At 34.2% G+C, this 72089-nt stretch overlaps 2 long non-coding RNA genes across 3 annotated transcripts; one reads left to right on the forward strand and one right to left on the reverse strand.

Annotated features, from left to right (window-relative positions):
- The first annotated feature begins 24842 nt into the window (after positions 1 to 24842).
- Positions 24843 to 27672, forward strand: LOC141391882 (uncharacterized). Its single transcript, XR_012409736.1, has 3 exons — positions 24843 to 24993; positions 25054 to 26482; positions 26567 to 27672. It is a non-coding gene; the product is annotated as an uncharacterized lncRNA (long non-coding RNA).
- A 13-nt stretch (positions 27673 to 27685) lies between these two features.
- Positions 27686 to 30527, reverse strand: LOC141391883 (uncharacterized). 2 transcript variants are annotated; one of them, XR_012409738.1, is made up of 6 exons: positions 29944 to 30527; positions 29540 to 29890; positions 28575 to 28725; positions 28097 to 28172; positions 27826 to 28040; positions 27686 to 27746 (listed from the first exon to the last, which is right to left on the reverse strand). It is a non-coding gene; the product is annotated as an uncharacterized lncRNA (long non-coding RNA). The 2 variants fall into 2 exon arrangements; XR_012409737.1 differs by lacking the exon at positions 27686 to 27746 and having other exon boundaries at positions 27776 to 28040.
- Between the last annotated feature and the right edge of the window lie 41562 nt (positions 30528 to 72089).

The following is a 72089-nucleotide window of genomic DNA, read 5'->3' on the forward strand; positions in this document are numbered from 1 at the left end:
CCTATATTCCTATATTCCTGGGGCCTATTATTGATTTCATTAATTATTTAGCGATTTCTTCAAATTACAGATTTTGAAATTGAAAATTGAATAGTTATGACTGTACATCTCCATATACGATAAAATTCTTAATTGCAAATAAATCGTGTTAATATGCACAATTCTAATTTCAAATTTCAGGACTCAAACACTATCCGTCACCCAAATCCAAATTCTACCTCTATAGCCTACGCGAACGTGTTTGCAAATTCTAACTCTTTCCGTTTACAAAAATTCATACTTTAAATTAAAATAAATAAAATTAAAATACTTAAAATTCAGGATTCCAGTTCTATCCGTTCACCCAAATCCAAATTGTAATAAATTTAGTACCATTTAGTACTTTTCGTACACATAAATACGAATTTCCAAAATTTCCCCAATCCTATGATCCAACAGTAATCTCAATTTCAAATTTCAAGATTCCAGCTCTGTCCGTTCACTCGAATCCCTATTGTACCAAATTTAGTACTTTTCGAACACATTAGTACGGATTTCCAAAACCACCCCTCATATCTCAGTCCTACACTTCACAGTAATCTTAATTCCAAATTTCAGGTTTCCAGCTACATACATACGTTCACCCCAAATCCAAATTGTACTAAATTTAGTACCATTTAGTACTTTTCGTACCCATAAGTACGAATTTTCAAAACTACCTCAATTCTACACCCCACCAGTAATCTCAATTCCAAATTTCGAGATTCCCAACTATATCCGTTCACCCAAATCCCCATTGTCCCAAATTTAGTACCATTTAGTACTTTTCATTCACATAAGTTAAGAATTTCCAAAACTTCCCCAGTCCTACACTCCAACAGTAATATCAATTCCAAATTTCAGGAATCCAGCTCTATCCGTTCATTCAAATCCAAATTGTACTAAATTTAGTACCATTTAGTACTTTTCGTACCCATAAGTACAAATTTTCAAAACTACCTCATCCTACACCCCACCAGTAATCTCAATTCCAAATTTCGAGATTCCAGCTATTATCCGTTCACCCAAATCCCCATTGTATCAAATTTAGTACCATTTAGTACTTTTCATACACATAAGTACGAATTTCCAAAAGTTCTTCAATCCTACACTCCAACAGTAATCTCAATTCCAAATATCAGGATTCCAGCTCTATCCGTTCACCCAAATCCCTATTGTACCAAATTTAGTACTATTTAGTACTTTTCGTACACATAAGCACGAATTTCCAAAACTACCCTCATATCTCAATCCTATACTACAACTGTAACCTTAATTCCAAATTTCAGGTTTCCAGCTCTTTACGTTCACCCAAATCTAAATTGTACTAAATTTAGCACCATTTAGTACTTTTCGTACACATGATTGGTAATTTTCCAAACCATTTCCTTTTAGAAGCACCACTTCCCAACCTTGATTTCCATACCAAATTCCTATATTCCTATATTCCTGGGGCCTATTATTGATTTCATTAATTATTAGCGATTTCTTCAAATTACAGAATTTGAAATTGAAAATTGAATAGTTATGACTGTACATCTCCATATACGATAAAATTCTTAATTGCAAATAAATCGTGGTAATATGCACAATTCTATTGCACTTTCATTGATTTGCAAACATTTAGTTATTACCAAAAAGTCAGGTCCATACAGTTTTTAGTTGTTGTTATTTCTGACCGATTTCTGAATTTATTCCCCTAATGTTGTCTTCAACAGCAACTCATTTGTTCATGTGCGTAATTGATGTTTATACACCATTATCACCAACTGCGACATCTGTTGCAATGGAAGATAACAAATGTCTTGTCTTTCTATTATTTAGTGGTTTACGATAAAATAAGTGCGCCTAGAAGTAAACTACAAAATTTGAAATTATGTGTGATCTCTTACTATATCAAGAAGTTATGGCATTGTTAATTTGACACATGTCTTGCAGAGGGCCAACTAAGGTAAGTACGTAATAGTAATGAAAAATAAGGATTTTTGTTGTTGTTATTTTTTGTGGTTCCAGGACGAATTTTCTAAAACCCGGCCTTATCTCGCACTTTTGCATCAACAGTGACCCACTGGTAAAATTTCAAGTTCCTAGCTTTAGCCGTTTTGGCTGGGCGTTGATGATGAGTCAGTCAGTCAGTCAGTCAATCACTTATCACCAAGCTCATTTATATATATAGATATACTAGCAAAATGCCCGCTACTTCGTATGCGGAAAGGATATAAAAAAACAAATAAACAATATATAATATGGAAATGACAAACACTGAAAATTTGGTCGCACTAATAGCAATTTTAATCAATATTTATTTTTATCTTAGTACTGTACGTACCCCTTAAGTTCGTTTTTAAAAAAGATCAGCCGTATCTCACCCTTACACATTAACAGCGAGATCAACGTTGCACACCAATACACACCCTAACTCCAAAAAATAAAAATTCCAGCACTGTCCCTACACCCAAAAACAAATTGAGTACCATTAAGTAATTTTCGTATACTTATGGTACGTATTTCGACGACATATCTCAGCCATACACGGACATTAATACAAAATAATTACAGTAAATTCCATAATAATTACAGTAATTCCAAATCTCAAGATTCCAGCTGTATCCGTTCGTCCAATTCCAAATTGTACCAAACTTAGTATCAAGTCGAACTCTTCGTACCCATAAGAAAGATTTTCCAAAACTACCTCAATCCTTCACTTTAGTAGTAATCTTACTTCCAAATTTCAGGATTCAAACTCTATCCGTTAAACCAAATTAAAATTTTACTAAATTTAGAACAATTTAGAATTTTTCGTACCAACTTTCAAAACTCCTCAACGCAACAGGGCTACAATAATCATACTTTCAAATTGCAGGATTCCACCGCTATCCGTTCACCTACATACAAATTGTACTAAATTTAGTACCATTTAGTGCTTTTCGTAACCATAAGTTTGCTTTTTCAAAACAACCTGAATCCTACTCTTCGACTGTAATCGTAATTCCAAATTTCAGGATTCCAGCTCTATAATTCACCCGAATCCAAATTGTATCAAATTTAGTACCATTTCTTTCCCAAACAAAATTTCAGGATTCCAGCTCTACCCGTTCACCCCATCCACATTGTACCATATTTAGTACCATTTAGTACTTCTCGTACGCACACGTACGACTTTTAAAAATTTCCTCAATACTACACTCCTACAGTAATCTTAATTCCTAATTCCAACACTCTCCGTTTACTAAAATTCAAATTGTACCGAATATAGTGCTTTCTGTACCCATAAGTACGAATTTCCAAACTACCTCAATTCTACTGTCCGACAGTAATCTTAGTTCCAAATTTCAGAATTCCAGCTTTATCCGTTCATCCAAATCCAAATTGTACCAAATTTAGTACCATTTAGTACTTTTCGTACTCAAAGGTACGAATTTCTAAAACTATCTCAATCCTACACCCCTACAGTAATCTTATTTCAAAACTTTAGGATTCCAGCTCTATCCGTTCACCCAAATCCAAATTTAGTACTGCTCGTAATCATAAATACGAACTTCCAAAACCATTTCCTTATTTCAACGCCATTTCCCAACCTTGATACTTAAAATTCAGGATTCCAGTTCTATCCGTTCACCAAATCCAAATTGTTAATAAATTTAGTACCATTTAGTACTTTTCGTACACATAAATACGAATTTCCAAAATTTCCCCAATCCTATGATCCAACAGTAATCTCAATTTCAAATTTCAGGATTCCAGCTCTGTCCGTTCACTCGAATCCCTATTGTACCAAATTTAGTACTTTTCGAACACATAAGTACGAATTTCCAAAACCACCCTCATATCTCAGTGCTACACTTCACAGTAATCTTAATTCCAAATTTCAGGTTTCCACCTACATACATACGTTCACCCAAATCCAAATTGTACTAAATTTAGTACCATTTAGTACTTTTCGTACCCATAAGTACGAATTTTCAAAACTACCTCAATTCTACACCCCACCAGTAATCTCAATTCCAAATTTCGAGATTCCAACTATATCCGTTCACTTAAATCCCCATTGTCCCAAATTTAGTACCATTTAGTACTTTTCATTCACAAAAGTAAGAATTTCCAAAACTTCCCCAGTCCTACACTCCAACAGTAATATCAATTCCAAATTTCGGGAATCCAGCTCTATCCGTTCACTCAAATACCAAATTGTACTAAATTTAGTACCAATTATTACTTTTCGTACACTCAAGTTTCCAAAAACCCTTTGGTGCATCTTTCTTACTCTTCATCAGTGATCCTCAGTCCAAATTTGAGGAATCAAGCCCTATCCGTTCACCCAAATCGAAACTGTACCAAATTTAGTGCTATTTAGTATTTTTCGTACCCTACGAATTTCCAAAACTTCCACAATATTAAACTCCACCAGTAATCTCAGTTCCAAATTTAGAGATTCCAGCGCTATCCGTTCACCCAAATCCCCATTATACAAAATTTAGTTCCATTTAGTACTTTCCGTACACATAAGTACTAATTTCCAAAACCACCTTCATATCTCAATCCTACACTTCAACAGTAATATTAATTCAAATTTCAGGTTTCCAACTCTATCCGTTCATTCAAATCCAAATTGTACTAAATTTAGCACCATTTAGTACTTTTCGTACCCATAAGTACGAATTTTCAAAACTACCTCAATCCTACACCCCACCAGTAATCTCAATTCCAAATTTCGAGATTCCAGCTATTATCCGTTCACCCAAATCCCCATTGTATCAAATTTAGTACCATTTAGTACTTTTCATACACATAAGTACGAATTTCCAAAAGTTCTTCAATCCTACACTCCAAAAGTAATCTCAATTCCAAATATCAGGATTCCAGCTCTATTCCGTTCACCCAAATCCCTATTGTACCAAATTTAGTACTATTTAGTACTTTTCGTACACATAAGCACGAATTTCCAAAACTACCCTCATATCTCAATCCTACACTACAACAGTAACCTTAATTCCAAATTTCAGGTTCCAGCTCTTTACGTTCACCCAAATCTAAATTGTACTAAATTTAGTACTTTTCGTACACATGATTGGTAATTTTCCAAACCATTTCCTTTTAGAAGCACCACTTCCCAACCTTGATTTCCATACCAAATTCCTATATTCCTGGGGCCTATTATTGGTTTCATTAATTATTTAGCGATTTCTTCAAATTACAGATTTTGAAATTGAATAGTTATAACTGTACATCTCCATGTACGATAAAATTCTTAATTGCAAATAAATCGTGGTAATATGCACAATTCTATTGCACTTTCATTGATTTGCAAACATTTAGTTATTACCAAAAAGTCAGGTCCATACAGTTTTTAGTTGTTGTTATTTCTGGCCGATTTCTGAATTTATTCCCCTAATGTTGTCTTCAACAGCAACTCATTTTGTTCATTTGCGTAATTGATGTTTATACACCATTATCACCAACTGCGACATCTGTTGCAATGGAAGATAACAAATGTCTTGTCTTTCTATTATTTAGTGGCTTACGATAAAATAAGTGCGCCTAGAAGTAAACTACAAAATTTGAAATTATGTGTGATCTCTTACGATATCAAGAAGTTATGGCATTGTTAATTTTACACATGTCTTGCAGAGGGCCAACTAAGTGAATAAGTACGTAATAGTAATGAAAAATAAGGATTTTTGTTGTTGTTATTTTTTGTGGTTCCAGGACGAATTTTCTAAATCCGGCCTTATCTCGCACATTTGCATCAACAGTGACCCACTGGGTAAAATTTCAAGCTCCTAGCTTTAGCCGTTTGGCTGGGCGTTGATGATGAGTCAGTCAGTCAGTCAATCACTTATCACCAAGCTCATTTATATATATAGAAGATAAATGAGCTTGGTGATAAGTGATTGACTGACTGACTGACTCATCATCAACGCCCAGCCAAAACGGCTAAAGCTAGGAGCTTGAAATTTTACCAGTGGGTCACTGTTGATGCAAATGTGCGAGATAAGGCCGGGTTTTAGAAAATTCGTCCTGGAACCACACAAAATAACAACAACAAAAATCCTTATTTTTCATTACTATTACGTACTTATTCACTTAGTTGGCCCTCTGCAAGACATGTGTAAAATTAACAATGCCATAACTTCTTGATATCGTAAGAGATCACACATAATTTCAAATTTTGTAGTTTACTTCTAGGCGCACTTATTTTATCGTAAGCCACTAAATAATAGAAAGACAAGACATTTGTTATCTTCCATTGCAACAGATGTCGCAGTTGGTGATAATGGTGTATAAACATCAATTACGCAAATGAACAAATGAGTTGCTGTTGAAGACAACATTAGGGGAATAAATTCAGAAATCGGCCAGAAATAACAACAACTAAAAACTGTATGGACCTGACTTTTTGGTAATAACTAAATGTTTGCAAATCAATGAAAGTGCAATAGAATTGTGCATATTACAACGATTTATTTGCAATTAAGAATTTTATCGTATATGGAGATGTACAGTCATAACTATTCAATTTTCAATTTCAAAATCTGTAATTTGATGAAATCGCTAAATAATTAATGAAATCAATAATAGGCCCCAGGAATATAGGAATATAGGAATTTGGTATGGAAATCAAGGTTGGGAAGTGGTGCTTCTAAAAGGAAATGGTTTGGAAAATTACCAATCATGTGTACGAAAAGTACTAAATTTAGTACAATTTAGATTTGGGTGAACGTAAAGAGCTGGAAACCTGAAATTTGGAATTAAGGTTACTGTTGTAGTGTAGGATTGAGATATGAGGGTAGTTTTGGAAATTCGTGCTTATGTGTACGAAAAGTACTAAATAGTACTAAATTTGGTACAATAGGGATTTGGGTGAACGGATAGAGCTGGAATCCTGATATTTGGAATTGAGATTACTGTTGGAGTGTAGGATTGAAGAACTTTTGGAAATTCGTACTTATGTGTATGAAAAGTACTAAATGGTACTAAATTTGATACAATGGGGATTTGGGTGAACGGATAATAGCTGGAATCTCGAAATTTGGAATTGAGATTACTGGTGGGGTGTAGGATTGAGGTAGTTTTGAAAATTCGTACTTATGGGTACGAAAAGTACTAAATGGTGCTAAATTTAGTACAATTTGGATTTGAATGAACGGATAGAGCTGGAAACCTGAAATTTGGAATTAATATTACTGTTGAAGTGTAGGATTGAGATATGAAGGTGGTTTTGGAAATTAGTACTTATGTGTACGGAAAGTACTAAATGGAACTAAATTTTGTATAATGGGGATTTGGGTGAACGGATAGCGCTGGAATCTCTAAATTTGGAACTAAGATTACTGGTGGAGTTTAATATTGTGGAAGTTTTGGAAATTCGTACATAGGGTACGAAAAATACTAAATAGCACTAAATTTGGTACCGTTTCGATTTGGGTGAACGGATAGGGCTTGATTCCTCAAATTTGGACTGAGGATCACTGATGAAGAGTAAGAAAGATGCACCAAAGGGTTTTTGGAAACTTGAGTGTACGAAAAGTAATAATTGGTACTAAATTTAGTACAATTTGGATTTGAGTGAACGGATAGAGCTGGATTCCTGAAATTTGGAATTGATATTACTGTTGGAGTGTAGGACTGGGGAAGTTTTGGAAATTCTTACTTATGTGAATGAAAAGTACTAAATGGTACTAAATTTGGGACAATGGGGATTTGGGTGAACGGATATAGTTGGAATCTCGAAATTTGGAATTGAGATTACTGGTGGGGTGTAGAATTGAGGTAGTTTTGAAAATTCGTACTTATGGGTACGAAAAGCACTAAATGGTACTAAATTTAGTACAATTTGGATTTGGGTGAACGTATGTATGTAGCTGGAAACCTGAAATTTGGAATTAAGATTACTGTGAAGTGTAGGACTGAGATATGAGGGTGGTTTTGGAAATTCGTACTTATGTGTTCGAAAAGTACTAAATTTGGTACAATAGGGATTCGAGTGAACGGACAGAGCTGGAATCCTGAAATTTGAAATTGAGATTACTGTTGGATCATAGTATTGGGGAAATTTTGTAAATTCGTATTTATGTGTACGAAAAGTACTAAATGGTACTAAATTTATTACAATTTGGATTTGGGTGAACGGACAGAACTGGAATCCTGAATTTTAAGTATCAAGGTTGGGAAATGGCGTTGAAATAAGGAAATGGTTTTGGAAGTTCGTATTTATGATTACGAGCAGTACTAAATTTGGATTTGGGTGAACGGATAGAGCTGGAATCCTAAAGTTTTGAATTAAGATTACTGTAGGGGTGTAGGATTGAGATAGTTTTAGAAATTCGTACCTTTGGGTACGAAAAGTACTAAATGGTACTAAATTTGGTACAATTTGGATTTGGATGAACGGATAAAGCTGGAATTCTGAAATTTGGAAATAAGATTACTGTCGGACAGTATAATTGAGGTAGTTTTGGAAATTCGTACTTATGGGTACAGAAAGCACTAAATTCGGTACAATTTGAATTTTAGTAAACGGATAGTGTTGGAATTAGGAATTAAGATTACTGTAGGAGTGTAGTATTGAGGAAATTTTGAAAAGTCGTACGTGTGCGTACGAGAAGTACTAAATGGTACTAAATATGGTACAATGTGGATTTGGGTGAACGGGTAGAGCTGGAATCCTGAAATTTTTGTTTGGGAAAGAAATGGTACTAAATTTGATACAATTTGGATTCGGGTGAATTAATAGAGCTGGAATCCTGAAATTTGGAATTACGATTACAGTCGAAGAGTAGGATTCAGGTTGTTTTGAAAAAGCAAACTTATGGTTACGAAAAGCACTAAATGGTACTAAATTTAGTACAATTTGTATGTAGGTGAACGGATAGCGGTGGAATCCTGCAATTTGAAAGTATGATTATTGTAGCCCTGTTGCGTTGAGGAAGTTTTGAAAATTGGTACGAAAATTCTAAATTGTTCTAAATTTAGTACAATTTTAATTTGGTTTAACGGATAGAGTTTGAATCCTAAAATTTGGAAGTAAGATTACTACTAAAGTGAAGGATTGAGGTAGTTTTGGAAAATCTTTCTTATGGGCACGAAGAGTTCGACTTGATACTAAGTTTGGTACAATTTGGAATTGGACGAACGGATACAGCTGGAATCTTGAGATTTGGAATTACTGTAATTATTATGGAATTTACTGTAATTATTTTGTATTAATGTCCGTGTATTGTACGACTTTTCAAAATTTCCTCAATACTACACTCCTACAGTAATCTTAATTCCTAATTCCAACACTATCCGTTTACTAAAATTCAAATTGTACCGAATTTAGTGCTTTCTGTACCCATAAGTACGAATTTCCAAAACTACCTCAATTCTACTGTCCGACAGTAATCTTAGTTCCAAATTTCAGAATTCCAGCTTTATCCGTTCATCCAAATCCAAATTGTACCAAATTTAGTACCATTTAGTACTTTTCGTACCCAAAGGTACGAATTTCTAAAACTATCTCAATCCTACACCCCTACAGTAATCTTAATTCAAAACTTTAGGATTCCAGCTCTATCCGTTCACCCAAATCCAAATTTAGTACTGCTCGTAATCATAAATACGAACTTCCAAAACCATTTCCTTATTTCAGCGCCATTTCCCAACCTTGATACTTAAAATTCAGGATTCCAGTTCTATCCGTTCACCCAAATCCAAATTGTAATAAATTTAGTACCATTTAGTACTTTTCGTACACATAAATACGAATTTCCAAAATTTCCCCAATCCTATGATCCAACAGTAATCTCAATTTCAAATTTTAGGATTCCAGCTCTGTCCGTTCACTCGAATCCCTATTGTACCAAATTTAGTACTTTTATATATATATATATATATATATATATATATATATATATATTTATTTATTTGATATCCCACACGACAACAACTGAGTGTTATAAATGAGAGTGTGGGTTATTGATATTACAAAACGTATAATGAAAAACATAATCTTTATATGTGTACAATATAGTTAGATTGGGAATACATAATTAATAGAATGAAAAGAAATAGAGACAGAAGATTGAGTTTAATCCTAAAAATACTATAGACGATATTCACAAATATTAATACAATATATAAATATAATATAATGAATCCAATGGTAGCAGCTCGATAGATTATATTTGCCCAAACATTTGGAAAAGAGAAGACTTGAATATTTTAGCATTGCCTTGAAGTTGGTTATTGTATGGGAGTTGGTTCCAAAGTTTGATTGCGTATATAAAGAAGTGCCATTCCGAAAATTTACTTCGATGACGTTGGATGATGAGCTTTTTTCCTCTGTTTGATTGGGCGAAACGTAAATTGTCGTAAAGATATTTTGGTTCCTTTGTGTATATAATCTTATGTAGGTAAGTCAGGACTTTAATTTTTAGGAGGTTATCAAATGTTACGCCATATAATTTATGTGAATACAAGACTAGGCTATCTTGCCGCCTGAGACCAAAAACGTACCTCAGGATGGCATTGTATGCAACGTTTAATCTGTGGTGACTCTTTTTGTCACATGATGCAAATAGTTCACATCCATATAAGAGCTGAGGAATAAGATATGTTTTTGCTAGCAACATTCTGATGTGCAATGGAGTAAAGAATTGAGAAACGTAAAGTGTTCTTAGCATACCAAATAATTTTCCGCAGATTACTTGTATGTGATTGTGCCATGTTAGTCGATCATTGAAGTGTACTCCGAGATTTTTGACTACCTTTACGATGTCTATGACCTGGTTGTCCAGTATGATATTGTTTGACAACGGTGATCGTGATGTAGTTGATTTACTTATTATCAAGCATTTAGTTTTGGAAGGATTTAGAAATAGTCCATTATTCGTTGCCCAAGTATGAACTCTGCGCAAGTCATCATTCAAAAGCGCGATGTTAGATTGAATATTAGCTTTAGGACTGCTTAAGTATAGCTGCACGTCATCAGCGTAAACATGAAATTCAGAGTGGATGATATGATCTTGCAAATCTTGAATATACATCGAGAAGAACAGGGGCCCGAGGATTGAACCTTGTGGAACACCGGCTTTTAAGGGCATTGCACTAGATACTTTATGATTGGCAACAACAGCTTGAGTTCTAAGGTTCAAGTAAGAGTTAATAAGTTTAACGGCAGTGTTTGAGAAATAAAACAAGGTCTTCAGTTTGTGGCACAGTATCTCGTGGTTTACACAATCGAAAGCTTTCGAGTGATCCAATAGGACTAGAAAAGTGGTGTTTGCCGAATCTACGGATTTCCGGATGTTTTCTGATACGTCCATTAAGGCCGAGATGCAGCTATGTTTGGCTTTGAAACCAGACTGGCGATCAAATAATAAGTTTTGACCATGAATATAGTTTGTAATTTGCTTATGGATAATTTTCTCAAAAACTTTAGATAGGTATGGGAGGATCGCAATTGGTCTATAGTCTCTACTTGGTTTAATGACAGGAATAATTTTTGCATGTTTCCACATGCTAGGGTAAGTGCTTTTTGTTATTATATTGTTGAAAATGTATGTTACATGCGGAAGAATAAATCGTAAGAGAAGTTTGAAGAATTTTGGATGTATCATATCCAATCCCATGGCATTTGACTTCACTGCAAGGCAAGAGTTAAAAACTTCCGAAGATGAGACACAACAAAATTCCAGGGAGTTTACATGCTCAGTAGTTGTGATAAGTTCAGATGATTGTGTGGGATGTGTTGTTGACGTTTGAAGAGGTAAAGAGATTTGATTAACATTCACGAATTGTTTATTCAATTCATCAACATCAACAGTGTCATCAATGGGTTGATTCATGTTTTTGCCTATTCCAATTTCCTTTATCACTTTCCATTTCGTTTTTGAGTTTGCGGCTGTACGAAATCTGGTTTCATAGTGCGCAGATTTAGCTATTTGTATCTTTCTAGTTACTTCTTTTCTTGCAATTTTATATTGTTCGTGAAAGGAAGGGATCTTATATCGCTTCCAGCGGGCATAAAATCTGTCTCTCTCATCAATTAAACTTTTGATGGTGTTGCTAAACCATGGGTTATTCTTTTTTGGCTTGACATTCCGAAGACGAACATGGTTACTAAAGAGCCAATATATTTTGTGCTGTAGGCAATCTATCTGGTCATCTACATTGAGTTTGTGGTATATATCATTCCAATTCATATTCAAAACGTCATATTCGAGCTGTTGCATATCAATTCCATGGAAGTCGTAGTATTTCTCTGGATGAGCTTGAGTTTGTGTATTGAACTCGTAAGTCATAAAAATTAGATCGTGCTTTGAGAAACTCGGGACTGACAACTGATCATATAGTAATACTTTTCCTGTGTTGTTAACAATAAAAAGATCTAAAAGGGTGTTGCAGGTGAGGGAAAAATGGGTGGGTGTATTCGAGTTTACCACCGAGAGGCCAATGGAATTTAGACTCGGTACAAGATTATTGGGTTTCAGCAAATTACAATTTATATCTCCAGTAATTATAATATCTGTGTATTGAACAGTGAAATTTTCAATTCGCGTTATTAGCTCATCGTAGTTAATGTGTTTATTGGGCCTGTAGACGCAAGCTAGGAATAGTTTGTTTCTATTTATAGTAACTTCGATGAAGATATACTCAATACGATCTTCTTTACACGATTTACTTAGCACTTTGCATTGTATATTTGTTTTAACAAAGATTGCTACACCTCCAGCATGAGTGGTTCTGTCATTTCGAATAATTTTGAACCCATTGGCATGTACAATCGAATCAGTGATGGAATTATTGAACCAGGTCTCAGATATGCAGATAATATCCACTGAGGAATCTTCAAATATATGTCGAAATTCGTCAATTTTTTTGCATAAACTTTGAGCATTGATATGGCAAATTCGCAGACCTTCTTTTTGATTACTAAGAATATTGATGAGAGTTTTGACATTATCTCTGGAACCATACAATGACATTTCATTTGATGAAGACATAATAAAGTAATTTTAAGGCAATGCTATAGTAAATTGATGAGGATCCATTGGAGTGATAAAGTTGTGACGAGAAATGACTTCGAACAGCGCTGTGAGTTTGTAAGAAACGGTTGTTGTAATATATTGTTAAAATGAACAAGAAGACAGGAAGTTGGAATATTATGTAGTTGATAGAGACTATGGTGATTTGATCGAGATGTATGTTGAGTGATTTATTTTGAGTGTAATAATCAGTTTTATTCCGATGTATTGTTATGATTGCTGCGAAATAAATAATTTAACTTATTTAAATCATCTATGTGCACGGGTTGATCAGTTTGCTTTAGTTTTACGTATACTAGACCGCGAAGCGAATAAGCAGAGAAGATGGCGTTTTGCTTTCTAAGCTTTATGGCGGCTTGTAGAATTTTATAGTTTGTACTTGTGAGATTTTCATTCACATATATGGGTTTATCGGATTGTAGACCAATGTGCGACAGAGTAAGATTACTTTTCGTATTCTTTTTAAAGAGGGCATAGCATTTGAGGAAGTAATTTTTGTCATAAGCCGATGTTAATTTAGCAATGATGACGTCCGACTCAGATTTATTATAGCGGAGTCGGAAGATAGAAGTATATGCAGGAACATTTGTGGCAATTACATCACAGATGACTTGGAAACATTCGTGCAAGTTTTCATTTTCGATGTATGGCACGCCAGAAATCCTGAGGTCGCACGAAACGGCAAGATTTTCTTGACGTTGTAGTTGTTGTTTTATTTTGATTATTTCATTTTCATATTGTTTTTCATTGAAAGATTCTAAATTGTTAATTCGAGTTTCAATACTGTTTACAGTCTTTTCAACTTCAATGATTTTTTTATCCACCTTATCTAATAGCTTTTTCTCGACTTCAGTAAGTCTTAAGTCCAACTCACAAACTTTTTCGTTTAGCCCGGATAATATTTTTAATTCCGTTTCATGCATCAATTGTTTTATTTTATCAAAATGATCTTCCAGACGTTTTTCCACCACGTTGAGAATGCGAAACGCAGAGTCTGTGGAAGATAGACGTGGTGTTTTAACCGTTTTATCTATCGTTAAATTAAGAAAAGACTCCCTTGGCCGTTTTGCGGAACCGATATCATCGTCAACATGTGGGGTAATTTCACCATCACATACGTTTTTCAAACTAGCCATCGTTATTTTATAGTCTTGCGATCCAATTAGTAGAAAACGCAAAGTGGATAATTTTATTTTGCGACACGTGATCAATAATCGCAAGGCACTACACGGTTACAGTTTTGATATGGGTACACAGGTACTCGCTGTTTGTCTCACACTAATACCAGTATTAGTTCGAGAGGGTCAGCTGATATATTTTTTGTTTACGTTCGTGAAGTTAGACTTCTTCTTTTCGCGGAATGAGTGAAAATAATTATAGTCAAAAATAAAATATATTTTGGTAAAATTAAAACTGATATTATTCACCGCGCGGTTTACACTTTTACAGTTCTCGTACCAATAAATGTGAAGAATATCGTGGAGCAGAAAATAAGCAATGTTTAATAATGTATAGTGCATCAGGTGACGTAAAAAACAACAATATACGCGGACAAAAATATAAACAACCGCACAAACGAGTGAGAGAAACGCAACCACATAAGTACGAATTTCCAAAACCACCCTCATATCTCAGTCCTACACTTCACAGTAATCTTAATTCCAAATTTCAGGTTTCCAGCTACATACATACGTTCACCCAAATCCAAATTGTACTAAATTTAGTACCATTTAGTGCTTTTCGTACCCATAAGTACGAATTTTCAAAACTACCTCAATTCTACACCCCACCAGTAATCTCAATTCTAAATTTCGAGATTCCAACTATATCCGTTCACCCAAATCCCCATTGTCCCAAATTTAGTACCATTTAGTACTTTTCATTCACATAAGTAAGAATTTCCAAAACTTCCCCAGTCCTACACTCCAACAGTAATATCAATTCCAAATTTCAGGAATCCAGCTCTATCCGTTCACTCAAATCCAAATTGTACTAAATTTAGTACCAATTATTACTTTTCGTACACTCAAGTTTCCAAAACCCTTTGGTGCATCTTTCTTACTCTTCATCAGTGATCCTCAGTCCAAATTTGAGGAATCAAGCCCTATCCGTTCACCCAAATCGAAACGGTACCAAATTTAGTGCTATTTAGTATTTTTCGTACCCTATGTACGAATTTCCAAAACTTCCACAATATTAAACTCCACCAGTAATCTCAGTTCCAAATTTAGAGATTCCAGCGCTATCCGTTCAGCGCTATCCGTACAAAATTTAGTTCCATTTAGTACTTTCCGTACACATAAGTACTAATTTCCAAAACCACCTTCATATCTCAATCCTACACTTCAACAGTAATATTAATTCCAAATTTCAGGTTTCCAGCTCTATCCGTTCATTCAAATCCAAATTGTACTAAATTTAGCACCATTTAGTACTTTTCGTACCCATAAGTACGAATTTTCAAAACTACCTCAATCCTACACCCCACCAGTAATCTCAATTCCAAATTTCGAGATTCCAGCTATTATCCGTTCACCCAAATCCCCATTGTATCAAATTTAGTACCATTTAGTACTTTTCATACACATAAGTACGAATTTCCAAAAGTTCTTCAATCCTACACTCCAACAGTAATCTCAATTCCAAATATCAGGATTCCAGCTCTATCCGTTCACCCAAATCCCTATTGTACCAAATTTAGTACTATTTAGTACTTTTCGTACACATAAGCACGAATTTCCAAATCTACCCTCATATCTCAATCCTACACTACAACAGTAACCTTAATTCCAAATTTCAGGTTTCCAGCTCTTTACGTTCACCCAAATCTAAATTGTACTAAATTTAGTACTTTTCGTACACATGATTGGTAATTTTCCAAACCATTTCCTTTTAGAAGCACCACTTCCCAACCTTGATTTCCATACCAAATTCCTATATTCCTATATTCCTGGGGCCTATTATTGATTTCATTAATTATTTAGCGATTTCATCAAATTACAGATTTTGAAATTGAAAATTGAATAATTATGACTGTACATCTCCATATACGATAAAATTCTTAATTGCAAATAAATCGTGGTAATATGCACAATTCTATTGCACTTTCATTGATTTGCAAACATTTAGTTATTACCAAAAAGTCAGGTCCATACAGTTTTAAGTTGTTGTTATTTCTGGCCGATTTCTGAATTTATTCCCCTAATGTTGTCTTCAACAGCAACTCATTTGTTCATTTGCGTAATTGATGTTTATACACCATTATCACCAACTGCGACACCTGTTGCAATGGAAGATAACAAATGTCTTGTCTTTCTATTATTTAGTGGCTTACGATAAAATAAGTGCGCCTAGAAGTAAACTACAAAATTTGAAATTATGTGTGATCTCTTACGATATCAAGAAGTTTTGGCGTTGTTAATTTTACACATGTCTTACAGAGGGCCAACTAAGTGAATAAGTACGTAATAGTAATGAAAAATAAGGATTTTTGTTGTTGTTATTTTTTGTGGTTCCAGGACGAATTTTCTAAAACCCGGCCTTATCTCGCACATTTGCATCAACAGTGACCCACTGCTAAAATTTCAAGCTCCTAGCTTTAGCCGTTTTGGCTGGGCGTTGATGATGAGTCAGTCAGTCAGTCAATCACTTATCACCAAGCTCATTTATATATATATATATATATATATATATATATATATATACTAGCAAAATGCCCGCTACTTCGTATGCGGAAAGGATATAAAAAAAAAACAAATAAACAATATATAATATGGAAATGACAAACACTGAAAATTTGGTCGCACTTATACCAATTTTAATCAATATTTATTTTTATCTTAGTACTGTACGTACCCCTTAAGTTCGATTTTCAAAAAGATCAGCCGTATCTCACCCTTACACATTAACAGCGAGATCAAAGTTGCACACCAATACACACCCTAACTCCAAAAAATAAAAATTCCAGCACTGTCCCTACACCCAAAAACAAATTGAGTACCATTAAGTAATTTTCGTATATATATGGTACGTATTTCGACGACATATCTCGGCCATACACGGACATTAATACAAAATAATTACAGTAAATTCCATAATAATTACAGTAATTCCAAATCTCAAGATTCCAGCTGTATCCGTTCGTCCAATTCCAAATTGTACCAAACTTAGAATCAAGTCGAACTCTTCGTACCCATAAGTAAGATTTTCCAAAACTACCTCAATCCTTCACTTTAGTAGTAATCTTACTTCCAAATTTCAGGATTCAAACTCTATCCGTTAAACCAAATTAAAATTGTACTAAATTTAGAACAATTTAGAATTTTCGTACCAATTTTCAAAACTTCCTCAACGCAACAGGGCTACAATAATCATACTTTCAAATTGCAGGATTCCACCGCTATCCGTTCACCTACATACAAATTGTACTAAATTTAGTACCATTTAGTGCTTTTCGTAACCATAAGTTTGCTTTTTCAAAACAACCTGAATCCTACTCTTCGACTGTAATCGTAATTCCAAATTTCAGGATTCCAGCTCTATTAATTCACCCGAATCCAAATTGTATCAAATTTAGTACCATTTCTTTCCCAAACAAAAATTTTAGGATTCCAGCTCTACCCGTTTACCCAAATCCATATTGTACCATATTTAGTACCATTTAGTACTTCTCGTACCCATACGTACGACTTTTCAAAATTTCCTCAATACTACACTCCTACAGTAATCTTAATTCCAAATTCCAACATTCTCCGTTTACTAAAATTCAAATTGTACCAAATTTAGTGCTTTCTGTACCCATAAGTACTAATTTCCAAAACTACCTCAATTCTACTGTCCGGCAGTAATCTTAGTTCCAAATTTCAGAATTCCAGCTCTATCCGTTCATCCAAATCCAAATTGTACCAAATTTAGTATTATTTTGTACTTTTCGTACCCAAAGTTACGAATTTCCAAAACTATCTCAATCCTACACCCCTACAGTAATCATAATTCAAAACTTTAGGATTCCAGCTCTATCCGTTCACCCAAATCCAAATTTAGTACTGCTCGTAATCATAAATACGAACTTCCAAAACCATTTCCTTATTTCAACGCCATTTCCCAACCTTGATTCCCATACCAAATTTGAAGATTCTAGCTTTATCCATTAAAAATATGCAATTGGTACCAAATTTAGAAACTTTTAGTACTTTTCGTACGCTTATAGTTCGAGTTTCAAAATACCCTTTGGTACATCTTCCTAACTCTCCATCAATGACCACTCGTTCAAAATTTCAGATTTCTAGCTCTTCGCGTTTGCCTAATACAATGGATTCCATATTTAGTACACTTTAGCACTTTACACAAAAACAAATTGTATCAAATCCTGTACAATTCGATTTTCCAAAACAACCTTAATCCTTCACTTCAACAGTAACCATAATTCCAAATAACAGGATTCCAGCGCTATCCGTGCACTCAAATCCAAGTTGTACCATTTGGTACATTTCGTACCTATAAGTACGAATTTCAAAAACTACTTCCATCTCTATCCTATACTCCAACAGCAGTCTGATCAAATTACAGGATTCCAGCTCTATCCGTTCTCCCAAATCCAAATTGTACCACAGGTTGTACCACTTAGTACTTTTCGTACCCTTACTACCTCAGTCCTACACTCCAATAGTAATCCTAATTTCAAATTTCAGGACTCAAACACTATCCGTCACCCAAATCCAAATTCTACCTCTATAGCCTACCGCGAACGGGTTGCCAATTCTAACTTTTTCCGTTTACTAAAATTCATACTTTAAATTAAAATAAATAAAATTAAAATACTTAAAATTCAGGATTCCAGTTCTATCCGTTCACCCAAATCCAAATTGTAATAAATTTAGTACCATTTAGTACTTTTCGTACACATAAATACGAATTTCCAAAATTTCCCCAATCCTATGCTCCAACAGTAATCTCAATTTCAAATTTCAGGATTCCAGCTCTGTCCGTTCACTCGAATCCCTATTGTACCAAATTTAGTACTTTTCGAACACATAAGTACGAATTTCCAAAACCACCCTCATATCTCAGTCCTACACTTCACAGTAATCTTAATTCCAAATTTCAGGTTTCCAGCTACATACATACGTTCACCCAAATCCAAATTGTACTAAATTTAGTTCCATTTAGTACTTTTCGTACCCATAAGTACGAATTTTCAAAACTACCTCAATTCTACACCCCACCAGTAATCTCAATTCCAAATTTCGAGATTCCAACTATATCCGTTCACCCAAATCCAAACTGTACTAAATTTAGTACCATTTAGTACTTTTCGTACATTCAAGTTTCCAAAAACCCTTTGGTGCATCTTTCTTACTCTTCATCAGTGATCCTCAGTCCAAATTTGAGGAATCAAGCTCTATCCGTTCACCCAAATCGAAACTGTACCAAATTTAGTGCTATTTAGTATTTTTCGTACCCTATGTACGAATTTCCAAAACTTCCACAATACTAAACTCCACCAGTAATCTCAGTTCCAAATTTAGAGATTCCAGCGCTATCCGTTCACCCAAATCCCCATTATACAAAATTTAGTTCCATTTAGTACTTTCCGTACACATAAGTACTAATTTCCAAAACCACCCTCATATCTCAATCCTACACTTCAACAGTAATATTAATTCCAAATTTCAGGTTTCCAGCTCTATCCGTTCATTCAAATCCAAATATTACTAAATTTAGTACGATTTAGTACTTTTCGTACCCATAAGTACGAATATTCAAAACTACCTCAATCCTGCACCCCACCAGTAATCTCAATTCCAAATTTCGAGATTCCAGTTATTATCCGTTCACCCAAATCCCCATTGTATCAAATTTAGTACCATTTAGTACTTTTCATACACATAAGTACGAATTTCCAAAAGTTCTTCAATCCTACACTCCAACAGTAACCTCAATTCCAAATATCAGGATAACAGCTCTATCCGTTCACCCAAATCCCTATTGTACCAAATTTAGTACTATTTAGTACTTTTCGTACACATAAGCACGAATTTCCAAAACTACCCTCATATCTCAATCCTACACTACAACAGTAACCTTAATTCCAAATTCCAGGTTTCCAGCTCTTTACGTTCACCCAAATCTAAATTGTACTAAATTTAGTACCATTTAGTACTTTTCGTACACATGATTGGTAATTTTCCAAACCATTTCCTTTTAGAAGCACCACTTCCCAACCTTGATTTCCATACCAAATTCCTATATTCCTATATTCCTGGGGCCTATTATTGATTTCATTAATTATTTAGCGATTTCTTCAAATTACAGATTTTGAAATTGAATAGTTATGACTGTACATATCCATATACGATAAAATTCTTAATTGCAAATAAATCGTGGTAATATGCACAATTTTATTGCACTTTCATTGATTTGCAAACATTTAGTTATTACCAAAATGTGAGGTCCATACAGTTTTTAGTTGTTGTTATTTCTGGCCGATTTCTGAATTTATTCCCCTAATGTTGTATTCAACAGCAACTTATTTGTTCAACAAACCCAACATCATTTATTGAAAGAATTTTTGTTTTAATTTTAAATTGAAAATCAAAATTTTTACAAATGCATCGTTTGTAATCATCTTTTCTAACTGTATTTTAAAGAATGAAAATCTTTTGTGCGACACCTGTTATGTGAAAACTAAATCAGGATCGGTTTGTATTTTTCGCGTAATTTATGTTTAAACCATTATCACCAACTGCGACATCTGTTGCAATGGAAGATAACAAATGTCTTGTCTTTCTATTATTTAGTGGTTTACGATAAAATAAGTGCGCCTAGAAGTAAACTACAAAATTTGAAATTATGTGTGATCGTTTACGGTATCATGAAGTTATAGCATTGTTAATTTGACACATGTCTTGCAGAGGGCCAACTAAGTGAATAAGTACGTAATAGTAATGAAAAATAAGGATTTTTGTTGTTGTTATTTTTTGTGGTTCCAGGACGAATTTTCTAAAACCAGGCCTTATCTCGCACACTGGTAAAATTTCAAGCTCCTAGCTTTAGCCGTTTTGGCTGGGCGTTGATGATGAGTTAGTCAGTCAGTCAGTCAGTCAATCACTTATCACCAAGCTCATTTATATATATAGATAACTAGCAACAAAATGCCCGCTACTTCGTATGCGGAAAGGATATAAAAAAAAAACAAATAAACAATATATAATATGGAAATGACAAACACTGAAAATTTGGTCGCACTAATACCAATTTTAATCAATATTTATTTTTATCTTAGTACTGTACGTACCCCTTAAGTTCGTTTTTAAAAAAGATCAGCCGTATCTCACCCTTACACATTAACAGCGAGATCAACGTTGCACACCAATACACACCCTAACTCCAAAAAATAAAAATTCCAGCACTGTCCCTACACCCAAAAACAAATTGAGTACCATTAAGTAATTTTCGTATACTTATGGTACGTATTTCGACGACATATCTCAGCCATACACGGACATTAATACAAAATAATTACAGTAAATTCCATAATAATTACAGTAATTCCAAATCTCAAGATTCCAGCTGTATCCGTTCGTCCAATTCCAAATTGTACCAAACTTAGTATCAAGTCGAACTCTTCGTACCCATAAGAAAGATTTTCCAAAACTACCTCAATCCTTCACTTTAGTAGTAATCTTACTTCCAAATTTCAGGATTCAAACTCTATCCGTTAAACCAAAGTAAAATTGTACTAAATTTAGAACAATTTAGAATTTTCGTACCAATTTTCAAAACTTCCTCAACGCAACAGGGCTACAATAATCATACTTTCAAATTGCAGGATTCCACCGCTATCCGTTCACCTACATACAAATTGTACTAAATTTAGTACCATTTAGTGCTTTTCGTAACCATAAGTTTGCTTTTTCAAAACAACCTGAATCCTACTCTTCGACTGTAATCGTAATTCCAAATTTTAGGATTCCAGCTCTATTAATTCACCCGAATCCAAATTGTATCAAATTTAGTACCATTTCTTTCCCAAACAAAAATTTCAGGATTCCAGCTCTACCCGTTCACCCAAATCCACATTGTACCATATTTAGTACCATTTAGTACTTCTCGTACGCACACGTACGACTTTTCAAAATTTCCTCAATACTACACTCCTACAGTAATCTTAATTCCTAATTCCAACACTATCCGTTTACTAAAATTCAAATTGTACCGAATTTAGTGCTTTCTGTACCCATAAGTACGAATTTCCAAAACTACCTCAACTCTACTGTCCGACAGTAATCTTAGTTCCAAATTTCAGAATTCCAGCTTTATCCGTTCATCCAAATCCAAATTGTACCAAATTTAGTACCATTTAGTACTTTTCGTACCCAAAGGTACGAATTTCTAAAACTATCTGAATCCTACACCCCTACAGTAATCTTAATTCAAAACTTTAGGATTCCAGCTCTATCCGTTCACCCAAATCCAAATTTAGTACTGCTCGTAATCATAAATACGAACTTCCAAAACCATTTCCTTATTTCAACGCCATTTCCCAACCTTGATACTTAAAATTCAGGATTCCAGTTCTATCCGTTCACCCAAATCCAAATTGTAATAAATTTAATACCATTTAGTACTTTTCGTACACATAAATACGAATTTCCAAAATTTCCCCAATCCTATGATCCAACAGTAATCTCAATTTCAAATTTCAGGATTCCAGCTCTGTCCGTTCACTCGAATCCCTATTGTACCAAATTTAGTACTTTTCGAACACATAAGTACGAATTTCCAAAACCACCCTCATATCTCAGTCCTACACTTCACAGTAATCTTAATTCCAAATTTCAGGTTTCCAGCTACATACATACGTTCACCCAAATCCAAATTGTACTAAATTTAGTACCATTTAGTGCTTTTCGTACCCATAAGTACGAATTTTCAAAACTACCTCAATTCTACACCCCACCAGTAATCTCAATTCCAAATTTCGAGATTCCAACTATATCCGTTCACCCAAATCCCCATTGTCCCAAATTTAGTACCATTTAGTACTTTTCATTCACATAAGTAAGAATTTCCAAAACTTCCCCAGTCCTACACTCCAACAGTAATATCAATTCCAAATTTCAGGAATCCAGCTCTATCCGTTTACTCAAATCCAAATTGTACTAAATTTAGTACCAATTATTACTTTTCGTACACTCAAGTTTCCAAAAACCCTTTGGTGCATCTTTCTTACTCTTCATCAGTGATCCTCAGTCCAAATTTGAGGAATCAAGCCCTATCCGTTCACCCAAATCGAAACGGTACCAAATTTAGTGCTATTTAGTATTTTTCGTACCCTATGTACGAATTTCCAAAACTTCCACAATATTAAACTCCACCAGTAATCTCAGTTCCAAATTTAGAGATTCCAGCGCTATCCGTTCACCCAAATCCCCATTATACAAAATTTAGTTCCATTTAGTACTTTCCGTACACATAAGTACTAATTTCCAAAACCACCTTCATATCTCAATCCTACACTTCAACAGTAATATTAATTCCAAATTTCAGGTTTCCAGCTCTATCCGTTCATTCAAATCCAAATTGTACTAAATTTAGCACCATTTAGTACTTTTCGTACCCATAAGTACGAATTTTCAAAACTACCTCAATCCTACACCCCACCAGTAATCTCAATTCCAAATTTCGAGATTCCAGCTATTATCCGTTCACCCAAATCCCCATTGTATCAAATTTAGTACCATTTAGTACTTTTCATACACATAAGTACGAATTTCCAAAAGTTCTTCAATCCTACACTCCAACAGTAATCTCAATTCCAAATATCAGGATTCCAGCTCTATCCGTTCACCCAAATCCCTATTGTACCAAATTTAGTACTATTTAGTACTTTTCGTACACATAAGCACGAATTTCCAAAACTACCCTCATATCTCAATCCTACACTACAACAGTAACCTTAATTCCAAATTTCAGGTTTCCAGCTCTTTACGTTCACCCAAATCTAAATTGTACTAAATTTAGTACTTTTCGTACACATGATTGGTAATTTTCCAAACCATTTCCTTTTAGAAGCACCACTTCCCAACCTTGATTTCCATACCAAATTCCTATATTCCTGGGGCCTATTATTGATTTCATTAATTATTTAGCGATTTCATCAAATTACAGATTTTGAAATTGAAAATTGAATAGTTATGACTGTACATCTCCATATACGATAAAAATCTTAATTGCAAATAAATCGTGGTAATATGCACAATTCTATTGCACTTTCATTGATTTGCAAACATTTAGTTATTACCAAAAATTCAGGTCCATACAGTTTTTAGTTGTTGTTATTTCTGGCCGATTTCTGAATTTATTCCCCTAATGTTGTCTTCAACAGCAACTCATTTGTTCATTTGCGTAATTGATGTTTATACACCATTATCACCAACTGCGATATGTGTTGCAATGGAAGATAACAAATGTCTTGTCTTTCTATTATTTAGTGGCTTACGATAAAATAAGTGCGCCTAGAAGTAAACTACAAAATTTGAAATTATGTGTGATCTCTTACGATATCAAGAACTTATGGCATTGTTAATTTTACACATGTCTTGCAGAGGGCCAACTAAGTGAATAAGTACGTAATATGCTGTTTATATTAGGGCATTTTGCGGGGTTAACCTTCATTATCAGGATTTGTTTGCCTAATCTCATCAAATTTATCAAGATTTACCACACAAAATTAAATCTTTTCATGACCGGATTTGTTTGAGATCCTACATGAAATCTTGATACTAATGTCATGCAACACTGTTTTTGTACAAAAAAATGCAACTCATTTCCTTTTGTACGAAAAGTTGCAAGTGTTGGCACAATTCCTTTGTTTACATTTTGTTAATTTGTCAAACAAAAGAAAATATTAGAATAATAAAAATGGAGATAAATTCGCAGAAAGGTAAATATATAAATATTTATTTGAATAGCAGCATAAAATAACATTTCTATTTCATTTCAGGAAATGTCACAAAACTTAAAAGCAATCTGTCTAAAAACGGGAGACCATCCATCTCAACAGAACAACGTCAGCTATCAAGGCAAACATGAGTGGCCGGCTACTTAAGAAAACTTGCGATTTAAGGAAATTTTTGTATATTTTTCTGCGAAGGGTCGGTAAAGGAAATTTGTTCCATTATTTCAATCGACAGTTTGTCGAGCAGCCCGAAAGTGACAGGGCGAAGAGAAAAGTATTACGTTGCATCTGATCTCTTCCTGCCGACGATGAACTACCACAGTTTAAGGGTAGTTTACACTATCTATCAATGTCATATGACACGAAATAAAAACATTCCATATCTACCCACGCAGGCAATGTGAAGATGTAATCTTATTACATGTTTGCTGGTGAAGACGCACAAAGCAAATGGCGTAAGGAAAATCCCTAATATTGCACATACAGTTGAACCTCGATTATCCGTGAATCGATTATCCGGGAACCTCCACTATCCGTGATAGAAAATAAATGTTGGACTTTTTTCCATTTCTTCTATTTTTCGTTATAAACTTCATTATCCGGGAGTAAAAACACACTTTCCAATTAATTTGATTAAGCAAACAAAAGGTAAACAAACGAAAACTGGAAATTCTCCCATATTACACAATTTGCGTATTTATGGTATCACAAAAACCATGGGACAAAGATGAATCTGATGATGATGATATTATGTATCCTTCTAAAATTTGGTGGATTACCGTAACAAATTTCATAAAAATTTCAGATTTTGATATTATTGTACAATATTATGTCATTTTTACTTAAAAATATGTTCAAAAACTGCATAAAAGCATTGCCTACATTATCCGGGAAAATCGATTATCCGTAATGCCTCCGGTCCCGACCATCACGGATAATCGAGGTCCGACTGTATTAGCGATTATATAACGATAGAAAATTTCATGACATATGACATTTACATATATTGTAAACTACCCCTTACAACGGATGTTGTTGCCAAAGCCATCAGGGACGCTAAATCATCCAAAGCGTTGGACCCTGAAGGAATCTCCATGGTAATGCTCACTAAAGTTCTCAACTTGTCGCTAGTCACCGTCATTGTTCCCGAAGTCTGGAAAGTGGGCAGGGTTCCAGTAAAAGTGAATCGTACAGGCCGATTTCGCTTTTGTCGCCCCTAGCGAAGACCCTTGACGCCTTAGTTCTCCCCAGTGTCAGGAATAGCAATCAAGTTGCCGATCATCAGCATGGATTACGTAAGCAGCACGACAACAGCACATACATATATTTGTCAAGGACTCAACCAGGGACGACCGTGCGATAGAACAGTGATGGTGGCGCTTGCCTTATCAAAAGCCTTTGATACAGTCGGGCACTCCACGCTGTTTGAGGACATTGAGCAGCATTGCGGATGATTGCACGATCCTGGCGGCAGGTACCTATTCTGATGACATCTGTGAGAGACTGAACAACTATTTAACCGATCTTCCCACCTCTTTTCCATTCGTGAAATATGCAGATTGCCACCACAAAATGTTCAACCACTCTGTTCACCACATGGACATGAGTTGAATGTCGTGGTCGACGGTAGCAGAATTCCGACCACATTCGACACTACATTCAAGTCGTGCGACATCTGCCCAGTATGTGGCATGGGCCCGCACTACACAAAGCACCTATTCATCTAACTCCAGTGGATCTGTGGCTACCTACATCCCATCGAATCAGCCATTTTCCTGGAACTGGGGATATACCCAGATTGAACAGAAGAACGAAAATACAAATATAATAATAAACACTTTTACAACAACAACAACCTGTCTCCCGAGTCTTTATGGACGCAGCCAGTCCAGGATTTCAGTCTGGATGAAATAATACACGTACGAACATATTTGCGTTGCTATGATAAATTCAACATTGACCTAATGGATACGAGTAGTATACAGTTATACAGTCTACTCACAATAGCTGACTTCCGTATCGTCAGTTGCTTTACAAATGACTGAAAATGTGCGAAGTGTTATTTTTCTTAACGCCATTGCAATTAACAACTACAATGTGTTTCAAAACATCAAAATTACGCATTGCAGGTAAAACATGTATCATTTTTATTTCTGATACATTTATTTGCATTTTCGAACAACAATGTATGAGTGGGCAACTGAAATATTTTGACGAAGTTTAAACAACACAAAGCAAATGACGATAGGGAAGTCTGCCAATGTTTTAGTATGTTGAATTTAACATGGGGATATCATATGAAGGAGCCAATTGTCCCCTCACTGCATTAGAGCGACTTCATAAAGTACATTAAAGAAGAATGGCAAAAAAATACCATTGGAATATGACATTCCGAAACTTATTTATTCAATTCAGAGATGTTTACAAGCCGTCATTGATGTTCGATGTAGACATGCGAAGTTTCAGAACCAACTTTTCGAGAAATACCACTGAAAATTTGTGAATTTTGCAATACTTTAGTTGACAATACAATGTTGTTTTCCTTCTTGGCAATTTTAAGAACATTTTTGATGAAATTTAGCTACTTTTTTGATTTATTTTATTAATAAGCATGTGTATGTATTATACTCTTAACAAATATATAAAACGTTATTTTATTTAAAATTTTGTATAATATTGGGTTTGCAATAATTTAGTTGACTAACTGTATTGAGCAGCTGAAGATTTGAATTTTTGACCTGAAAAAAAAAATACATGAAACATAGAAGTCTAAAGAACACAAAAATTATAAGTTTTATTGTGAATAAACACACGAACAATTGCGCTAAAATCTTTAACCAACTTTGCTTGCTTTTAAATCACAATTTAAATCCAACATATTTAAAATCGCATCGCAAAAATTATCAACAAATAATTGGTGTGAGGGTGGGGCCAAAATTAGCAGCGAAATGACACTTTAAAAAATACAGTAAAATTATTTTCGGTATAATGAGAACTGTAACACCAATATCTCAATCCGTGACATTTGATTCCTGTAAAAAAAAACATTACAATTTTAAAAAATAGAGTCCCTGCTGAGTCCACTTACCTCAACTTCCAATTTCAAATCTTTCGGATAATCATTACGGAAGCAGCCAGGTATAATGGCCTTTAGCGGATCCGATCTATAATGAGACAAGTTTTCACTGCAATATGGAGCATGGCTATCGTAAGCCACCAAGGATAATCCTTGAAAAACATATACGGGTATGTTCTGGGATACACTTCGCCTCTCACTTCACGCCTCAAGCATCATTTACGGTTATTTTTCGAGTGTTTTATGAACGGACTAAGGTGTACTCTTCTTTTTAAATACGCTCATGATTCCTAGCCCCAAAAAATTCGCAATAAATAGGAGTAAATGGGCTGAACAAAATGCATGAGGCGTCAAGTAAGAGGAGAAGTGTGTCGCAGAACATGCCCGATAGTAGCTATAGGCTGGTTTTAGGAATTTAGGAAGATCGTTTTGGATAACGTTGACTGGGAGAGAAGAAGTGGCTGTTTGAGCTAATGGAACACAATACTACCTTGTCACTGTTCCAACCAGTTGATGCTGCTATATCCACAACTGAAAACTCTATAGTATTACCATCCTCATTCCACTTTATTTACTTTACTCCATTTATTATCTCCAAAGCCATAGTCACTGCCAAGGGTGCACATTCTTTGACAGCATGTCTGAACATTTTAGAAAAATTGATTAGCCACACTTATGTCATGTTCACACGAGCGTTTGAAGTACGTGTTTCGAGAGTCGAAATACGTACACGAATTAACCCGTTTCCACGACACCATTCGCTGTTCACCGTAACGTATATCAATTCTTCTCACTTTTTGTTTCCTGGTTTTTAAGGAAATTTGAACAAATTTGAACAGGAAATACAATAGCCCTTCCTTTGAATGTATGTTTTATATTTAATTACACGTTTTTCATCATATTTTCCATAAATTCTGTAAATTTAGCTATTTTCAATATATTTTTATGTATTTCTATTTTCAAAATTAAGGAGAGAGAGAGACATGTCAAAACAATATTTGTGTATACAGACTTTCAGGCAGGTATTTGATTTTTGTTTCTAGATTTGTACGCGAAATTAAAACAATGGACCAAAAATGGAACTGCAATGAAAGAGAATAGAAAATTTGCTATGCTTTGAACGTATACTAATCGTTAAACCGTTTACCTTTAATTCATGTTTTCCATATTTTCTAAAAAATCCATACATTTTTAAATTGTATATTTTGTCTGTCATAATTAATTTATTTCGATAAATGCTCTCATTTGTTAGAGATGGGACTTATTTTATCGTTGTTCGGAGAGTATTTCTACTCGAACAACGTAGTAAAATCGTCGTTCGTTCACAAAATTTTGTATGGGGAAATAAGTAATTTATTCGTAGTTATGGGTCGAACAACGAATAGAGAACGAACGACGTACCGTGGAAACGCCACATTACTCATAGATACATATGTTGGAAATATTTTAACTTACTTCACATACTTGGGTCCACCATAAGAAATAATCTTCGCCTTAATAGGTACATACATTGCTAATGATATTCATACATCAGCGATAGTCCAGTCCGAAGTAACACAATAAGGTGGAAATATTTTCGGCCGGTATATCCAAATTTTTGTTTAATGGAAAACCCAAGACATATTTGATGTCGGGGTTTTGGTATAGCTACATCTGTTTCGTCATGCACAATTCGAAGCATTAATATTTACATACATCTTCTGAGCAGGATTTTTTAGAATTATTGGAGCACCACTGAACCAAAATAAAAGCAAGCCGACTTTAATAACAAACATCTCCTGGAATGCCTTTGGATTCCATGCCCATCTTGAGGGAGAACAGGGATAATTTACGTACAATATGATATACAATGAATATACCTTTTCAGTTCACTCCACCACCATAAGCATCGAAAAACAAGTGACAATGCGACCCTAAAGGCCTGCGTACATAAGCTGCCTTGCCTGCTTACCTTGCTTACTTCTGATAAAAGAATAAAAAAGAAAAGGGCAACCCAGTTCGAAATTTCCTCGGCCTTCTTTATTCTTTTATTTTTATTATGTCAAAAATGAGGCAGGAAAGCCAGGCAATCAGGCAAGGCAGCTTATGTACTCACCCCTTTAGTCCCAAATTACATTGGGCGAGTTTACTTGCGGCAATTGTCATTTTGTAGGAGAGAGAGGTGAGGCATATGGTAACCCTTTGCCTCTCAGCACCCTCTCTCACCTACAAACTGACAATTGCCGCAAGTAAACTCGCCTAATGTAAATTGGGACTTATTGTCGCGACCAAAAAAGACCAACATCCATCCTTTCTAAATTCCTTTGATTATTATAATGAATAATATTATAACCCAATGTGGCCACAACAATGGTTCTGCACTTTTCCGATTGTTTTTCTTTTTCGGCTCAGAAGCTTTACAATCTTGCATACAGGTACGCAGGAAATTTGTATTTGATGCTGTTGCGACGCGTATCCCGAAATATACATATTTTATAAATTTATTAGTTGACTTTTTGTTTTTTATGTATACATAAACAAAAATCAGCTGTCATTTGTATCTTCACAAAGGCATATATAAACGGTTAAGATTAACCCACTGGATCTTTAAATCCCACAGGGTTAACCTTCAATAGTATAAACGCCCTATAATAGTAATGAAAAATAAGGATTTTTGTTGTTGTTATTTTTTGTGGTTCCAGGACGAATTTTCTAAAACCCGACCTTATCTCGCACATTTGCATCAACAGTGACCTACTGGTAAAATTTCAAGCTCCTAGCTTTAGCCGTTTTGGCTGGGCGTTGATGATGAGTCAGTCAGTCAGTCAATCACTTATCACCAAGCTCATTTATATATATAGATAGACTAGCAAAATGCCCGCTACTTCGTATGCGGAAAGGATATAAAAAAAAAAACAAATAAACAATATATAATATGGAAATGACAAACACTGAAAATTTGGTCGCACTAATACCAATTTTAATCAATATTTATTTTTATCTTAGTACTGTACGTACCCCTTAAGTTCGTTTTTAAAAAAGATCAGCCGTATCTCACCCTTACACATTAACAGCGAGATCAACATTGCACACCAATACACACCCTAACTCCAAAAAATAAAAATTCCAGCACTGTCCCTACACCCAAAAATAAATTGAGTACCATTAAGTAATTTTCGTATACTTATGGTACGTATTTCGACGACATATCTCAGCCATACACGGACATTAATACAAAATAATTACAGTAAATTCCATAATAATTACAGTAATTCCAAATCTCAAAATTCCAGCTGTATCCGTTCGTCCAATTCCAAATTGTACCAAACTTAGAATCAAGTCGAACTCTTCGTACCCATAAGTAAGATTTTCCAAAACTACCTCAATCCTTCACTTTAGTAGTAATCTTACTTCCAAATTTCAGGATTCAAACTCTATCCGTTAAACCAAATTAAAATTGTACTCAATTTAGAACAATTTAGAATTTTCGTACCAATTTTCAAAACTTCCTCAACGCAACAGGGCTACAATAATCATACTTTCAAATTGCAGGATTCCACCGCTATCCGTTCACCTACATACAAATTGTACTAAATTTAGTACCATTTAGTGCCATAAGTTTGCTTTTTCAAAACAACCTGAATCCTACTCTTCGACTGTAATCGTAATTCCAAATTTCAGGATTCCAGCTCTATTAATTCACCCGAATCCAAATTGTATCAAATTTAGTACCATTTCTTTCCCAAACAAAAATTTCAGGATTCCAGCTCTACCCGTTCACCCAAATCCACATTGTACCATATTTAGTACCATTTAGTACTTCTCGTACGCACACGTACGACTTTTAAAAATTTCCTCAATACTACACTCCTACAGTAATCTTAATTCCTAATTCCAACACTATCCGTTTACTAAAATTCAAATTGTACCGAATTTAGTGCTTTCTGTACCCATAAGTACCAATTTCCAAAGCTACCTCAATTCTACTGTCCGACAGTAATCTTAGTTCCAAATTTCAGAATTCCAGCTTTATCCGTTCATCCAAATCCAAATTGTACCAAATTTAGTACCATTTAGTACTTTTCGTACTCAAAGGTACGAATTTCTAAAACTATCTCAATCCTACACCCCTACAGTAATCTTAATTCAAAACTTTAGGATTCCAGCTCTATCCGTTCACCCAAATCCAAATTTAGTACTGCTCGTAATCATAAATACGAACTTCCAAAACCATTTCCTTATTTCAACGCCATTTCCCAACCTTGATACTTAAAATTCAGGATTCCAGTTCTATCCGTTCACCCAAATCCAAATTGTAATAAATTTAGTACCATTTAGTACTTTTCGTACACATAAATACGAATTTCCAAAATTTCCCCAATCCTATGATCCAACAGTAATCTCAATTTCAAATTTCAGGATTCCAGCTCTGTCCGTTCACTCGAATCCCTATTGTATCAAATTTAGTACTTTTCGAACACATAAGTACGAATTTCCAAAACCACCCTCATATCTCAGTCCTACACTTCACAGTAATCTTAATTCCAAATTTCAGGTTTCCAGCTACATACATACGTTCACCCAAATCCAAATTGTACTAAATTTAGTACCATTTAGTACTTTTCGTACCCATAAGTACGAATTTTCAAAACTACCTCAATTCTACACCCCACCAGTAATCTCAATTCCAAATTTCGAGATTCCAACTATATCCGTTCACCCAAATCCCCATTGTCCCAAATTTAGTACCATTTAGTACTTTTCATTCACATAAGTAAGAATTTCCAAAACTTCCCCAGTCCTACACTCCAACAGTAATATCAATTCCAAATTTCAGGAATCCAGCTCTATCCGTTCACTCAAATCCAAATTGTGCTAAATTTAGTACCACTTATTACTTTTCGTACACTCAAGTTTCCAAAAACCCTTTGGTGCATCTTTCTTACTCTTCATCAGTGATCCTCAGTCCAAATTTGAGGAATCAAGCCCTATCCGTTCACCCAAATCGAAACTGTACCAAATTTAGTGCTATTTAGTATTTTTCGTACCCTATGTACGAATTTCCAAAACATCCACAATATTAAACTCCACCAGTAATCTCAGTTCCAAATTTAGAGATTCCAGCGCTATCCGTTCACCCAAATCCCCATTATACAAAATTTAGTTCCATTTAGTACTTTCCGTACACATAAGTACTAATTTCCAAAACCACCTTCATATCTCAATCCTACACTTCAACAGTAATATTAATTCCAAATTTCAGGTTTCCAGCTCTATCCGTTCATTCAAATCCAAATTGTACTAAATTTAGCACCATTTAGTACTTTTCGTACCCATAAGTACGAATTTTCAAAACTACCTCAATCCTACACCCCACCAGTAATCTCAATTCCAAATTTCGAGATTCCAGCTATTATCCGTTCACCCAAATCCCCATTGTATCAAATTTAGTACCATTTAGTACTTTTCATACACATAAGTACGAATTTCCAAAAGTTCTTCAATCCTACACTCCAACAGTAATCTCAATTCCAAATATCAGGATTCCAGCTCTATCCGTTCACCCAAATCCCTATTGTACCAAATTTAGTACTATTTAGTACTTTTCGTACACATAAGCACGAATTTCCAAAACTACCCTCATATCTCAATCCTACACTACAACAGTAACCTTAATTCCAAATTTCAGGTTTCCAGCTCTTTACGTTCACCCAAATCTAAATTGTACTAAATTTAGTACTTTTCGTACACATGATTGGTAATTTTCCAAACCATTTCCTTTTAGAAGCACCACTTCCCAACCTTGATTTCCATACCAAATTCCTATATTCCTGGGGCCTATTATTGATTTCATTCAAATTACAGATTTTGAAATTGAAAATTGAATAGTTATGACTGTACATCTCCATATACGATAAAATTCTTAATTGCAAATAAATCGTGGTAATATGCACAATTCTATTGCACTTTCATTGATTTGCAAACATTTAGTTATTACCAAAAAGTCAGGTCCATACAGTTTTTAGTTGTTGTTATTTCTGGCCGATTTCTGACTTTATTCCCCTAATGTTGTCTTCAACAGCAACTCATTTGTTCATTTGCGTAATTGATGTTTATACACCATTAGCACCAACTGCGACATCTGTTGCAATGGAAGATAACAAATGTCTTGTCTTTCTATTATTTAGTGGTTTACGATAAAATAAGTGCGCCTAGAAGTAAACTACAAAATTTGAAATTATGTGTGATCTCTTACGATATCAGGAAGTTATGGCATTGTTAATTTTACACATGTCGTGCAGAGGGCCAACTAAGTGAATAAGTACGTAATAGTAAAGAAAAATAAGGATTTTTGTTGTTGTTATTTTTTGTGGTTCCAGGACGAATTTTCTAAAACCCGGCCTTATCTCGCACATTTGCATCAACAGTGACCCACTGGTAAAATTTCAAGCTCCTAGCTTTAGCCGTTTTGGCTGGGCGTTGATGATGAGTCAGTCAGTCAGTCAATCACTTATCACCAAGCTCATTTATATATATAGATAGATTGACTTCGTATTATATATTTACAAGAAATTTCGTCATTTTATGGGCATAATGCACCTTTTTAATATATGACAACAATGTGTTTCAGAAGATGTTTGCTCTTGTTTGCTCTTACAAACAAATTGTAAGACCAAATAAATGTTTGTCAATAAAGGAGTAAAATATTTGCTGAACCGTGTTCATATTAAAAGCAATTTGGTTAAATTTTTGTTTGCTTCCAAATAGTTTTGTTTTCCCAAAATCAGATGTTTTCTTGTTTGCCTTTGAAAAATATTTGCTGGTCAAATTGTGGCAAATAAATATGTGTCACTTTTGAGCAAATATTTGCCTAATGTGACCTTACCGTTAATGTTCAACGGCATTAAGCCATTTTTTTCACAAATAATATTTGCTATAATAATGTTCAAAATACATACGGAGTGGCCCATATTCATTTATCTCACGAAAATTTTCAAGGCCAATGCATTGGTTTACTGACCTCTCTTTTTGCTACATTTTTTCTACTTTGCCAAATCCAAATACATATGTATTCAAAACCAATAACAATAAGCTAGCGCCTCTGCTAGTTGTGATCCACTCAAATAATGGACCTCTCAATTGTTGTCATTGCTCTTTGTTTCTTACCTCCGCCATCGCCTTATTTTATCAACAGCAACATTAACACATCTACTTGTCGTGATGAATCTATTGTTGCTTCGACTTCTAATGACATCTTCGATGCATTGAAAAGTCAGTAAGAAAATAAAATCAAAGCGATCACATCGGAGAGCAGACGGCCCAATTATTAAGTACAAACATTAGAACAACAACAATTCTTGAAAGAACCTCCTCAACACAAAGTGAATTAAAGCACCAAATTTACAACAATCTCTTGAATCGACCTTAAGTTTCGAATAATATAACTTTGAATTATTAACTAAAGCAATATTTGAAGCTCATATACACGAATTCTAAATAAAGTAAACTGAAATCTGAACATGCAACAAAACAAATTCTTTAATTTGCACAAAGGAAAAAAAGGGTAAACAGAATGTGCATGGAAAAAACAATAACTTAATTTGACGTGAGCAAAAACTCACTCCCAGTCCTAAACATTTGGTCCTAACGATCCGAATGGTGTTCTTGAGAATTTGTGCTAAATTTTACAAAACAAAAATGGCAATGACATTATACAAGTCAAAATCCTGTTTAAACGGAACACTGAATTTTATTTAACATATAATTGAAGTCTATAAATCAAAATAAAATACAAAATATCACAACAACAGAAACATACCTGAAAAAACATACCATCGAGCGATTGTGCGATAACCGTTTATAGTTAGCCATAAATGCTTGAAACTACATAAGATGTTTGAGAAATGTTCAAAGCATGAACTTTAAAGCCGAAATTATTATCAAACAATTATATACCAAATAGACATCAGTCAATGATATTTAAGCAGACAAGTTTTGGAATTGCCGCACACATCTTTCTTCATAAAATTTCTTTGGAGGTTATTCAAATTTTGGATTTCGTATTTCATTTTAACTTGGGCATTATTTGCATAAAATTTAATCTTTCGACATCCCCTTCATAAAAAATAAAATATGGCGATTAAAAAGTTTCTTAATCTGTTCAACGATTTACTGGACTTCGAAGAACTGGTCGGTACATCGGAAGATAATGTCCACGAGATTCGAGTACTTAGAAGTTCTTATGAAATATGCAGGGATGATAGCATCAACAAAACAAACAACACAATTGACCTAAAACACTTAAGAGAAACTTTCAAGACATCATTTAAAGTTTATCAATCTTGTTATGTTGCAATTAACACCAAAATTGATGCGACCTTCACTTCTACGAACAAATTTACTATCTCCAAAAAAAAAAATTCAATCCAATCCGCTTCCCTACAGACCCTATTCTTTCCGGCCCAACGCTACCTTTAATTCCGGCTTTGCTCAGGGCTAATGGGGGTGTTCTTACCGGAAGAAATTGGTCTGGGTCGACCAAGAAAAATTAATTGGTTTAGGTAGCATTATTATCACGTGTAAATTGATCTAACACTCTAGTAACTTCGGAAATGAATAAGATAGAAGAAGATTCCGATGTTTTCCGTCTTCTCAAGTCGAATTACCCTCCCAACCATGCCGACTTTTAAAAATATCTTGTCAGCCCACCTGCTTTTTCCATAAACCATTCAATTTCGTGGAAAATATCTCGGAATTAGTTTAAAAATTCATATCTATATTTAATGCAAAACATAAATCAACGGACGTGTTTTAATATACAATATGCAAATAGCAATAAATAGGTTATTATATATATATAATTGTTCCACAAACATCCCAGACGGGACAGGGGAGACTTCTCTCATATCAATGAGTGCACCCCGATTCATATTAGCTCAATGATATGGGACCTACTGTTTATCGCCGAGTCCGAACGGCGTGTCTTACGACACCACTTTATAGAGAAGTTTTACATGGCTGAAATACTCAGGAAATGTCGCCTACATTACTGAGGGGTATTTTGCCACCGTTGAAAATTTTGATGTTGCCTGGTCGGGGAATCGAACCCACGACCTACTGCGTGCAAGGCGGGTGTGCATACCATTGCACCACGGTGACACCCATAAATAAATAGGTTATTACGTATTTGAATAATATTAAGGTAAAACAAAGATTCCGTATTCAATAAAAAATCCTAATATTTTAGATGTTTTGATCTCTCAGCACATTCTATGTATGTCATTGAAAGAAATTATGATCTGTATTTCATTTAATACTCACTGTTTATAGCATCCACTCAAACAAGCGCTTGTAGTCTGGATCTTTTAATTCTTGATCAACTATTTTAAGGGGTTAAAATGTGTTGAGATCGAAATATGATGATTGTGTGAGAAGTTAAAAGTATATAAACGCTTAAACTAATTGCGGAAAATACATTAATTTTGATAGTTTGGTCCATGATAATTGTACAATGAATCCAATGGTAAAAAATAGCTTCTATTTATCAACGATGAAATTGTTTGCATATATATTCGCACTGGTAGTTCTTTGATTTTATGCAACAAAAAGATGCGGTTAAATTGGAGGTAAATGATGTTAAATAAGCAAACATCCTTTAGAAAAAATTTTGTTGAACGGTTTTAATACCAATTCATTATTTTTAAACTTCTGGGCAATTAATCTGTATTGAAATCTTCTAGGCAATTAATCTGTATTGAAATCTTCTAGGCAATTAAAGGAAACTCCTGGGCAACATCGTTTTTCAAAATTTCCTTGTTTAAATTGTGGCGATATATTTTTTAAAAAAAATTCAGTAATGTCCTTGTATACATTTCAGACAATGTATTATCCACAATTATAGTCAAAATCCGGGTAATGATTAAGATTTTATCCTTCTCAATGTTATGGAGAAAATCCTTGAATCCTTATCAAATTTCTAGGCGAAGTCCTTCAAATTATATTAGGCCGTATCCTTTTGTAGGCAAGTCCTTCAATATCCTTAATAATTTTTTTTATAAATATTTCCCGAACTTCGTAATGACCAGTTTCGTAACTAAATATCGAATGAATGAAAGTTTCAAAAGTTTTCAGAAGGAAAAATATTTTCAAAAAACAAACTTGTCTGTGGCTTCTATATTTTGAATTGTAATTGTTTCCAAATCAAAGCTCAAAGTGCTCACAATTTCACACCACCGCTTGCAAAAAAAAGTTTTCTTCCCGCTTCCCTAAAACCATATGTCCTTTGTTTGTACCTTCTATATCTTCTAACTCGTAGTAGACCCTACCAATCCTACCAACAACTTTTGCTCTTATACCTACCGGTGCTAACTTTGAACTATAGTAGCCTACTTTCGAACTTTGCGCAAAATTCCGTCTTATAACTTCCTGCCCTACATTAAATTCTCTGTATCGCGACCTTTAATTATAGCTTCTTTAATTTCTTTCGTAAGCTTTCTTAATATATTCATATATTGATTCTCTTATTAGTGGAAATTTGTCCTGCCGTTCTATATTTGCGTCTGTCTCAGCTAAAAGTTCTAACCTCCTTAAAATCTCATAGTCGTTGCCATGAGTTACCATTCGTTGCCCGAATACAACTTCATGCGGCGTTCTGCCGATGCTCTGATGAACGCTATTACGTAGAGCAGAGTTCACACTCACCAGGTATTTATCCCACTCTCTCTGGTCATGTCTAATATAGGAACGTAATTGATAAGTCTGTTATATCCCATTTAATTAAACACAGTACAATTTCGGAGAGCAGTCGCCACTGCGACTTGTCACAACTTTATTTGAATCAAAACTAAAACTACAACTTATTGTCAACTTAAACCTAAGTGTTAAAATGGTATCGTTGGTCGTGGAATAACGCTGAGCCAGCATTATACATGCTGGCTAGCCTGGTGGAGTGTGAACGAATATATTCCCAACAATGTATAGGGATAGAATTACGAATGTGGCGTGATCGCGGATGGTATGTGCCACACAGAATGTGTGGTGACGTGCGCACCAAAGTTTCAACAAAGTATGAGAATAATGTTACATACAGAAGGTATGGTAACATACACAGCATATTCACACTACACCTCCCTTTTTTACAAAGAATAATCAATAATAATATTTGATTATTCTTAGCTCAACAATAGAAATTTTTTTTTTTTGTTTTATTCTCTATATATATATTATTTTATTCTCTATATATATATTTGTATTAGAATAATAATTACAAAGTTTTTTTTGTTTTTTTGTTTTTATATGTTATTTATATTTTTCATTTGTATTATAATAATAATTACCAAGATTTTTTTATATGTTATTTATATGTTGTTGTTTTTAACATTTTTAACTTAAGCACTATTTTTACATTTGTTGCTGTTATGTTTATTATATGTATTTTTATTATACATTATTAGTAATAACATTCATTATTAAGTTGAGTATAGCGGTTAATATCAGTGGTAAATAAAATGAAAACAAGAATATTTCTTAGTATTAACTGGTTATATTGATGAAGGGAATTAGAAATACAGTCTCAGTTGTCTTAATCATTATTAGACATTGTAATAAAAGGAATAAAAAAAACGTTAGTGTTATCACAACAACAAACAAAAAACAATCATGTAATCAGTGATAACACAAAAAAAATATTATTAAATCCAAATATATAAAAAATTTGCAATTCTTAATAAAGCTGTCCAAAACAGCTCAACGCGTTTTACTAAGAAAAACACTAACCCGCCTCTTTTTTAAAACGATTTTATTACATGGCAAGAAAAATTAGTACACAACTTGTTTACGGTTGTATCTTGTCTAAACATCAGGGCGAAAAGATTGGACGTGGTGGTACTCATATTTTGATTTCCATACCTGGACGTTTGTTGGACTTGTAAAGGCTAAAATTAAAGTCAAAAATTACAGGTCTTTGCAGTTACCTCATTAAATCTGAGACTACCATAAAACAAATTGCGGAAAAGCTAAAAGCAACTGTCAAAGGAGAATGACAAGTAAATCATCCAAAAAGAATGACATGGCAAATAAATAATTTAAAAAAAAAAACTTATAAGTGAAGAAGAATCAATACGATTTTGAAGCATAACCTATTAAAATCTTAAAATGAAAAATTATGCCACAAAGTAATGCATACTGCAGAGTAAAGACAATTACCATAACAAAGATTAATATGTTTTTAAATCTAATTAACATATGGGAAAGAAAAAAAATACTAACATGTAATGCGATACCTAATTAATTAGTACAAAAAAAAAAAAAAAATACATAGTTTGTAGATACTGGCCAGCTATCTATATTTACTTTATGTTTTAAAATAGTGTAATAACATTTTATGTTTACGTATCTACATATTATATATAGACCTTTATATTCCTACACTTATAGGTTAATGGAATATAATGAAGGGGAAAAAACGATATATATATATATATATATATATATATATATATATATATATATATATATATATATATATATATATATATATATTATTTTTTTTTTTTTTTTTTTTTTTTTGTGTGTGTATTTGCCATTTACTGCTTCGTTAAGCTTTTAGTATCATGTGTTGAAAAATTTTAATCTGTTCTTATGTACTTCAATAGTTTTTCCATCCCCCAAAGACAGTGAGCAATTCCCATTTGTATCGATACTTTCGATCGGGTAGGGACCTTTAAATAATTGTTCCAATTTATGACCGGCATTATTTTCCACTAGTACTAAATCTCCTACTTGTACATTTATAGGATTGGCCTTTTGATCATATTGTAATTTATTGGACAATTTTGATTTCGTAATCATTTTTGCTGCTCGTTGTTGTGCCATTTGGAGTCTGTACTTCACTTCTTTTTCATAAGAATCAGCATTATTAAGGGGGTCTACCCTGTTTAAACTAAGAGAAACGGTGGTCGGAGGAGTTTTGCCAAACACCAATTCATACGGACAATAACCATGGACTGTTGCTGGTGTGGTATTAAAACAGTATGTAAAATACTTTAGCCATACATCCCAGTCCGTTCGCTCTAAGGAGACATAAGAACGTATATATTCATTAAATGTTCTATGTGACCTGTCTATGGATCCAACGGTTTGATGGTGGTATGCTGTCGAGGTGACATGTTTTACATTCAACATCTTAAAAGTTCCTGCAGGGTCTGGTTTTTATACTCAGTTCTCCTGTCAGTTAGAACTTTTCTCATTGGTCCGTATATAAGTACAAATTTTTCAAATATTGCCGCAGCTACAGTATTTGCCGTTTTATCGGGTACTGGTATAGTTACCAGGTACTTTGTGAGATCACAAATTATTGTCACAGCGTATTCGTTATAGCTGTTTGACTTAATAAAGGGACCTATTGTGTCGATAACGAGTGTATCAAAGGCACGTGCGGGGGTTTCAGTTATGCACATAGGTTCTTTTGTCCGTTTTAGGAACTTATTTTCTTGGTATTTGCTGCAGTTTTTCACATAATTTTTGATGTCTTTAGACATTCCCTTCCAACGATATTTAGTGCGGAGTTTCTCTGACATTCTTTTGATGCCAGGATGGCCTCCGTATAGTGGGTCATCAGGATGCATTTGTATGAGATTTCTTTTCTGCTCGTCAGCAGATACCTTTTCTAATCTTGGCGTTAACGCTATTGTAAGTGTTTTTAATAACTGGTTCGCACAGTTTTTGAAATGATTGATTCGAATCGTGTTGAATAAATTCTTATTTAATGAGAGTTGTAATTTGTAGATTCCCTTATTGCCGGTTATAGTTTCCAACCTAGGAAGGAATTGATCTAAATCAATGTTTCCATTAACAATGAGGTCATCAATTTTTATACTTTCTAAAGATTCTCTCCCCTGTTTCAGGTAACATTTTGGAGTACCATTGAGAGAAATCTTTAGGCGAACATACTTTTTTACCTCTGTCGGCGTGATACCACTGACCGTCGATAGCTCAGGGATGAAAAGAGAAGAAATAAAAACACAAACACGAGTGTATCAGTTCAAATATATTTTCGGTTTATTGTTGGATCCTTTAATTCTTGATCAATTCATTATTTTTAAACTTCTGGGCAATTAATCTGTATTGAAATCTTCTAGGCAATTAATCTGTATTGAAATCTTCTAGGCAATTAAAGGAAACTCCTGGGCAACATCGTTTTTAAAAATTTCCTTGTTTAAATTGTGGCGATATATTTTTTAAAAAAATTCAGTAATGTCCTTGTATACATTTCAGACAATGTATTATCCACAATTATAGTCAAAATCCGGGTAATGATTAAGATTTTATCCTTCTCAATGTTATGAAGAAAATCCTTGAATCCTTTTCAAATTTCTAGGCAAAGTCCTTCAAATTATATTAGGCCGTATCCTTTTGTAGGCAAGTCCTTCAATATCCTTAATAATTTTTTTTATAAATATTTCCCGAACTTCGTAATGACCAGTTTCAAAATTAAATATAGAATGAATGAAAGTTTCAAAAGTTTTCAGAAGGAAAAATATTTTCAAAAAACAAACTTGTCTGTGGCTTCTATACTTTGAATTGTAACTGTTTCCAAACCAAAGCTCAATGTGCTCACAATTTCACTCCACCGCTTACAAAAAAAGTTTTGTTCCCGCTTCATTAAAACCATATGTCCTTTGCACGATAAACGTTCTTGTTTGTACGTTCTATATCTTCTAACTCGTAGTAGACCCTAACAATCCTACGAACAACTTTTGCTCTTATACCTACCGGTGCTAACTTTGAACTATAGTAGCCTACTTTCGAACTTTGCGCAAAATTCCGTCTTATAACTTCCTGCCCTACATTAAATTCTCTGTATCGTGACCTTTAATCATAGCTTCTTTAATTTCTTTCGTAAGCTTTCTTAATATATTCATATATTGATTCTCTTATTAGTGGAAATTTGTCCTGCCGTTCTATATTTGCGTCTGTCTCAGCTAAAAGTTCTAACCTCCTTAAAATCTCATAGTCGTTGTCATGAGTTACCATTCGTTGCCCGAATACAACTTCATACGGCGTTCTGCCGATGCTCTGATGAGCGCTATTACGTAGAGCAGAGTTTACACTCACCAGGTATTTATCCCACTCTCTCTGGTCATGTCTAATATAGGAACGTAATGCTTCATTCACCACTCGATTCACGCGTTCGCTTGCATTTGGTTGCGGACTATACACCGGCGTTAAGTTGTGTTTGATTCCGTTTTTCTGTAAAAAACGTTTAAAATCTTTGCTCCTAAACTGCGACCCGTTATCGGTCACAATAACTTACGGGACACCATAGCAACTAAAAATTTCTTTTCCAAGGTATTATAAAATTGGTTTAGTTATAAATTTCTTCAATGGTTTTAAAAATGTAAATTTAGAAAAGTGGTCCAATATAATCAATATACCAATATGGCCGGACTTTCTTCGTGGTAAAGGTCCTATCAAATCAATGTATAACCGCTGAAACGGTCGTTCTGTAGTTACAATTTGCCCAATGGGGGTTATAAGTTGGGGTCTTTGAAGTTTTACATAAATTGCATTCCAGAACATATCGTCGTTCATCCACTAATAACCCCGGCCAAAAGAAATGTCTTCTTATTCGCACGAGCTATATGGGAATATCGTGAGCCCAGTAGAGTATATTTCGCTTCAATTCTAATGGAACGTAAGGTTTCCACGATTCTGACTCGTCAGAATTTCCGTTCGAAAATTGAGTTTGTAGATATACTGATCTATTACCTAAAAATTTTAATTTGGCATATTCTTCGCGTAACATACCATATTCAAAACTTTCGAAAGCTTCGGATTTTAAATCTATTGCTCGAATATTTTCTATGTCTATCGAGTCTAGAAAGTGTTCACCTTCATAAACCCTCGATAATGCATCAGGAACGACGTTGTATTTTCCGCTGCGATGCTCTATACTAAAATTAAATCCTTGTAGTTTTAACGACCATCTGGCTAATCGTCCGGATAGGTCTTTTTGACACATTAGCCATTTTAAACTCCAATGGTCCGTCACCACTTTCAATTCTTGACCCTCGATATAAGCACGATACTTAGCCGCTGACATTACAACAGCTAAACATTTTAGCTCTGTTATGGGGTAATTTCTTTGGCTCTTATTTAGCTTGTGGGACATAAATGCTATGGGTCTCTCAACGCCCTCGTCATCTCTTGAGCCAGTGCCTTTCTCATTGCCCGTGCATGTAATTTCATAGACTACGTTGTGTTGTTTAAATTTGTCTTCTTTTGTTTTTGTGCGTTTGAATATCGTTTGCATGGTCTGATTGGATTTGTGTGCTATCATTGTTGTTGTGTTTGTTATGATTTTTGTCAGGTTTTTTGTTTCTGTTAGATTTGGCAGGTACGGTACACTCACAAAAATTCGTTCGTTGGATTCGTCAAGATTTTTTGTATTTTCCTTTTCTTTGAGTTTGCAGTCGATGATTATTTTCTTTATAAGTTGAGTATTGAGTATCTTTTTAAACTTGAGTATTTTTTTAAAATTTTTGTTTATAAATAGTTCATCTGTCAGGTATAATATTTTGTTTAACAGACTTTTTGAAGTATTAATTTTCATATTCATTGGTTGTGTGGAGTGGAAATTTATTATTCGTCCGGAGGATATATCTCTTATAATTAACACGTTCGCGGACGCAAGCAAATTAAGAGAGGTGAAAAAATGACACCCAATTTTTTTCGAAATAAGTATTTTTGTTTTTATTTATTAATTATTGATTATTACTATTATTTTTTATTTATTGTAGAATGTATCTTGTTGAAATAAATCGTATTATGTATATTAATCACCAAAACTTATGATTATATACAAGTAAATGAACAAAAGTTGGCTGACAATGTGAATGCTATAGCATTCACGTCATTTTGCATCGGAATGCTATAGCATTCACGTCCGCGAACGTGTTAACATATCTAAATATAGCAATTTTCCGTTTTCCTCTTTTTCTATTGTGAATTTTATTTTTGGTGATAGCTATTTGGTATGCTTAGAATAGCGTTTTCGTCATTTTTGTTGATTATTGCGAAGATGTCATCCACGTATTTCGTCAGTTTTTAATCATTATATTATTTTTGTTGAGTTCAGTTATAACGTCGTCTAGTAGTTTGTCAAGCACAATATCAGCTATGGTGGGCGAAAGGGGGTTGCCATAGGCATACCATACGTCTGATGGCAAAATTTGTTGTCACATTTGAAATAATTATTATCCTTTAGAATGAAGTTTAATATATTAAGAAATGTTTGTCTTGGGATTTTCGTGTTTTTCTGAACTGTATTCCATTTTTCCATCTTCTTCTTTATTTGCAAATTCGGTATTCGAATATAAGCGACCATACAATTGTAGCATATTTCATTTCAATTACATAGGTTACAAATGCGATATTTTCCATGATATTTATAAATTATTGACAATTCTTTCAAAATTGCTTCTAATTCTTGATATACTAAGAAGATTAGCCGTGTTGTTGATATTTGTCCAGTCTTCTATGTTTTTTATCCAAGTCATCTCTTTTCTGTCTCTGGTACGGAGTCCTTCAATTGTCATTTTAAGTATTGCCTGCAGGAGCTTATACTTTCCATGTCGCATGATGTGTCCTAAGCATGCCGTTTTTCGTGTTTTGATGACAGATACAAGTTCTCTCCGTTGGTTAATTTTTGTCAGTACTTCGAGATTTGTGACGTTTGCAGTCCAAGGTATTTTTAATACTCTTCGATAAATCCAAATTTCGAAAGCTTCTAGTCTTTTTATGTAACTGCGGAAATGAATAAGATAGAAGAAGATTTCGATGTTTTCCGTCTTCTCAAGTCGAATTACCCTCCCAACCATGCCGACTTTTAAAAATATCTTGTCAGCCCACATGCTTTTTACCTAAACCATTCAATTTCGTGGAAAATATCTCGGAATTAGTTTAAAAATTCATATTTATATTTAATGCAAAACATAAATCAACGGACGTATTTTAATATACAATATGCAAATAGCAATAAATAGGTTATTACGTATTTGAATAATATTAAGGTAGAACAAAGATTCCGTATTCAATAAAAAATCTTAATATTTTAGATGTTTTGATCTCTCAGCACATTCTATGTCATTGAAAGAAATTATGATCTGTATTTCATTTAATACTCACTGTTTATAGCATCCACTCAAACAAGCGCTTGTAGTCTGGATCTTTTAATTCTTGATCAACTATTTTAAGGGGATAAAATGTGTTGAGATCGAAATATGATGATTGTGTGAGAGGTTAAAAGTATATAAACGCTTAAACTAATTGCCGAAAATATATTAGTTTTGATAGTTTGGTCCATGATAATTGTACAATGAATCCAATGGTAAAAAATAGCTTCTATTTATCAACGATGAAATTGTTTGCATATATATTCGCACTGGTAGTTCTTTGATTTGATGCAGCAAAAAGATGCGGTTAAATTGGAGGTAAATGATGTTAAATAAGCAAACATCCTTTAGAAAAAATTTTGTTGAACGGTTTTAATCCCAATTCATTATTTTTAAACTTCTGGGCAATTAATCTGTATTGAAATCTTCTAGGCAATTAATCTGTATTGAAATCTTCTAGGCAATTAATCTGTATTGAAATCTTCTAGGCAATTAAAGGAAACTCCTGGGCAACATCGTTTTTCAAAATTTCCTTGTTTAAATTGTGGCGATATATTTTTTAAAAAAAAATTCAGTAATGTCCTTGTATACATTTCAGACAATGTATTATCCACAATTATAGTCAAAATCCGGGTAATGATTAAGATTTTATCCTTCTCAATGTTATGGAGAAAATCCTTGAATCCTTATCAAATTTCTAGGTGAAGTCCTTCAAATTATATTAGGCCGTATCCTTTTGTAGGCAAGTCCTTCAATATCCTTAATAATTTTTTTTATAAATATTTCCCGAACTTCGTAATGACCAGTTTCGTAACTAAATATCGAATGAATGAAAGTTTCAAAAGTTTTCAGAAGGAAAAATATTTTCAAAAAACAAACTTGTCTGTGGCTTCTATATTTTGAATTGTAATTGTTTCCAAATCAAAGCTCAAAGTGCTCACAATTTCACACCACCGCTTGCAAAAAAAAGTTTTGTTCCCGCTTCCCTAAAACCATATGTCCTTTGCATGATAAACGTTCTTGTTTGTACCTTCTATATCTTCTAACTCGTAGTAGACCCTACCAATCCTACGAACAACTTTTGCTCTTATACCTACCGGTGCTAACTTTGAACTATAGTAGCCTACTTTCGAACTTTGCGCAAAATTCCGTCTTATAACTTCCTGCCCTACATTAAATTCTCTGTATCGTGACCTTTAATTATAGCTTCTTTAATTTCTTTCGTAAGCTTTCTTAATATATTCATATATTGATTCTCTTATTAGTGGAAATTTGTCCTGCGTTCTATATTTGCGTCTGTCTCAGCTAAAAGTTCTAACCTCCTTAAAATCTCATAGTCGTTGCCATGAGTTACCATTCGTTGCCCGAATACAACTTCATGCGGCGTTCTGCCGATGCTCTGATGAACGCTATTACGTAGAGCAGAGTTCACACTCACCAGGTATTTATCCCACTCTCTCTGGTCATGTCTAATATAGGAACGTAATTGATAAGTCTGTTATATCCCATTTAATTAAACACAGTACAATTTCGGAGAGCAGTCGCCACTGCGACTTGTCACAACTTTATTTGAATCAAAACTAAAACTACAACTTATTGTCAACTTAAACCTAAGTGTTAAAATGGTTTGTTTACGGTTGTATCTTGTCTAAACATCAGGGCGAAAAGATTGGACGTGGTGGTACTCATATTTTGATTTCCATACCTGGACGTTTGTTGGACTTGTAAAGCCTAAAATTAAAGTCAAAAATTACAGGTCTTTGCAGTTACCTCATTAAATCTGAGACTACCATAAAACAAATTGCGGAAAAGCTAAAAGCAACTGTCAAAGGAGAATGACAAGTAAATCATCCAAAAAGAATGACATGGCAAATAAATAATTTAAAGGAAAAACTTATAAGTGAAGAAGAATCAATACGATTTTGAAGCATAACCTATTAAAATCTTAAAATGAAAAATTATGCCACAAAGTAATGCATACTGCAGAGTAAAGACAATTACCATAACAAAGATGAATATGTTTTAAATCTAATTAACATATGGGAAAGAAAAAAAAATACTAACATGTAATGCGATACCTAATTAATTAGTACAAAAAAAAAATACATAGTTTGTAGATACTGGCCAGCTATCTATATTTACTTTATGTTTTAAAATAGTGTAATAACATTTTATGTTTACGTATCTACATATTATATATAGACCTTTATATTCCTACACTTATAGGTTAATGGAATATAATGAAGGGGAAAAAACGATACATATATATATATTTTTTTTGTGTGTGTATTTGCCATTTACTGCTTCGTTAAGCTTTTAGTATCATGTGTTGAAAAATTTTAATCTGTTCTTATGTACTTCAATAGTTTTTCCATCCCCCAAAGACAGTGAGCAATTCCCATTTGTATCGATACTTTCGATCGGGTAGGGACCTTTAAATAATTGTTCCAATTTATGACCGGCATTATTTTCCACTAGTACTAAATCTCCTACTTGTACATTTATAGGATTGGCCTTTTGATCATATTGTAATTTATTGGACAATTTTGATTTCGTAATCATTTTTGCTGCTCGTTGTTGTGCCATTTGGAGTCTGTACTTCACTTCTTTTTCATAAGAATCAGCATTATTAAGGGGGTCTACCCTGTTTAAACTAAGAGAAACGGTGGTCGGAGGAGTTTTGCCAAACACCAATTCATACGAACAATAACCATGGACTGTTGCTGGTGTGGTATTAAAACAGTATGTAAAATACTTTAGCCATACATCCCAGTCCGTTCGCTCTAAGGAGACATAAGAACGTATATATTCATTAAATGTTCTATGTGACCTGTCTATGGATCCAACGGTTTGATGGTGGTATGCTGTCGAGGTGACATGTTTTACATTCAACATCTTAAAAGTTCCTGCAGGGTCTGGTTTTTATACTCAGTTCTCCTGTCAGTTAGAACTTTTCTCATTGGTCCGTATATAAGTACAAATTTTTCAAATATTGCCGCAGCTACAGTATTTGCCGTTTTATCGGGTACTGGTATAGTTACCAGGTACTTTGTGAGATCACAAATTATTGTCACAGCGTATTCGTTATAGCTGTTTGACTTAATAAAGGGACCTATTGTGTCGATAACGAGTGTATCAAAGGCACGTGCGGGGGTTTCAGTTATGCACATAGGTTCTTTTGTCCGTTTTAGGAACTTATTTTCTTGGTATTTGCTGCAGTTTTTCACATAATTTTTGATGTCTTTAGACATTCCCTTCCAACGATATTTAGTGCGGAGTTTCTCTGACATTCTTTTGATGCCAGGATGGCCTCCGTATAGTGGGTCATCAGGATGCATTTGTATGAGATTTCTTTTCTGCTCGTCAGCAGATACCTTTTCTAATCTTGGCGTTAACGCTATTGTAAGTGTTTTTAATAACTGGTTCGCACAGTTTTTGAAATGATTGATTCGAATCGTGTTGAATAAATTCTTATTTAATGAGAGTTGTAATTTGTAGATTCCCTTATTGCCGGTTATAGTTTCCAACCTAGGAAGGAATTGATCTAAATCAATGTTTCCATTAACAATGAGGTCATCAATTTTTATACTTTCTAAAGATTCTCTCCCCTGTTTCAGGTAACATTTTGGAGTACCATTGAGAGAAATCTTTAGGCGAACATACTTTTTTACCTCTGTTGGCGTGATACCACTGACCGTCGATAGCTCAGGGATGAAAAGAGAAGAAATAAAAACACAAACACGAGTGTATCAGTTCAAATATATTTTCGGTTTATTGTTGGTATAGGGTTTCTGCGAATGAGAAACATTACCTTTTGTATGTGAAGCTACGAACGAAAGCAATAGGAGTGTGACTCCTTCGAATGTTAAATAGCAAGTGTAGTTGCAGGTGGGCAGAATAACGTTCACAAGGCCGTGACATCAACTACGACCGCAGCATTGGAAAGCGCCCCTCTGCATCCGAACTAAGCGAATACGGCTTCTAGGAGAGTGAGTGGAAAGAGCAAGCTCTCTTCTGCAATCCGAACTAGGCGAATACGGCTCCTGGAAGAAGTGCAGAGAAGATATCCCCATAGGGCTCATAAGAGCGGCCTGTTGAACTATTTAATATGGTTTCTTTATTCAAACTGAAAATTATATATTTTTTTTGTTGGCGTTTTTTATTGTTGGACTGCAGAATTTTACATCTTTGTGTTTATTTCAGCTCTAGTCCATATTTTGTTGTATTCAAGTATTTGAATAACAACAAAATGTTTTACAGTGGATATGAAATTGATTAGTTGCGGGCGGAGGGTGAGGAATACAACAAAATATGGACTAGAGCTGAAATAAACACAAAGATGTGATTTTTTTTTTTTATTTTGACAAACAATGAAAAATGTAAGTTGATTAGATATGAATTACAAGTAGTTTATAGTCGATCAAAGCGAATACTTTTAACTAAATCGTAGTTTAATTGCATTTGAAAATCTTGCACATTAATTGACCATGCTCAATAGAAACTTGATTTGCGTACCTCTAACTTGAAACACAACCCACTAACTCTAGTTTAAGTTTGCTCCCGAATTTAGTCTAACCCTGTAGCCTTGCAGATAGCGCGTCAAGGTGGGCGGCAAATGTATAAGTTCGATACATTGGTTACGCCAATGTATATGTTAGATACTTTGTTTCCCCTTCCGAGCATTCCAATTACCCACGCTAATTGGCCTGTGGCACTCTAAACTACTTGTAATTCATATCTAATCAACTTACATTTTTTTTATTTTGACAAACAATGAGTTTTTTTGTTATATTTTTCTCAAAGCAAATATGTCATTACTGGGTTATTATAATATATTACATCTATATATATAAATGAGCTTGGTGATAAGTGATTGACTGACTGACTGACTCATCATCAACGCCCAGCCAAAACGGCTAAAGCTAGGAGCTTGAAATTTTACCAGTAGGTCACTGTTGATGCAAATGTGCGAGATAAGGTCGGGTTTTAGAAAATTCGTCCTGGAACCACAAAAAATAACAACAACAAAAATCCTTATTTTTCATTACTATTACGTACTTATTCACTTAGTTGGCCCTCTGCAAGACATGTGTAAAATTAACAATGCCATAAGTTCTTGATATCGTAAGAGATCACACATAATTTCAAATTTTGTAGTTTACTTCTAGGCGCACTTATTTTATCGTAAGCCACTAAATAATAGAAAGACAAGACATTTGTTATCTTCCATTGCAACACATATCGCAGTTGGTGATAATGGTGTATAAACATCAATTACGCAAATGAACAAATGAGTTGCTGTTGAAGACAACATTAGGGGAATAAATTCAGAAATCGGCCAGAAATAACAACAACTAAAAACTGTATGGACCTGAATTTTTGGTAATAACTAAATGTTTGCAAATCAATGAAAGTGCAATAGAATTGTGCATATTACCACGATTTATTTGCAATTAAGATTTTTATCGTATATGGAGATGTACAGTCATAACTATTCATTTTTCAATTTCAAAATCTGTAATTTGATGAAATCGCTAAATAATTAATGAAATCAATAATAGGCCCCAGGAATATAGGAATTTGGTATGGAAATCAAGGTTGGGAAGTGGTGCTTCTAAAAGGAAATGGTTTGGAAAATTACCAATCATGTGTACGAAAAGTACTAAATTTAGTACAATTTAGATTTGGGTGAACGTAAAGAGCTGGAAACCTGAAATTTGGAATTAAGGTTACTGTTGTAGTGTAGGATTGAGATATGAGGGTAGTTTTGGAAATTCGTGCTTATGTGTACGAAAAGTACTAAATAGTACTAAATTTGGTACAATAGGGATTTGGGTGAACGGATAGAGCTGGAATCCTGATATTTGGAATTGAGATTACTGTTGGAGTGTAGGATTGAAGAACTTTTGGAAATTCGTACTTATGTGTATGAAAAGTACTAAATGGTACTAAATTTGATACAATGGGGATTTGGGTGAACGGATAATAGCTGGAATCTCGAAATTTGGAATTGAGATTACTGGTGGGGTGTAGGATTGAGGTAGTTTTGAAAATTCGTACTTATGGGTACGAAAAGTACTAAATGGTGCTAAATTTAGTACAATTTGGATTTGAATGAACGGATAGAGCTGGAAACCTGAAATTTGGAATTAATATTACTGTTGAAGTGTAGGATTGAGATATGAAGGTGGTTTTGGAAATTAGTACTTATGTGTACGGAAAGTACTAAATGGAACTAAATTTTGTATAATGGGGATTTGGGTGAACGGATAGCGCTGGAATCTCTAAATTTGGAACTGAGATTACTGGTGGAGTTTAATATTGTGGAAGTTTTGGAAATTCGTACATAGGGTACGAAAAATACTAAATAGCACTAAATTTGGTACCGTTTCGATTTGGGTGAACGGATAGGGCTTGATTCCTCAAATTTGGACTGAGGATCACTGATGAAGAGTAAGAAAGATGCACCAAAGGGTTTTTGGAAACTTGAGTGTACGAAAAGTAATAATTGGTACTAAATTTAGTACAATTTGGATTTGAGTAAACGGATAGAGCTGGATTCCTGAAATTTGGAATTGATATTACTGTTGGAGTGTAGGACTGGGGAAGTTTTGGAAATTCTTACTTATGTGAATGAAAAGTACTAAATGGTACTAAATTTGGGACAATGGGGATTTGGGTGAACGGATATAGTTGGAATCTCGAAATTTGGAATTGAGATTACTGGTGGGGTGTAGAATTGAGGTAGTTTTGAAAATTCGTACTTATGGGTACGAAAAGCACTAAATGGTACTAAATTTAGTACAATTTGGATTTGGGTGAACGTATGTATGTAGCTGGAAACCTGAAATTTGGAATTAAGATTACTGTGAAGTGTAGGACTGAGATATGAGGGTGGTTTTGGAAATTCGTACTTATGTGTTCGAAAAGTACTAAATTTGGTACAATAGGGATTCGAGTGAACGGACAGAGCTGGAATCCTGAAATTTGAAATTGAGATTACTGTTGGATCATAGGATTGGGGAAATTTTGGAAATTCGTATTTATGTGTACGAAAAGTACTAAATGGTATTAAATTTATTACAATTTGGATTTGGGTGAACGGATAGAACTGGAATCCTGAATTTTAAGTATCAAGGTTGGGAAATGGCGTTGAAATAAGGAAATGGTTTTGGAAGTTCGTATTTATGATTACGAGCAGTACTAAATTTGGATTTGGGTGAACGGATAGAGCTGGAATCCTAAAGTTTTGAATTAAGATTACTGTAGGGGTGTAGGATTCAGATAGTTTTAGAAATTCGTACCTTTGGGTACGAAAAGTACTAAATGGTACTAAATTTGGTACAATTTGGATTTGGATGAACGGATAAAGCTGGAATTCTGAAATTTGGAACTAAGATTACTGTCGGACAGTAGAGTTGAGGTAGTTTTGGAAATTCGTACTTATGGGTACAGAAAGCACTAAATTCGGTACAATTTGAATTTTAGTAAACGGATAGTGTTGGAATTAGGAATTAAGATTACTGTAGGAGTGTAGTATTGAGGAAATTTTGAAAAGTCGTACGTGTGCGTACGAGAAGTACTAAATGGTACTAAATATGGTACAATGTGGATTTGGGTGAACGGGTAGAGCTGGAATCCTGAAATTTTTGTTTGGGAAAGAAATGGTACTAAATTTGATACAATTTGGATTCGGGTGAATTAATAGAGCTGGAATCCTAAAATTTGGAATTACGATTACAGTCGAAGAGTAGGATTCAGGTTGTTTTGAAAAAGCAAACTTATGGTTACGAAAAGCACTAAATGGTACTAAATTTAGTACAATTTGTATGTAGGTGAACGGATAGCGGTGGAATCCTGCAATTTGAAAGTATGATTATTGTAGCCCTGTTGCGTTGAGGAAGTTTTGAAAATTGGTACGAAAATTCTAAATTGTTCTAAATTTAGTACAATTTTACTTTGGTTTAACGGATAGAGTTTGAATCCTGAAATTTGGAAGTAAGATTACTACTAAAGTGAAGGATTGAGGTAGTTTTGGAAAATCTTTCTTATGGGTACGAAGAGTTCGACTTGATACTAAGTTTGGTACAATTTGGAATTGGACGAACGGATACAGCTGGAATCTTGAGATTTGGAATTACTGTAATTATTATGGAATTTACTGTAATTATTTTGTATTAATGTCCGTGTATGGCTGAGATATGTCGTCGAAATACGTACCATAAGTATACGAAAATTACTTAATGGTACTCAATTTGTTTTTGGGTGTAGGGACAGTGCTGGAATTTTTATTTTTTGGAGTTAGGGTGTGTATTGGTGTGCAACGTTGATCTCGCTGTTAATGTGTAAGGGTGAGATACGGCTGATCTTTTTTAAAAACGAACTTAAGGGGTACGTACAGTACTAAGATAAAAATAAATATTGATTAAAATTGGTATTAGTGCGACCAAATTTTCAGTGTTTGTCATTTCCATATTATATATTGTTTATTTGTTTTTTTTTTATATCCTTTCCGCATACGAAGTAGCGGGCATTTTGTTGCTAGTATTTAATATATTTAAGTAGTAAAGCCCAAGTCGGCTGGTCTCTTTACATATAAGTTATTATTTATTGTATACTCCAAGCTGTTAATATTTGCAATAAAGAACTAATTGAATTGAATTGAAAAAATATAAGAAAAAATAAATATTTTGAGACGATATGTCCCACTGTGCGAGTGTCGACTACGAATACCTCACAAAAAGTATGCGTGGGCAGCGAAGCTCCCACTCAAGTACCGACGCTACAAAAGACCAAACAGTGATCGACAGAGTTTTGTTGGTATGTTTACAATGTAATCTAACCGACGCTTTATAATTGTGCGTGGAAAGATGTACGTTGTTATTGCAACTAGAATTCAAATTCTCAAATAGGAATATCAATACTTCCAGGAGAATAAAAACGAATGCGTTTGGTTGGTGATGAACGATCTATACAACAAATAAACCAAAGGTGCGAGAATGAGTGTTGTTACTGCAAATTTTGAAAGTGTATTAAGTAAAACGAGGAGAATAACAACGTCAAATATTTTATTTGGTTGGAGAGGATTATAACAACAAAATAAACCAAACGAAAATGTATGACTGTAGCAATGTGTGTTGTTATGTAAATTTGCAATGCAAATTCTCAACTAAAGGGCTTCGTTAGAAAAGACCTTGGGGAATAACAACAACAATAACGACTAATAGAAGAGATCGATAGTGTAAATTGGATTAGAAACGAGATTTTAAAAAGCATCAGCACTGCTAGAAATGATCTCTGAAAAGATCAACGACAAATGGAAATTTGTTGTTGTGTTAACTATTAACGTGTTTTATTTTCGAAAATAGAACCGAAATAATAAATGGACAACAACAAATTGAAATAAGCAGCACTGTTGGCGAGAATCACTACAATTACTGCTACGACAAAGTGAGTGGACTGTATTTTATGCGTTGAAAGCAATGACAATATCAAGGCGACCAATGCGCGATGTAGCGAACAATTTAAAAATAAAAATGTAATATTTCGAGAGATTTTTTTTAACAAACACTCGCGTATGCTCAATTTTTGCACTGAAACTGATTTACGTACCTGTGTTTTGTTGATGGAAATGAGAGATGATGTTGTGATGACGATAGCAAATTGTTGTAAGGACAACAACAACGAATTTAATTATCCAAAATTCTTCTCTCCTTAAACAAACGTAATTTGTTCAGCGGGCAACAACAAATGGCTTCGACTGGAACAGATCCGGCTCGATTGGATCAAAATGTTGGCGTGATACCACTGACCGTCGATAGCTCAGGGATGAAAAGAGAAGAAATAAAAACACAAACACGAGTGTATCAGTTCAAATATATTTTCGATTTATTGGTGGTAAAAGTGAGTTTCTTGGTACAAGAAACAGTTACCTTTTGTATGTGAAGCTACGAAACGATATTGCAATAGGAGTGTGACTCATTCGAATGTTAAATAGCAAGTGTAGTTGCAGGTGGGCAGAATAACGTTCACAAGGCCGTGACATCAACTACGACCGCAGCATTGGAAAGCGCCCCTCTGCATCCGAACTAAGCGAATACGGCTTCCAGGAGAGTGAGTAGAAAAGAGCAAGCTCTCTTCTACAATCCGAACTAGGCGAATACGGCTCCTGGAAGAAGTGCAGAGAAGATATCCCCATAGGGCTCATAAGAGCGGCCAATTAGCGTGGGTAATTGGAATGCTCGGAAGGGGAAACAAAGTATCGAACATATGCATTGGCGTAACCAATGTATCGAACTTATACAACCTCTTTTTCATTTATTGGTTCATAGACCCTGGGAAAGTCTGACAGACTTGTTACTTTTTGACCCGTATGTGTTTGGTCTTCCTTTGATTTTGACCGTGTAGTAACCATATAAATTTTTTATGTTCTTGATATGGTCAAAATCGAGTCTGGATAGGGCATCAGCTCCACAGTTGTCTTTTCCTTTTATGTACTGAATTTCAAAGTCATATTCCTCTAGTTCCAGTCTCATGCGGGTTAATTTTGAGGATGGATTCTTCAAAGAGAACAAGTAGGTCAATGGGCGGTGATCACTTCTCACCAAAAATTTTGTACCATATATGTATGGTCTGAAGTATTTTATTGCCCAATGTACTGCTGCAAGCTCTTGTTCAATTACAGCTTTGTTGCTTTCTCCTTTGGTGAAGGATCTTGATGCATACGCCACTGGTAATTGTACACCGTTATGCTCTTGACTAAGAACGGCACCACATGCGTATTTGCTTGCATCAGTAGTGATACAAAATTTTTTATTGAAGTCGGGATATTGGAGAATTCTTGGAGTTAAAAGCGAATTTTTGAAATACTCAAACGACTTTTGGCACTCTTCACTCCAGATAAATTTTGCATTTTTTCTAGTTAATTTTGTTAAGGGCAGAGAGTGTTCTGCAAAATTTGGTATAAATTTTCTGTAATAATTACAGAATGCAACAAACCTTTTTGTTTCATCCGCATTTTTTGGAGTAGGATATGCTTTGATGATCTCATATTTTGAGTGATCGGGAAGAATTCCCTTGTCAGTGCATTTATGGCTTAAGAAGGTCACTTCATGTCTGAAAAAGATACATTTATCAGGGTGCAATTTCAGATTATATGTTCTGCACGTCGTGAAGACATCTCGCAGATTTTGAATCATATGCTTCTCTGAGCACCCAATTACAATTAGATCGTCCATATACAGGAATGCCTGTTCAGGCTTTAGACCAGAAAATGCCATTGACATCATTCTTTGGAAGGAGTTTGGTGCCACCTTTATTCCATAAGGGAGACGTTTAAAGCGGAATGATCCTTCATTCGTGGAGAATGAAGTTATATCCCTAGACTCTTCTTTTAATTCAATTTGATGGAATCCAGACATTAGATCCAAACAAGAAAAGTATTTAGCTCGACCTAGTTGGTCTAAAATATCCTCGATTCGTGGTAACGGATATTTATCTGCTACCAACTTTTTATTAATTTGTCTATCTATTACTAGTCGCCATCGGTTTTTTGAGCTACCTGGCAGAGATTTCTTTGGGACTAGTAATACCGGGCTATTGTAACATGAAAATGATGACTCTATAATATCATCTTGTATTAACTTCTCAACTTGAGCTTTGATTTCCGGTTTCTGGCTATGTGGAATCCTATAATTTTTTATATAAACAGGGGTATCATCCATTACTCGGAACTCTTGTTTATAAAAATTATTGGTTGAGATTTTATCGGATTCCAAAGCAAACATTTCTGAAAATTCAGTACATAAATCAGTTAAAGATTTCTTAGCAAAATCCGGAAAATTTTGCGTTAGCTTTTGCAATATTTTTTCAGTGCGATCATCCCGGGGGCTTTGTGTGTGTATACAATTATAATCGGATAAGTTTTCCGTTATAATGTTAACATTTTCTAGTAACACATTTGCATTGGTGGTGTTTATGATCCGGATATAAGCATTACCCTTATCCACTATAGTGTTAGCTACAAAAATACCCTTCGATAACTCTTGATTTGGTACTAGAATCGCTTCATATGGACTATTTAGTTTAATTTTTCTTACCACTTCCGATCTAGATGGTAGTGAAATGGAATCTGGTGTTAGGGTATCATATAGTGGTACTGTAATTGTAATGCTGTGATTATGGGGTCTAATGATCAACGACTCATTTTCGTGTGCATAATCCAACATACAATTGTACCTTCGTATGAAATCCAATCCGATGATTCCATCGCAAGGTATCGGAAAGCTCTCATGAACTACATGAAAGGAGTGGTTAATGAAAAAATTTTTTACGACTAAATATGAGTCTATAGTCCCAATGGATTCTACCACCGATTCACCAATCCCGTGTGTTTTGGAGGTTATTTTGGTATAGATGTTTTCTTTCGGTATTTTTGTTGTTTTTATTATTGAGATGTCAGCCCCAGTGTCAAGAAGAAATACGAATAGTGAATCGCATAATTTTGTTTGTAATATTACATAGCTGCTCAAATTAAGACTGATAAAATATGATGACTAGATTCCACGTTATCTAGTCTATTATTTGCTCCCCAGTGCCATCTCGGGGACTTGGTCGTTTTCCTGGGTGTTGGTATACCTTATATTGTGGCTATATCCACGGTTTCCACTACCGCGTTTCTTGGAGTAGTTTGACCTACTATTCCCGCGGTAATTATTGTTATTGTTACCGCTATTATTGTTACCATTATTATTACGACCAGTCCCTCGTTGATAATTGTGAAAACTACCACGTCCGTAGTTATGTCCACGGCCGCGTCTGTTTCCACGAGAGTTGAAGGTGAAGTACATGATATTCGATGCATTTACACTAGCTTCTGTGCTAGTGTTTACAAATTTACTAATCACGTCGTTCAAATTTGTGAAAGTTCCTGCTTCCATGACGAGCCGAACTCGTTCGTTGGAAGCATTTTTTGTAATAGCTTTAACAGCTATTTGCATCGAATATTTTTCAGCGGTGATGGCTGGTAGCCCATCTGCGATATAAGCAGAAGAAAGTGCTTTTGTTAGCTCTTGTATTTCCATTACAAAGGTATTTGCAGACTTGTTATTCTGCCTAATGCTCATAATTTTTGCCGAGATGACTTCTGTTGAGTCACCTTTCACCGACGTTTTCAGTGTGTTTATTACGTCCTCGATTTTATTCTCGGAGCTTATGTAGTTTTTTTCAGTGCCCTTAAATTTTGTCTTAAAACTTTAATGGCTACCTGCTCGTGGGTTTCTTTAACTGTTTTGCTTATAGACTCACTCTCGTCTATGTTGTCCTGTAAAACGGGTTTATCCTCAAATGCAAGTGAATAAATTACCTCCTCCTTAAGTGAGTTTGGTAATTTATTTTCTAAACCCCTCTTTTCTAAAAGTGAGCCTAGTTTATTTTTCGCATCTAAAAAAAATTCTTCAGCTGCACTTTGATGAGCAGGGGTTAGTTTGTCATACCACTCGCATAAGAATACCCTAATCTCATTTAAACTTTCAAACAAAATTTTAAAATATTTATGTACGGTTTCGTCCTTTATTGGTCTATCTACCGTTAAACATTTATAGGACTTATTGAATTTATTTTCTTTGAGTGCTCTGGCCCTTGCAATTATGTCAATCCAATCCATGGAAGGAATTGGAATTAAACATATTAAGGTGATCACTCAGACGATTGTGAGTTGCAAAACTTTCCCTATAAATATATTTTATTATTTTTTTTTAACTTTATCAAGTCCGTTTCCAATTGTAGCGGCTCTGATATAATTTTTCCTTAGTGCCCTTTTGTGCAACTGGTAGAGTGTTACCAATAGTTGGGCAGCCAACAATTCGATAATTATTATAAAATAAAGTGAAGGGTGTTCGACTTTAATTACAATATCGTTTACCACGTTGGCGTTTGGTTTTTCAATTTTTGATTCCGTACCACCCATATTGGTCTCGGAATATGAAATGAAAGAACAAGGAATTGGTTTAAGAAAAAAAAGAACAGCGAATGTTTAATAAAGGAAAATGGCATCTATAATTTGACAACTTGTAATTGTCATTTGTTCCACTAATGATTCTATTATATTCCAAGTTTTTTTTTCGTTTTAGGAAAAACGAACTTGGTTAATAGAATGATCCTTGTTCCGAGGATCAAACGTGAGAGCAATAATATAATCCTTAAATAAGGATGGCAACACACGAAAGAAGAAGCAGAAAAATAACGATATTATCCTTAAATAAGGATGGCAACACACGTAAGAAGAGCAGAAAAATAATGATGTCAGCTTTAAATAAGCATGGCAACACACGTAAGAAAAAGCAGAAAAATAATGATTTATCCTTAGATAAGGATGACAAACTACCACTTTTAGAATGAAGTAATTTGTTCAGAACAAATAGATATTAATGGGAGGATCATCAAATATCCTTCACAATGTTATCCTTTGTTATAGTATCATAATATATATGATCTACAGTCAAAAGATCATCTTAATGTTTTGAAATATTAAATTAAGCCATGAAAAGTATGTTAGTGTGTTAATTTGGGGTCATTTTAACTCAAAGTAAAAAAAAATGGGACTCATGCCAAGATAGACCAATTCTGTCCTTCTTCAGAATGACAGATCTCGGTTATCCTGAAATGAGCCGGTCATTGCCGTTTTATGACCGACTAGCAACCCTTAATGTTATGTTAGTAAATGTTTGGAATAGGCAGATTTGGTTATTTGGATTTAAATTTAATTGCTTTTTATTGAATGTTACTAGTATTTGCTAAAATATTTAATTTTACTAGTATTTGCTAAAATATTGAATTGTACTAGTATTTGCTAAAATATTGAGTTTTACTAGTATTTGCTAAAATATTGAATTATACTAGTATTTGCTAAAATATTTTGACGTCTCATTTCTCGTATTAGAATTAGCTAAGATGTTTTTTTTTTCATTAATTATATAAGATATTTTGACGTCTCATTTTCGTATTTGAATTAGCTAAGATGTTGTTTTTTTTATTAATTATATAAAATATTTTGACGTCTCATTTTCGTATTTGAATTAGCTAAGTTTTATCTAATATTAATTTTTACAGTATTTTGCTAATTTTATGGACTAATTGGGCTTATCATCATTTTTTTATATTTTTGATTTTCCTTGTTTATATATATGGTACTAGCAAAATGCCCGCTACTTCGTATGCGGAAAGGATATAAAAAAAAAACAAATAAACAATATATAATATGGAAATGACAAACACTGAAAATTTGGTCGCACTTATACCAATTTTAATCAATATTTATTTTTATCTTAGTACTGTACGTACCCCTTAAGTTCGATTTTCAAAAAGATCAGCCGTATCTCACCCTTACACATTAACAGCGAGATCAAAGTTGCACACCAATACACACCCTAACTCCAAAAAATAAAAATTCCAGCACTGTCCCTACACCCAAAAACAAATTGAGTACCATTAAGTAATTTTCGTATACTTATGGTACGTATTTCGACGACATATCTCGGCCATACACGGACGTTAATACAAAATAATTACAGTAAATTCCATAATAATTACAGTAATTCCAAATCTCAAGATTCCAGCTGTATCCGTTCGTCCAATTCCAAATTGTACCAAACTTAGAATCAAGTCGAACTCTTCGTACCCATAAGTAAGATTTTCCAAAACTACCTCAATCCTTCACTTTAGTAGTAATCTTACTTCCAAATTTCAGGATTCAAACTCTATCCGTTAAACCAAATTAAAATTGTACTAAATTTAGAACAATTTAGAATTTTCGTACCAATTTTCAAAACTTCCTCAACGCAACAGGGCTACAATAATCATACTTTCAAATTGCAGGATTCCACCGCTATCCGTTCACCTACATACAAATTGTACTAAATTTAGTACCATTTAGTGCTTTTCGTAACCATAAGTTTGATTTTTCAAAACAACCTGAATCCTACTCTTCGACTGTAATCGTAATTCCAAATTTCAGGATTCCAGCTCTATTAATTCACCCGAATCCAAATTGTATCAAATTTAGTACCATTTCTTTCCCAAACAAAAATTTTAGGATTCCAGCTCTACCCGTTTACCCAAATCCATATTGTACCATATTTAGTACCATTTAGTACCATTTAGTACTTCTCGTACCCATACGTACGACTTGTCAAAATTTCCTCAATACTACACTCCTACAGTAATCTTAATTCCTAATTCCAACACTATCCGTTTACTAAAATTCAAATTGTACCAAATTTAGTGCTTTCTGTACCCATAAGTACTAATTTCCAAAACTACCTCAATTCTACTGTCCGGCAGTAATCTTAGTTCCGAATTTCAGAATTCCAGCTCTATCCGTTCATCCAAATCCAAATTGTACCAAATTTAGTACTATTTAGTACTTTTCGTACCCAAAGGTACGAATTTCCAAAACTATCTCAATCCTACACCCCTACAGTAATCATAATTCAAAACTTTAGGATTCCAGCTCTATCCATTCACCCAAATCCAAATTTAGTACTGCTCGTAATCATAAATACGAACTTCCAAAACCATTTCCTTATTTCAACGCCATTTCCCAACCTTGATTCCCATACCAAATTTGAAGATTCTAGCTTTATCCATTACAAATATGCAATTGGTACCAAATTTAGAAACTTTTAGTACTTTTCGTACGCTTATAGTTCGAGTTTCAAAATACCCTTTGGTACATCTTCCTAACTCTCCATCAATGACCACTCGTTCAAAATTTCAGATTTCTAGCTCTTCGCGTTTGCCTAATACAATGGATTCCATATTTAGTACACTTTAGCACTTTACACAAAAACAAATTGTACCAAATTCTGTACAATTCGATTTTCCAAAACAACCTTAATCCTTCACTTCAACAGTAACCATAATTCCAAATAACAGGATTCCAGCGCTATCCGTGCACTCAAATCCAAGTTGTACCATTTGGTACATTTCGTACCTATAAGTACGAATTTCAAAAACTACTTCCATCTCAATCCTATACTCCAACAGCAGTCTGATCAAATTCCAGGATTCCAGCTCTATCCGTTCTCCCAAATCCAAATTGTACCACAGGTAGTACCACTTAGTACTTTTCGTACCCTTACTACCTCAGTCCTACACTCCAATAGTAATCCTAATTTCAAATTTCAGGACTCAAACACTATCCGTCACCCAAATCCAAATTCTACCTCTATAGCCTACCGCGAACGGGTTGCCAATTCTAACTTTTTCCGTTTACTAAAATTCATACTTTAAATTAAAATAAATAAAATTATAATACTTAAAATTCAGGATTCCAGTTCTATCCGTTCACCCAAATCCAAATTGTAATAAATTTAGTACCATTTAGTACTTTTCGTACACATAAATACGAATTTCCTAAATTTCCCCAATCCTATGCTCCAACAGTAATCTCAATTTCAAATTTCAGGATTCCTGCTCTGTCCGTTCACTCGAATCCCTATTGTACCAAATTTAGTACTTTTCGAACACATAAGTACGAATTTCCAAAACCACCCTCATATCTCAGTCCTACACTTCACAGTAATCTTAATTCCAAATTTCAGGTTTCCAGCTACATACATACGTTCACCCAAATCCAAATTGTACTAAATTTAGTACCATTTAGTACTTTTCGTACCCATAAGTACGAATTTTCAAAACTACCTCAATTCTACACCCCACCAGTAATCTCAATTCCAAATTTCGAGATTCCAACTATATCCGTTCACCCAAATCCCCATTGTCCCAAATTTAGTACCATTTAGTACTTTTCATTCACATAAGTAAGAATTTCCAAAACTTCCCCAGTCCTACACTCCAACAGTAATATCAATTCCAAATTTCAGGAATCCAGCTCTATCCGTTCACCCAAATCCAAACTGTACTAAATTTAGTACCATTTAGTACTTTTCGTACATTCAAGTTTCCAAAAACCCTTTGGTGCATCTTTCTTACTCTTCATCAGTGATCCTCAGTCCAAATTTGAGGAATCAAGCTCTATCCGTTCACCCAAATCGAAACTGTACCAAATTTAGTGCTATTTAGTATTTTTCGTACCCTATGTACGAATTTCCAAAACTTCCACAATACTAAACTCCACCAGTAATCTCAGTTCCAAATTTAGAGATTCCAGCGCTATCCGTTCACCCAAATCCCCATTATACAAAATTTAGTTCCATTTAGTACTTTCCGTACACATAAGTACTAATTTCCAAAACCACCCTCATATCTCAATCCTACACTTCAACAGTAATATTAATTCCAAATTTCAGGTTTCCAGCTCTATCCGTTCATTCAAATCCAAATTGTACTAAATTTAGTACGATTTAGTACTTTTCGTACCCATAAGTACGAATATTCAAAACTACCTCAATCCTACACCCCACCAGTAATCTCAATTCCAAATTTCGAGATTCCAGTTATTATCCGTTCACCCAAATCCCCATTGTATCAAATTTAGTACCATTTAGTACTTTTCATACACATAAGTACGAATTTCCAAAAGTTCTTCAATCCTACACTCCAACAGTAACCTCAATTCCAAATATCAGGATAACAGCTCTATCCGTTCACCCAAATCCCTATTGTACCAAATTTAGTACTATTTAGTACTTTTCGTACACATAAGCACGAATTTCCAAAACTACCCTCATATCTCAATCCTACACTACAACAGTAACCTTAATTCCAAATTCCAGGTTTCCAGCTCTTTACATTCACCCAAATCTAAATTGTACTAAATTTAGTACCATTTAGTACTTTTCGTACACATGATTGGTAATTTTCCAAACCATTTCCTTTTAGAAGCACCACTTCCCAACCTTGATTTCCATACCAAATTCCTATATTCCTATATTCCTGGGGCCTATTATTGATTTCATTAATTATTTAGCGATTTCTTCAAATTACAGATTTTGAAATTGAATAGTTATGACTGTACATATCCATATACGATAAAATTCTTAATTGCAAATAAATCGTGGTAATATGCACAATTTTATTGCACTTTCATTGATTTGCAAACATTTAGTTATTACCAAAAAGTCAGGTCCATACAGTTTTTAGTTGTTGTTATTTCTGGCCGATTTCTGAATTTATTCCCCTAATGTTGTATTCAACAGCAACTCATTTGTTCAACAAACCCAACATCATTTATTGAAAGAATTTTTGTTTTAATTTTAAATTGAAAATCAAAATTTTTACAAATGCATCGTTTGTAATCATCTTTTCTAACTGTATTTTAACGAATGAAAATCTTTTGTGCGACACCTGTTATGTGAAAACTAAATCAGGATCGGTTTGTATTTTTCGCGTAATTTATGTTTAAACCATTATCACCAACTGCGACATCTGTTGCAATGGAAGACAACAAATGTCTTGTCTTTCTATTATTTAGTGGTTTACGATAAAATAAGTGCGCCTAGAAGTAAACTACAAAATTTGAAATTATGTGTGATCGTTTACGGTATCATGAAGTTATAGCATTGTTAATTTGACACATGTCTTGCAGAGGGCCAACTAAGTGAATAAGTACGTAATAGTAATGAAAAATAAGGATTTTTGTTGTTGTTATTTTTTGTGGTTCCAGGACGAATTTTCTAAAACCAGGCCTTATCTCGCACATGTGCATCAACAGTGACCCACTGGTAAAATTTCAAGCTCCTAGCTTTAGCCGTTTTGGCTGGGCGTTGATGATGAGTCAGTCAGTCAATCACTTATCACCAAGCTCATTTATACATATATATATAGATTTTCTTTCTACTATTATTCTTGTGACAAGTGCATTTGAATTATTTTTATTTTCATTTTTATGCATCATCATTTTCATGCAGCTAATTTTATTTGTAATTTCTAATTTTACTTGAAGAGCTTCTAATTACTATTGTTTTTGTAACAAGTGGTGTTAGAATTATCTTTTATTTTAATTTTTGATGTAGCTGTTTTATTTGCAAGTTCTAACTTAATTGAATTTTTGATAATTAATATTTTTTGACATTTGTTATTAAAATTAGGATTATTATTGTAATAATTTGATTTGGTTTGTGTATTATTAGAAGGTGTTTGGTATTTACCGCATCCATCGCAATAGGCACCCATGTAGCAATCGTCATAACCAGCATCATAGAGTTGTTTTTACTAACTACAGGCAAGTTAACAGTTGTCATTTCCGGTGGCTGTTTTATTTTCTTCACTTTCATTTTGTTAGTTTAAAGTTTTTGTTCTTGTTTTCATTTTTTTTATTTAATTTTTTTTTAAATATTAGAAATTGGTAGTCACTTCTTTGTTTCTTTTTTTCTTAATTTGTTTTTGTAAAAATAAATGTTACGACTTGGTGGTCACTTCTTTGTTTTAACTGTTCAAGATTATTTTTGAAACTTCTCTTGTTTTATATTTACAAATTGTTAGTCATTTCTATGTTTAAACTTTTCAAGATCAAGGCAGGATCGCCATGATAGGTCTGTTATATCCCATTTAATTAAACACAGTACAATTTCGGAGAGCAGTCGCCACTGCGACTTGTCACAACTTTATTTGAATCAAAACTAAAACTACAACTTATTGTCAACTTAAACCTAAGTGTTAAAATGGTATCGTTGGTCGTGGGATAACGCTGAGCCAGCATTATACATGCTGGCTAGCCTGGTGGAGTGTGAACGAATATATTCCCAACAATGTATAGGGATAAAATTACGAATGTGGCGTGATCGCGGATGGTATGTGCCACACAGAATGTGTGGTGACGTGCGCACCAAAGTTTCAACAAAGTATGAGAATAATGTTACATACAGAAGGTATGGTAACATACACAGCATATTCACACTACATAATGCTTCATTCACCACTCGATTCACGCGTTCGCTTGCATTTGATTGCGGACTATACACCGGCGTTAAGTTGTGTTTGATTCCGTTTTTCTGTAAAAAACGTTTAAAATCTTTGCTCCTAAACTGCGACCCGTTATCGGTCACAATAACTTACGGGACACCATAGCAACTAAAAATTTCTTTTCCAAGGAATTATAAAATTGGTTTAGTTATAAATTTCTTCAATGGTTTTAAAAATGTAAATTTAGAAAAGTGGTCCAATATAATCAATATACCAATATGGCCGGACTTTCTTCGTGGTAAAGGTCATATCAAATCAATGTATAACCGCTGAAACGGTCGTTCTGTAGTTACAATTTGCCCAATGGGGGTTATAAGTTGGAGTCTTTGAAGTTTTACATAAATTGCATTCCAGAACATATCGTCGTTCATCCACTACTAACCCCGGCCAAAAGAAATATCTTCTTATTCGCTCGAGCGATATTGGAATATCATGAGCCCAGTAGAGTATATTTCGCCTCAATTCTAATGGAACGTAAGGTTTCCACGACTCTGACTCGTCTGAATTTCCGTTCGAAAATGCAGTTCTTTTATAGATATACTGATCTACTACCTTAATATGTGGAAATTTTAATTTGTGTTCACCTTCATAAACCCTCGATAATGCATCAGGAACGACGTTGTATTTTCCGCTGCGATGCTCTATACTAAAATTAAATCCTTGTAGTTTTAACGACCATCTGGCTAATCGTCCGGATAGGTCTTTTTGACACATTAGCCATTTTAAACTCGCATGGTCCGTCACCACTTTCAATTCTCGATATAAGCACGATACATAGCCGCTGACATTACAACAGCTAAACATTTTAGCTCTGTTATGAAGTAATTTCTTTGGCTCTTATTTAGCTTGTGGGACATAAATGCTATGGGTCTGTCAACGCCCTCGTCATCTCTTGAGCCAGTACCTTTCTCATTGCCCGTGCATGTAATTTCATAGACTACGTTGTGTTGTTTAAATTTGTCTTTTTTTGTTTTTGTGCGTTCGAATATCGTTTGCATGGTCTGATTGGATTTGTGTGCTATCATTGTTGTTGTGTTTGTTATGATTTTTGTCAGGTTTTTTGTTTCTGTTAGATTTGGCAGTTACGGTACACTCACAAAAATTCGTTCGTTGGATTCGTCAAGATTTTTTGTATTTTCCTTTTCTTTGAGTTTGCAGTCGACTTTTTGAAGTATTAATTTTCATATTCATTGGTTGTGTGGAGTGGAAATTTATTATTCGTCCGGAGGATATATCTCTTATAATTAACATATCTAAATATAGCAATTTTCCGTTTTCCTCTTTTTCTATTGTGAATTTTATTTTTGGTGATAACTATTTGGAAGGCTTGGAATAGCGTTTTCGTCATTTTTGTTGATTATTGCGAAGATGTCATCCACGTATTTCATCAGTATTTTAATCCTTATGTTATTTTTGTTAAGTTCAGTTATAACGTCGTCTAGTAGTTTGTCAAGCACAATATCAGCTATGGTGGGCGAAAGTGGGTTGCCCATAGGCATACCATACGTCTGATGGCAAAATTTGTTGTCACATTTGAAATAGTTATTATCCTCTAGAATGAAGTTTAATATATTAAGAAATGTTTGTCTTGGGATTTTCGTGTTTTTCTGAACTGTATTCTATTTTTCCATCTTCTTCTTCTTCTTTATTTGCAAATTCGGTATTCGAATATAAGCGACCATACAATTGTAGCATATTTCATTTCAATTACATAGGTTACAAATGTGATATTTTCCATGATATTTATAAATTATTGACAATTCTTTCAAAATTGCTTCTATTTCTTGATATACTGAGAAGATTAGCCGTGTTGTTGATATTTGTCCAGTCTTCTATGTTTTTTATCCAAGTCATCTCTTTTCTGCCTCTGGTACGGCGTCCTTCAATTGTCATTTTAAGTATTGCCTGCAGGAGCTTATACTTTCCATGTCGCATGATGTGTCCTAAGTATGCCGTTTTTCGTTTTTTGATGACAGATACAAGTTCTCTCCGTTGGTTAATTTTTGTCAGTACTTCGAGATTTGTGACGTGTGCAGTCCAAGGTATTTTTAATACTCTTCGATAAATCCAAATTTCGAAAGCTTCTAGTCTTTTTATGTCAGCAGCTTTAATGGTCCAGACTTCTGCAGCGTATAATAAGACTGACCATACATAAAATTTAAAGAATGCATCTCTTGCCATTTCTATACGACATCTTATTTCCTTTGAGGGATCCCATTGGTCATTAATTAGAACCCCGAGGTATTTAAAACTTTTTACTCTCTCGACGGGTGCGTTGTTGATTTTTAACATTTTAAGAGCGTGGCTCATTAAGCTGATAAGTCGGTGGTCACCACAGTGTTAAGCATGACTTTTCTTAGGAATTGCTTTAAAAGTTGATTTTAGCCAGTCTTGAGGGTAGTGTCCTGTATGATATACATGATTCATTAACCTTGTTATCAGGTCAATATTATTTTCATTTATGAGTTTTAGCATTTCTGAAGGAATTTCATCCGGTCCTGTTGCTTTCCTAGTTTTTAGAGATGTGATTGCAGTTTCTACCTCGCTCTTAGTAATTTTTGTTCCAGTCATCGGTTGTGCTGATTGGGTATTAAAACTTAATCTGTTGACGTCTGTAAATAGGCTTTGAATGTAGTTCTTCCAGATTACTTGTTTCTCAGCATTCTCAAAAGCAGATTTATTATTACTGTTATACAGAACTGGCGACATAGTTCTATGATACATAACAGCTGCTTCTTTCAATTTCTTGTGTAAATTAAAACCATCGTGTAAGTTTTGTAATTTTTCGATCTCCTGGCATTGGCTATTATTATGTCAGATTTTTGCAGCTCGAATTTTCATTTGAATCTCCCTGTTTAATTCCCAATACATTTCGTAATTCGAGTTTTTGTATCGTCGTCTTTCGCTAAGGGGTTCTTGTATTTCATTTGTCATATAGCCTTTGTCTTTTGATCTTTTGTAATTTCCCAGAGTGTTTTGTCCTATGGTTTGAAGAGTATTTTTGACTTATATTTCCATTTCGGTCCTGGGGGGATTTCCAGGTGTAGAGTCTTCTAGGTGGTAAGCAAAACAGAGCATTTGTTATTTTCATTTTATATTCCTGACAGAATTGTATTAGCCTGTCGCCTCTCTCATTCCTTTCTCCTGATCCATATTGCCCAGTAACACCGGTCACTACTTCTCGTCCAACCTTTGCGTTAAAGTCGCCTTGTATAATGGTTATCTCATGCTGTTTTGTTAGTTGTAGCAATTCTTCGATTTCATCGTAAAATGCTTCGACTTCTTCGTTATTTTGTCCGACATTGGAGCGTAAACTTGAATAACATTAATTGTAATTGGCTTGGCATCAATTCTTATCATCATGGTTCTGTCTGATTTTGGTACAAATCCTGTAACATATTTTGCTATGCGGTCTGTTACAATTATTCCATCCCCATTCCTATGTGTTTTGTTGAGATTTCCTGAGTAAAACATTTTCGAGTTTTGCGATATAAATTCTCCACAATCTGGCCACCACGTTTCGCATATTCCAAGTATATCAATTTGGGTCTGTGCATTTCAGTTACGGTATTAGCTATTTTTCCAGCTTCGCAAAGACTGCGTACATTCCATGTACCAATATTAAGTTTTGTTTTAGTTTTACCTCCGGGGATTCTTAGCACCCTTGTGGGACATTACTAGACGATAAATCAACGTACAAATTAATTAGAGAAGATCCAACGACAAATCTTCAACGCCAAAATAATAATATAGTAGCAGAACTTCAAAAGAAGGACATTATAACGAAGTGGGAAAAATCAAAACTCACAAGCATTGCCGCTACAGCTCCGGACCTCTATGGATTACCAAAGATCCACAAGGACAACATCCTTCTAAGATCTATAGCCTCGTCGGTCAATGTACCATGTTACAACTTAGCACAATACATTGGTAAGACTTTAAAAACATTAATCTCACCAAAATATAATATTAAAAAATAGCATCAATATGAAAGAGAGGATAAAGGACATCCAATTGGATGAGGATGACATTATTGTTTCTTTTGATGTTATCTCATTGTTCACCAATATCCCCACACATCTCGCAATTAAAACCATTATGGAAAAATGGAATACAGTTCAGAAAAACACGAAAATCCCAAGACAAACTTTTCTTAATGTATTAAACTTCGTTCTAAAGGATAATCACTATTTCAAATGTGACAACAAATTTTACCATCAGACGTATGGTATGCCTATGGGCAACCCACTTTCGCCCACCATAGCTGATATTGTGCTTGACAAACTACTAGACGACGTTATAACTGAACTCCACAAAAATAACATAAGGATTAAAATACTGACGAAATACGTGAATGACATCTTCGCAATAATCAACAAAAATGACGGAAACACTATTCTAAGCCTTCTAAATAGCTATCACCAAAAAATAAAATTCGCAATAGAAAAAGAGGAAAACGGAAAATTACCATATTTAGATATGTTAATTATAAGAGATGAAAGAAAGCTATTAACGGAGTGGTATACAATAGACATATCCTCCGGTCGAATAATAAATTTCCACTCCACACAACCAATGAATATGAAAATTAATACTTCAAAAAGTCTGTTAAACAAAATATTATACCTGACAGATGAACCATTTACAAACAAAAATATCAAAAAATACACAGATATACTGAAGAAAAATAGTTACCCGCTTCAACTTATAAAGAAAATAATCATCGACTGCAAACTCAAAGAAAAGGAAAATACAAAAAATCTTGACGAATCCAACGAACGAATTTTTGTGAGTGTACCGTACCTGCCAAATCTAACAGAAACAAAAAACCTGACAAAAATCATAAAAAACACAACAACAATGATAGCACACAAATCCAATCAGACGATGCAAACGATATTCAAACGCACACAAACAAAAGAAGACAAATT

This window comes from Musca autumnalis, unplaced genomic scaffold (genome assembly GCF_047663935.1).
Source record: "Musca autumnalis isolate F117 unplaced genomic scaffold, ASM4766393v1 scaffold_190, whole genome shotgun sequence".
Classification (NCBI taxonomy): domain Eukaryota; kingdom Metazoa; phylum Arthropoda; class Insecta; order Diptera; family Muscidae; genus Musca; species Musca autumnalis.